This window comes from Papaver somniferum, unplaced genomic scaffold, assembly GCF_003573695.1.
Source record: "Papaver somniferum cultivar HN1 unplaced genomic scaffold, ASM357369v1 unplaced-scaffold_135, whole genome shotgun sequence".
NCBI classification, from domain to species: domain Eukaryota; kingdom Viridiplantae; phylum Streptophyta; class Magnoliopsida; order Ranunculales; family Papaveraceae; genus Papaver; species Papaver somniferum.
The window spans coordinates 2,529,697-2,585,122 of NW_020622713.1; the positions used below are offsets into that span (position 1 = coordinate 2,529,697).

At 35.8% G+C, this 55,426-nt stretch overlaps 1 protein-coding gene, 3 long non-coding RNA genes and 1 pseudogene across 10 annotated transcripts; 1 reads left to right on the top strand and 4 right to left on the bottom strand.

Moving 5' to 3' along the window:
- Window positions 1–1,533: 1,533 nt before the first annotated feature.
- Window positions 1,534–4,031, bottom strand: LOC113333878 (annotated as a pseudogene).
- Window positions 4,032–4,345: 314 nt separating this feature from the next.
- On the top strand, window positions 4,346–9,231 carry LOC113333920 (trichohyalin-like). Of its 5 annotated transcripts, none has more exons than XR_003352438.1 (6): window positions 4,346–4,921; window positions 5,060–5,242; window positions 5,389–5,571; window positions 5,692–8,015; window positions 8,519–8,707; window positions 8,806–9,231. XR_003352438.1 is itself a non-coding variant. In XM_026580281.1 (6 exons), the coding sequence occupies exons 1-5, from the start codon at window positions 4,393–4,395 to the stop codon at window positions 7,998–8,000; spliced, it is 3,120 nt and encodes a 1,039-aa protein (XP_026436066.1). In that variant the 5' UTR covers window positions 4,346–4,392; the 3' UTR covers window positions 8,001–8,015; window positions 8,806–9,228. The 5 variants fall into 5 exon arrangements, 4 of the variants coding, with proteins under 4 accessions (XP_026436066.1, XP_026436067.1, XP_026436065.1 ...); XM_026580281.1 differs by lacking the exon at window positions 8,519–8,707 and having other exon boundaries at window positions 5,692–6,095; window positions 6,180–8,015; window positions 8,806–9,228; XM_026580282.1 differs by lacking the exon at window positions 8,519–8,707 and having other exon boundaries at window positions 5,692–5,933; window positions 6,060–8,015; window positions 8,806–9,228.
- A 1,895-nt stretch (window positions 9,232–11,126) lies between these two features.
- LOC113333917 lies at window positions 11,127–17,005 on the bottom strand. Of its 3 annotated transcripts, none has more exons than XR_003352433.1 (6): window positions 16,796–17,005; window positions 14,892–14,973; window positions 13,682–14,537; window positions 12,486–12,730; window positions 12,291–12,395; window positions 11,127–11,885 (listed from the first exon to the last, which is right to left on the bottom strand). It is a non-coding gene; the product is annotated as an uncharacterized LOC113333917 (long non-coding RNA). The 3 variants fall into 3 exon arrangements; XR_003352432.1 differs by having other exon boundaries at window positions 13,640–14,537; XR_003352434.1 differs by lacking the exon at window positions 13,682–14,537.
- Window positions 17,006–25,338: 8,333 nt separating this feature from the next.
- LOC113334110 lies at window positions 25,339–26,040 on the bottom strand. Its single transcript, XR_003352513.1, has 3 exons — window positions 25,861–26,040; window positions 25,630–25,690; window positions 25,339–25,500 (listed from the first exon to the last, which is right to left on the bottom strand). It is a non-coding gene; the product is annotated as an uncharacterized LOC113334110 (long non-coding RNA).
- Window positions 26,041–26,725: 685 nt separating this feature from the next.
- LOC113333934 lies at window positions 26,726–30,136 on the bottom strand. The gene is made up of 2 exons (XR_003352447.1): window positions 30,003–30,136; window positions 26,726–29,768 (listed from the first exon to the last, which is right to left on the bottom strand). It is a non-coding gene; the product is annotated as an uncharacterized LOC113333934 (long non-coding RNA).
- Between the last annotated feature and the right edge of the window lie 25,290 nt (window positions 30,137–55,426).

The following is a 55,426-nucleotide window of genomic DNA, read 5'->3' on the forward strand; positions in this document are numbered from 1 at the left end:
TCCCAAAATTTATAATTTTTCTCTCTCCGTATTTTGTTACTAATCCCTTAGTATATCCGACTTCATTTGGTGTTGGTTGTTAGGCCATCCTATCCAACTTTCAGCCATCAAAATACGTTTTAGGCATGGATGATTTAATATTGAATCAGATCAATATCATGAATAACAATATCTGAGCTTTCAGATCGACTCATCTTACAAAAAACATGATCAACCTTAAATGGTTGATCACCTTGAATAGACATTGTCCATTACTATATCTATAGTCCAATGGGAGAACGATAATAACATTAAGTAATATCTACTGAATCTTTTCTTGCATAAAGTTCAACAAAATAAATCCATCTTGTTAGGCACAAAACGAAAACTTTCCAGATTAAAGATTGTAGTTCCAAATTCCGTTATCATTATTATTATTTTGAACATAATTAAGAGTTATTTGTTCAAAAGAATCAAAACAGAAAATGAAATAACCAAGATAAAGTAATAGTCGTCGACAATTGAGCCTAGAATCCAAATTGCGGCTTTCCGATATTATCAACGACGATTACAACCATTTATGGGCAAAAGAAAAAAAGAAACAGTATAAGATTTATCAAAAAATGGAAAATTCGTTATCAAGTGTTTAAATGGACATCACAGTACTCTTATTGTCTGTTTGAGCACACAGAGAAGTAGTTTTTTGACTTATGAAAATGAAAAAATCAGAAGTTAAGTTATGAACAATATTGATTTCTATTTCTGGTATCCAAACAACCTCCTAGCAAAATGTATGCTTTGAATCTGCACTAGCAATTAAAAAGAGTTCAAATCAAATCTAACACTCTTACCCCGCCATTTCTACCAAATCTTTTTAATTTTTATTGACAAAAATAAACTCAATCTGTGTTACCATTAATCTAAAGTAACTCTTCACAAAAAACACTCTTACCTCGTCATTTCTACCAAATCTTTTTAACTTTTATTGGTAAAAATAAATTCAATTTGTGTTACCATTAATCTAAAGTAGCTCTTCACAGAAAATGGGCAACAACAGAAATACTTCTATTTCTTTCACAGTCGTTGATGTTTTTCAAAAATTGATAAGAGCAAATCAACCAACACAAGAACAATTTCTTTCAATAATTTTTTTTAAGTCAATGTCGGTCAAACATGAACATTTGTTTCAAATGTTGTAGCAATACACTTCTTTTGCTTTGTCGTTTCGGAGCCGTTATAACGACCTCCAATTTCATTAGAATTATAGATTTATGACGACTTTTTTAAATTTTCTCACCGCAGAAAACCCTCTGCACCTGGTTAAAGTATCCAGTAAAAGAACAAAAAGCACTGGATTGTTGGAAAATATATGGTAAATAACTGAAAACCTTGTAAAAGATTAGGAGAAAACACGTTTTACATTTTAGATAAAGAAAATTAAGATTACAGAAAATTATTATTTTGGTTGCAAAATGATACAACATAGAAACATTCACATTAAAATTTGTACAACAATCAATCACACCCCTTTTGGGTTATTCTCTTCAATTTATTTTAAACAGAGACTGCAGGCATGGCTTCCTTGATATTTTTCATTGCTGCTTGCAAGGTTGATAGGGATGCCGCATAAGACATTCGTACGCACTTGTCATCACCAAATGATCTCCTGGAACAAGCGCCACCTGCAAATTTAAATACTTAATAAGTTAAATACGGGTGTTTAAATGGCGAAACTAAGCAATAGAAGAAAAGTCTCAAGGAAATCATCTTATGATAAGGCCACTCAGATCTTCCAAGCAGTGTCCTATGTAGATGTTCATCTATTTGATTTTATTCTGTTTTTTGTTCGCCACATAGATGTGTCGGAATTCTGAGCACTACCTTATTCTATGTATAAATGACACTTACAGGGATACATCCAATGTTATTACCATTCCTTTTTCCAGAAGGTACCAGCAGAGTGATTCTGAGTCCGTGCTGATACCAAACCCTTCAGCGCTTCTGATCCGTAATAGGAGCTGCAATCGAGGAACATGTAAAATGCTCCCTGCACCAAAAGTGGTTTGCTTTAATGGATCAAGCTAGCTAGCAAGAGGAAGGAAACGAGGGAGGGAAGTCGAAATTTGTACCTGCGGCTCTGATATCTTGACACCTGGAAGTTCTTGAAAGTTTTCAACCAAAAAACTCCCCGCTCACGGAAAGCTTTTACCATAACTGTGAATGCTTCCCCACCAGCATAACCAATTCCTAGAGCAGCAACTCATGCTTTCTGGGAAGACAAATGCTATCCCACACGACTTTGCGGGATGGTTTCCCGCAAAAACGGTTTCTAAGACGTTGGATGAGCTTATAAACGGTTAGACTTGCATTCAGTTTGGGACCCACCACTTTAAGTTCGGGACCCACCATTTTCCCTAAGTCTTCTAAATCTGGGTTTTAGTTGTGGGACATAGTGATCTAACGACTTATAAGACGCTTTTGCAGGAAGGCATCCCACAAGGTCGTGCGGGATAACATTGCTCTTCTGGGAAATGCTGCTAGCTCCGGGCGTAATCTGGAGACCATTGCATGAATTAGCACTTGCAATATATAAAAGGATTTAAACAGAATGACATCTACAAAAAGAGTCTTGATAACACTAGCTATCCCTTTGGTCATGATGATTTTCTTAGTAGGATGCATGATCGATCTTGGTCCTATGCCCTTGCACAAGGTGAAGGCTGGGTAACCCCTTGAAGATTGATACAACCCAAGGCATCAACACTGAATATATTAAGCGGTGATAAACACTTGACGAATCGTAATTTTTGTGGTCAGGAACTTATTTACAGAGTCAATCAAATTTGATCATGTACAGAATAAACAGTTAACAAATATCTGTCAGACCTGGTATCATCTCGTGAAATAACTAATGTGGTACCATTCTGCATTCAACATTATTTATAATTCCAAGAACTGGAACATGAAAAGCAAGAGTTAAAAGTGGTACCTGACTCTGGATCTTATCACATGCTGCAATGAAGTGTTTAGGACCAGCAATATATCCAAGGCTCCAACCAGTCATTGCGAAGGCCTACAGATGTTGCACCAAGAAAGTGTCGATCAAATCCCATTTACATTATTATTATTATTATTATTTTAGCTGCTAACAGGTCGGACAGACTTAGGATTGCCACTAAATTACCTTAGAAAACCCGTTAACTGTTAGAGTTCTCTCCCGCATGCCTGGTAAAGATGCAAAAGCTTGTATGAGTAGCTGGCGCGTAGATAATGTGCTCATATATATTACCTAAAAGGAAAAACAAGAAAATACTCAAACTATTAACCTTCAAAGGTCTTTCATTATAGATTTCATGTTTGCAATCATACCAGCAGCCTGTGATGTTTTGCAACAATTTTCTGCAGCAACTTGTTGGGACAAACAGATCCAGTTGGATCGGACGGGAAACATAGAATAAGTATCCTTGATTTTTCTGTGATTTTAGGTTTTATCAGCTCTGGGTTTACTAAAAAAATCGTCAAAAATGAGAGTAGGAACAATCACAGCTTCTGCCATTTCAGGATAATTGACCCAAAATGGAGCTGGGATTATAACCTAATATAAAAGAGGTAGTGTCAAAAACCTTTGTAACAGGTGACATGTAAAGTTTGAGTAACAAAGTCAATAAAAACATAAGCTGAGGAATTAGGAAAGTCAACAACGGTCTCCAACAGTGAAGGCTGCAAAGCTAAGAAGAAATGAGAAAAAAAAAGAGCTACAAATTTAAAAAAATATAGCTAAGACTAAATGAGGAATACAAGAAAGTCTAAGGACCTCAGAAGAAAAATGCAACCAAAGCTTGCAAAATGCACTGCTTGGCACCATTACTAACAACAATCTGATCAGGTGTATATGTGAGGCCATTCTCCGCCACATAAGAAGAAAAACAATACAATTTAAAATCGTTCTTAAAAATAAAATCCTGAAAAGTGAAAAGGGACCGAATCGTAATGACAACTATTCGTGAAAACTAACCCTGAAGCTTATGGCAGATTGCTGTTCGAAGTTCCATTGTCCCTGCATTTGGAGATATTCAAAGCCAGGTCAAATACACCGCCAGATATGATCTCATTAGTGAGTTCTCGGCCTCTATATATACAGTTTAATAACTACTTGGGATAAGTGTGATGGAGTGCCTGTGAGACTGACACCGTCTTTAATGAGAAGGGTGATAAGTAACTCGAGTTATTGAACCTGTGGTTAGATTGGTAATAGTCGTCTAGTCTTAGTCTTTAATGACAAGGGTAAAAAGTAACTGGAGTTGGTGAACCTGTGGTTAAAGTAGGTAAACCTCGTTCACTCCGTACACTTTAACTTGAAGCTTGATAATAGTTTTTTCCCCAATTTCTCGTGTGTTCCATTTTTAGGGCATCATGAAGACTCGCAAGATGGCTGCTGCTGCACAACAAGAGGCTTGCAGATACAGAGGAAACATATGCAAGATTTTAAGTGGTGATAATCATCTACAGTTCTGTGATAAACATTACAAGTTTCATACTGATTTTCTGAGAAACAATCCCTCGATTCTGAAGAAGTGGCATCATGATCTTCTTGGGTCTGACAGTACTCCAGATCTAACGAAGAAGAAGAAGAGGAAGCAGGCTCCCGATCAGCAGAGATCCATCCTACCTCCAGACGAAGAGCGTTGTTGTAGAAATGATGGAATGATATGGAGATGTAAGAATTTCAGGATGAAGACTAAAAGTTATTGTCAACAACATTGCACTTCTATTTTTCTGCATAACAAGAATCGTCTTATGAAGAAGAAGAAGAATAAGAAGAACAGTGGATCTGATTTTTCTAAGAAGAAGAGGAACAGTGGATCTGATTCAAATTGCACTAAACGGCCGGGGAAACGGCAGCTGACGGACCAACCATCTACTAGTAATCCTTCCACCAGCTGTGAGTAAACTCCTCTAAACATACATTCCCCCCTTTTCGTTTCGTTTGCTTCCAATTCAGAAATTTCCTGTTGAGTTAGTCCCCTAAGAGTAAGAATCACTGCAATGTCTAGGTAATTGGGGATTTTTTTTTATGCAGCTGATGGAATTGTAGGTGCTGGTTCTGTCAAAATTGGTGCAAAGAGGAAAAGAGTTGAAAGAATGTCAGGAGAACTAAAATCATTCACAGGAATTAGGGAAACTAGGGCCTCGAAACGGAGGAAGATGTTAATGGAAGGTGGTGAAACAAGTAATCAACCAGCTACAAATGATAACTTTGAATGTGAGTAACTCTTACATAAATTATGGTTTCGCTTGCATTTTTGAAATTATGGTAATTAAGAAATTTCATAGTTTCATCTGTTAAGTCCCACACAGGTACAATAAGAATCATAACATTGTCTAACTAATTGGGAATTTTCTATCCAGCTGATGGAATTGTAGGTGGTGCTTCTGCTGAAATTGGTGCAAAGAGGAAAAGACTTGAAAAAATGTCAGGAGAACCAAAATCATTGACAGGAATTAGGGAAACTAGGGCCTCGAAACGGTGGAAGATGTTAATGGAAGGTGGTGAAACAAGTAACCAACCAGCTGCAAATGATAACTTTGAATGTGAGTAACTCTTACATAAATTATGGTAATTAAGAAATTTCATAGTTTCATCTGTTAAGTCCCGCACAGGTACAATAAGAATCATTGCATTGTCTAACTAATTGGGAATTTTCTATCCAGCTGATGCAATCGTAGGTGGTGCTTCTGCTGAAATTGGGTCAAAGGGGAAAAATGTCGAAAGAACAAAAGGGTCTGGAGAACCTGTAATTGAATTGGAGAGCGTGAACCTTTATAAAAGTAACTGCTTTGAATTATCTATGGAGCCTGAGAAGAATAAGGTGGAGCTTGAGAAGAATCAAGTAGAGCTTGAGAAGAATCAAGTAGAGCTTGAGAAGAATGAAGTAGAGATTGAGAAGAAAAAGGTGGAGGTTGAGAAGAATAAGATGGAGCCTGAGAAGAATAAGATGGAGCCTGAGAAGGTGGAAGCGGAGCTTGAGAAGAATGAAGTAGAGCTTGAGACGAATGAAGTAGAGATTGAGAAGAAAAAGGTGGAGCTTGAGAAGAATAAGATGGAGCCTGAGAAGGTGGAAGCGGAGCTTGAGAAGAATGAAGTAGAGCTTGAGACGAATGAAGTAGAGATTGAGAAGAAAAAGGTGGAGCTTGAGAAGAATAAGATGGAGCCTGAGAAGAATAAGATGGAGCCTGAGAAGGTGAAAGCGGAGCTTGAGAAGAATGAAGTAGAGCTTGAGACGAATGAAGTAGAGCTTGAGAAGAAAAAGGTGGAGCTTGAGAAGAATAAGATGGAGCCTGAGAAGAATAAGGTGGAGCTTGAGAAGAACGAAGTAGAGCTTGAGACGAATGCAGTAGAGCTTGAGATGAATGCAGTAGAGCTTGGGAAGAAAAAGCTGGAGCTTGAGAAGAATAAGATGGAGCCTGAGAAGAATAAGGCGGAGCTTGAGAAGAATGAAGTAGAGCTTGAGAAGAATGAGGTGGAGCGTGAGGAGAATGAGGTGGAGCGTGAGAAGAATAAGGTTGAGCTTGAGAAGAATGAAGTAGAGCTTGAGAAGAATGAGGTGGAGCGTGAGAAGAATAAGATGGAGCCTGAGAAGAATAAGATGGAGCTTGAGAAGCATGAAGTAGAGCTTGAGAAGAAAAAGGTGGAGCTTGAGAAGAATAAGATGGAGCTTGAGAAGAATGAAGTAGAGCTTGAGACGAATGAAGTAGAGCTTGAGAAGAAAAAGGTGGAGCTTGAGAAGAATAAGATGGAGCCTGAGAAGAATAAGATGGAGCCCGAGAAGGTGAAAGCGGAGCTTGAGAAGAATGAAGTAGAGCTTGAGAAGAAAAAGGTGGAGCTTGAGAAGAATAAGATGGAGCCTGAGATGAATAAGGTGGAGCTTGAGAAGCCTGAGAAGAATAAGGTGGAGCTTGAGAAGGTGAAAGCGGAGCTTGAGAAGAACGAAGTAGAGCTTGAGACGAATGCAGTAGAGCTTGGGAAGAAAAAGGTGGAGGTTGAGAAGAATAAGATGGAGCCTGAGAAGAATAAGGTGGAGCTTGAGAAGAATGAAGTAGAGCTTGAGAAGAATGAGGTAGAGCGTGAGAAGAATAAGATGGAGCCTGAGAAGAATAAGTTGGAGCTTGAGAAGCATGAAGTAGAGCTTGAGAAGAATAAGATGGAGCTTGAGAAGAATAAAGTAGATCCTGAGAAAATGAAAGTGGAGCTTGAGAAGAAGAAGGTAGAGTGCACTGAATTCCAGGATAAATTAGCGGAGGTAGAAGAAACTAGAAAGAGTACTTCTAAAGATGAGAATGCAACTGAATTATGGAGAATGAAGTGTTCCAATTCGGAGATTCTAGTCCAAAGAATGGAAAATGAAAATTCAACAATTGGATGTGTTGAGACACGCATTTCTAATTTGGTGAGCCTAGTCCCGGGGAATGGAAAAGAAAGTTCGATATTGAGATGTCAAGAACTGAGTTACTCTGAAAAGATAGAGTCTGAAGCGCGGGGTTTGCAGAATGAAATTACTCAAACTGGTGAAAAGCAAAGAGATGAAAACATGAGCAAACCTAATGCTGAAACCAGAGGTGAAGGGAGCAAGGATTCTCGTGCGTATGAACTGAAAGCCGAGGAGAAAGTGCTGAATGTTGAAGAAGGGAAGGGTTGGGGCTGTTTGGAAGAGAGACCATCTCAACATGGATCATCATCTCAAGCTGATCTGGAAATGTGTAAGAAGACTTTCGTGAACTTGGTCTCTGACTCAATTGACGGTGGTGATAGTCTTGGCGCGGAAGATTCTCTTGGTGACTCAATGGATATGCTGGCGATGAAAAATTTGAATATGAACAAAGACAAAATGAAATGGAATTCTGAGGCTGATATGCTTTCTTCAGTTGAAGAGGACCCTGAGTTTTGTATGAAAGCTGTTGGTGCTCTCTATCAACAGGAAATACCCGAAGATGAAATATATCCCAAGGGATTGGTCGATTGACAATGACACACTCAGGTATATTAATAATTCTGTGCACTTTTCTTTTATTTCCAATTCGTTTACTGTTTTTGTTGTTACAATACATTAGCTTGTTCAATGTTGCAAGAATCTGGTAGCTTGTTGGTTTTCATTCATAAGCTATCTATGCTATTACATTTTCTGCTTAGGAATTCATAGGTTATTTTATCAACATCTCAAATAGCCATATCATATAGATATACAATTCCCTGGTTCATATAAATATCTATGCTATTTCTTTTATATCACAACATCTGAAGACTTATTTCTTAGGAAAAAAAATATGTCAGGGGTGAATGACATTTACCCTTTTTCTCATATCCCAGTCTAAATATTAACTCTACTGCAAACTTGTGGTTGTAAATTCTCAATACAGTTAGTGAAGATACAATATTATGATTCTGTAAATAGTTTCAGTTGGCTTCGACGCTACCTCCCTCTTAAATATGAAATTTCGGTATCTGCACTGACTGTGGACTTTGTATATCAATTATCAACAGAGATGGGTGGACCAGGAAAGTTTAGTAGTCGACTTTTCAATAATTGTCAGATAAATGATTTGCTGCGGTCCCGAGATTTCATATCTGTAGGTGTCATGTGAATGGTGGGAGCAAGTTATTCTCCTGCTCATCGCTGCACGTATACAGGGCTGGAAAGCCAACCTGCAAAGTGTGCATAGTTATTTCGAAGTACAATATGGAAATGAGAAGAATCAACAGTAGTAGTATCTTTTCTTGGTTTTCTTTTTCATACACTTTTGGCGTAGATTGATATTTTCTCTTAACAGGTGTATTACTTTTGCCAAGTTTGTGATGGATGGAGACAGTTGAAGACATTAGAATCTGAAGCGGCTGATGACTAGAAGCTACTGAAGCAGTTATTCAGCATCTACCAAAACGGAAAAGATCTTTTTTACCTTCCAGCTACAACTGCTAAGTGGCCTTAATTTTTTGCATTAGATATTGCAATCTTTCATTTCTTTTTAACCTCTAATTTTGCACACATGTGAAATGGAAAACTGGTTAATATACCCAGCTGTACATTGGATGTGTGTTGACTCTGCAATGTAATAAGCCATACGGAGTATTATGGTAGTTGCCCTTTAGGTTGTTTTGAGATGCCTACATGGTTAAAAAACAACCCTTGTTTTGCTCAGGAAACTGATAATGTTATGCGTAAAATTAATCTTATTACTGAAGTTAAAGCTGGATTACTCTATTTTTTCCTCTGAATTTTGCTTATTAGAACTAGTAACAAGGCAGTGGTGACTGTGTTGCAAACTTAGCTAAAAGACGATATCTAGTGTCTTGGTTTTCTGGTTACTGAATTGCTGCTATAAATATGTAGTAACTCATATAATGTAGTAACTCATATAATGGTTGTCACACTTCAGGTTGTTTTAGTAGGTGCCCATGGAGGAAAATAACCCTTGTTTAGCTCATGGAACTGATAATGTTTTGTGTAAAATCTTATGACTGAAACTAAAACTAGATTACCACCTTATGTTTTTGGATTGCAATGTCTCTTAATTTTTTTCAATAGAACTAGTAACAAGGTTGTTGACTGTTGTTGCATAGTCGGCATAAATAACCAAATCTAGTGTCGTGAGTGCATTTCTTGGGGTCTGACGAATTCTGTGTTGCAAAATTTTCTGGTTACGGAAAGGTGCGTCTCTTGGGTCTGTTTCATTACCAGTTCTTGTGTGATTTAGTTTTCGTAATACATTAAGTTTGAAATATAATTTTATTCTGAAGAAGGCAAAGCTGAGACTGCCTAGCCAGCCAAAACCATCTGCGAATTAGTAGACCTCCTCCTCTCTAGATGCAAAGGTTTTGAATCTTATTATATTTGTTGTATACCATTCAATTTGTTCAGATTTGTCAGGTCTTGCTTCTCAAACCTTTGTATCTAGTATCCAAGAAACCGTAGGCAAATCATCTACTCTGGAAGTTTACTGACACCGTGATGAGGATTACTACCTAATGGTGATCTTTCATTAATAGTTCTTTTTGTAGGAGGTTCTTTGATTCTTTCATTATGTGGTTCTGCTCAAAATCAGGTGGAATTTCAGAAACTGATTCTCTTATTCAAATGCTTGGATTTAGTGTTTTGAATTCAGAACTACCCTTCTAATTTGTAATACTACATTACCAGTTGTTCTATTCTTGTTTGCAAGCTGCCGTTTTTGATTGATTGACAAGTGATGCAATTTTTCGCAGTTTCTGGGTCGAGATGTGTACATGAGGAATTCGCTGGTTTGCTAATTGCATTTCCAAGTGTTTTTGTACTTTCATAACTGCAGGATTCCCACATTTACAAGAATAGATGCAACTAAGCACAGTAGGAATTTCTGTAGCCTTGCAGTAACCGTCATATTTTGTGCCAAATTGAGAACCCACCAGGTGAAATTATACAAATGGCTCTTCTTTTTATGGTTAGCACAGCTTTGCCTGCAACTAATGGAGAAGAGAGAGCCATGGTTATAAGCCTTTAGAAACCAAAACTGCGTTGCGTATTTATTTCATTTACAGAAAAATCTATGCTGAAGCAGTGTTTGTTTTTGAAGAATTACCAAGACTGCGCTTTGACTCCTCCAAGTGTAACAAGTACAAGTGAAGGCTTTGAGAGATGAAGTCAATAATGCAGCGAGGTCTACACGGTGCACCAAGAATGACGGCTAGATCATCCTCGTCAAGCAAATGTACAAATTCTGAGCCATAAAATACATGACACTGCATCAAACAATAAGAAATACAAATATCATTAATCACAGCCATGTTTCTAAAACATTTTTATTCAAAGAAGTAGCATTCTTAAACATCTACTAAAAGAAAGGAAAAGAAGCATTAGAAATGACGGCTGTGCGATGCCCGCTATATGTGTGTGCAGGACTGGGAAATGTCTACCTTGGATAAAATCTGATGTTTTATCTTAAATGAATGGTCTTTAAAGTGAGTACCAGGAAAAAGGAGACTTCTGAATGTCACAGCTCCATTGGAAATGATAATTGTTCATGACGAAGAGAATCAGAAGATGCGCAAGTATCGAGTACCAGAACTTAGAACTGAGACTTCTGAATGTCATAGTTAACTATTTGCAACACCATAATTGAACTTTAACATAACACTGCATTTTCTCATAAATGGATTTCATTCGAGTGATACAAAGGACAATGAAGAGAACACTATCATCTCTGAGGCTCTCTTGAGTTTTTACTAAGTACAGACACTAGATATACAAAACAACACTATATATTCCAAGCGCAGACAAGCTACACAATTTTACAAGCTAAATGGATATATGGAGGAAATTAATGAAAAACAAAAGAGAGTAGGAAACTAGAAAATCTGATTTCATTAGTATACGGCTCCCCGCCTTGGTTTTGAGTAGGCGTAACCATTCTACTTTGGTTCTTCTCCACAATTGGATCTGAACTTGACCCATAATATTGAGTACGGAGCAGAAATGAGATCTCCGAATTTCTGCACTGACCACCTCATTGTTTTGAAATGAGATACTTCTGACTGCATTATTAACACATACTCTTCGATGACTGATCAGCTGCCTTGCTTGAGGGATACTCATGGCAAAAATGGGTATGAATCCACATCGAGTAAAAACAGGACAAATTCAGATGTTGTTCATTCTCTTTTATGGATTCCTTTGTGGTAAAAAAGGGACAACTTTCGTCAAGTGGCCAATTGAATGTGACTGTGCTGGTTTGGCGCAGCATTTCCAACTACGGGATCTCTTCTTGCTCCTAAGTTTCCTGAGAATGCGACGTTGTACAACAGATAGACAGTTCTTTGTGCCAAACATTTCCTAGAAGTAGACGACAGCTCTTAAACTGGGTAGTTCCCACCATGACTGTAAAAATCGAACTTTCATAAATTAGTACAAGAGTAAAAGCAAAAGCATGTCACATTTTCTATGTAAACAGAACTGAAGATACAACAGAAGCAACTAAGCCCAGGAGTTCGGTACAGACACATGATTCTGCAGAAAGAATGAAATCTATCTCGCATGAATTGGTCTACGAGTTTATTTGATGGTTAGATTAATCAGAGAAATTCTTTAACAAGATTCATTTCCTGAAAGCGTTTAGTCGATAAATGAAGATTAAAATTAGATTTGATTAATGATTATCCCACTTGATGATTAAAATTGACACGATCCAAAAGGCAGACATAGCAAACCTACAGTTTGTTAACTTTCAAGAAGGTGTTGAGGTATCAAATTCCAAAAGATTAACAAGAGATAAGGTGTACTAACCAAAGCATTTCTCTCCACCGTAGCTTCCGCCCTTATCCCATTTGCAGCACGCTGGAATGCTGGAGGTTCAGAGCCTCCTTGAAGTCCTCCAGCAAGTTCGAAGAGCTACCACAAGCGCAAAAACAACTCAACCATATGATATACAGCGTAAGTCAAACTGGCAATATAAAAGGAAAAGACTGGGGAGAACTTTACCTCATCCAGCAAGCTTTACAAACTCCAACATATGATCTAGGAAGTAAACCAAAGTCCACGAAAACCTTTACATCCTCGAGCTCTTTGAGAAACCGACTCTCATCCCCGAGGTCAAATACTGAAACACAATTTTGTTTTCTACCTTCTCAGTTCCATTTGGCCATCAAGTGCAACTCAGAAAGGTTAAAAGGAAAATCTTAAACCCTCTGAACAGCCTATCCATGAGAATCAAAGCCTCCGAAATCCTATAAAGTATAAACCAAGATTCCTAAGAGAAAACGTCAACAAATGAATTTCTCCGACATAACATGAGAAACAAAGCATCTAAAATACCATGTAAATGTGGCATAAGTGATTTTGTACTAAAAATAAGTTGATTATAATCTCAAAAGGGGTAATAAAGCCATTAGATTACACATATCTAAACTTAAGTTTATGCGAACAAGCTTACTGTCAAGCTCCCTGACTCGGTGTTTTCGAATTTAATCAGGCGTTTAGTTAATATTGCTTTGCAGATATGTAGTGCAACACCTACATGTATACACTATAATGCAAAAACCCATTCACTGATAACATATTACTCGTGTATTATGGCGCAGTTGATTGGTAGTACATGCATGCAAGGAACTCGAAGTACATAAGAAGATTTTGTATAGCATTTGGTTCCAGGCAGAAGCCAGATGATTATCCGAAGATACAGAACATTACAATTCATGACAAGTTATGTTACTTGATTCTTTAATTAATATTAAAAACTGTTGAATAAATATTTTGTGGATTATGGACAAAACTGTCATGTTTCTCAAATGGGCCATAGAACAGAAAATCCTATTGAACCGATCTGTTGATTGAAATTTTCCACTTTCTGGAACTCATCACATTTACAGAAAAAACTAAATTTTTATGCTTGTGCAGAATAACTGATAAGAGATTAACCTCACAGTTTTGATTACCAAGACGGAGATTAGGGGAAAAAAAGAGAAAACAACAACCTCTAATTTGTAAAGCAAGGCAAGAAGACACCTAGGACACTCCCTAACTAACAGAGGACGATGACAAGAATAACCGGAACATGAAAATGAACTAGGAAAGTAGAATGCGTTCACCATTCCAAAGATAAAGAGTTTCATGCTTTAACAATCTAAACTACTCACTGACTATTCAATCGCCAGTCTGCACATCACTAGTATGTTTACCACAGCATTCCTCTTAACTGTTTACATCTCAGACGCTGGAACACAAGGAGCACCTAGAAAGCATCATCTCACGAACACCAATCCGGTGTTTCAATCTCTGGTTGCATTCCTATGCCTCCCAGCTGCTTCTTGATCAATCACTAGCCAAGTTATTTGCGTAGACGGCAGATTTTCAGTGATTGGTTTCCATCCATTACATGACTAGTAATAATAAGAAATAGCTACTCCTATACTTCAGTAGTTGGTAGATAACAATTGCATGTTTAATAGCTCCGATCATAAATCTAGTTTCCAATAAAACCATAACATATATTAAGCGTCCTATTTATTTGTTACTTCAGTCTACCTCGTGATGCACTACATTCAATAAATTGAACACCAGTAAACTATCACAAGTAAGAAATATAATAGAACTGTCTTAGAAAGCTATGAAAAAAACAAAACAAAAAGAAAAAAGATTATATGCTGAGATACTAAACAAAAAAGATTTTCATTGCAGAAGTAGGAGGAAGACTAACTTAAAAAGAAGAATACTGAAACAAAATTCAAATCGGGACATTGCAGAAGGAGGAGGCAGACTTAGACAAACAACGCACATGCTTATCTTACAGGGCACCATCAATGTGAATAATAGACTAACCCGAAATAAATAAGCCTGTAATCATAGGAAACAAAAAACCTAGGATAATCCGTACAAACTATTTTTTCATCCATGCATAGTTTAAAGTCAGCAATATATTTTCGTAATGCCATAGGAACAAAAGCCAAGCTTTGTCATTAATTGAAGCCCTCGGAATAAGAGTCTGCTCAGGACTATCTAAATCCATAAGGCCCGTGTCTCACAACATTTCCGAGTCTGTGATAAGTATCCAAATACGGAAGTTGTTAGAATTTTGTTGCAAGTAGCGCTCGTCCGGACCAACCAATCAACATAACATAAAAATCAATAACACAAACTAGCGGGACATGAGGGCACATGCATTTTAGCACCCACGTTCCAACTAACCCCACATTATAGAAATTTCACTTTATGTATATGATGAATAAGCAGGAGAAAACTTTCTAATAAACTCTAGGCAAGTCTAGACAAGGTCGAGCTCAACAACAGCATTGAGAGAAACAATTGTTTATACAAGGATTCACAATATCAAGATAATGTGTGAAAAGGAAATAAAGGACACGAGGAAGAAAAAGTATGACGAAATCGTACCCGTTGCAAAGAAAAGGCCAGTTTCCAGAAAATGTTAGCCACTTGCTGCAATCCTTCCCGGAACTTTTCATGTTCCTTCGGTCTGGAAAAATTTCAGCATTAGAATACAGCTTTTTCAAATATATAAGAACACATAGCTCATAGTGATAACAGTCATATCCTCAATCCGTAACAGAAAAGCACATGAACTTCAGATACAGGGAAACGTTGCAAAATAATCAGAGAACCTTATTGTCAAAGATTACAGGAATGTGATCAGCTTCTAAAGCACATGGAAAATATGAAAGCTATCCATAATCTCCATGAACAATCCATGTGGAAAACAACCTATTACTATTTCTTGATGTCTACCTGAAGAACACTCAAGCTAAGTAAAGGAAAGCAATGGATCACCAACATCTGCTTTCTAATCTTTGAATAACTTCAGGCTCATAAAAACTTTCGAAGGATGAATTTTCCACCAATAGAGATTGTTAGCTAAAATGAGCCTGGGTATTAGGGATTCGATGCGTTTTTCAGATACCATACAAGCCTTTGCAACTATAGAAAGAAATATAAGTTTGTTTGGGTACTTGGCTGCCACTGAAACCAACAATGTCTTCTTCCAGTTGCTACTAGATCAATGAAAAATTCCCAACAAAAGTATTTCTTGGGTGGGGAAGGTCCTGAGATCAAATCCGATGAATAAGAAAAGTGGTGTATAGCTAGTCAGAGGGTAGGCGGATGTGCTGGGCTGACCGAGGGGCCAGCACATCAATCTAGGCCTAGCTTTGCCACTGTCAGTGACAGTGTACAAAGTAATCGTCTCATGATAAACTATGCTGTAGTGATGTACAAAAGAACCACGTATTTTACATCTATGTTCCAGAGTCATTACCATTCATAGAGTGGATCATCCCCACACCACGTATTTTGCATCTATATTGCGTCAGATGTAGTTTCATACAACTGATGATGAAGTTTACCTTAGAAATGAACTTAAACATCCACAACACATAACAGGTTGGTTAACTAATGATTGAAGGCGAGTAGAAGAAACCAAAAGAGCTTTATTTCCTATGCAAGGCTATGTTCTATATTGAAATTTGTTCTTGGAGGACTCAGAATGATGCATCATTCCAAGTATCTTTTTGCCTGTTCTCTTTTTAGTCTTAAACTTGTGTGGTATTCTTGCAAAGGGATTTTACGTGTAATAAACTTATCAGAAGAGCACGAACACGTATTTTCTGTAGTATTCAACATGTTTAGCATATGAAGATAAAAGATCATGACAAAGCAAATTTAGGACAACTCTAGAATCATAGAAAATACAGTTAAAGGACTGCGCCACTTAATAACTGTATAGCGCATTCTTTGAGAAGCAACGAAATAGCATTACAGTGAAGCTATCTGTAAATCCCAACCAACAAACGCAACCTAAAATATGAAATTATGAGATAACTATTCCACACATAAACCTAAATCTATCGATTTAATAACCCCTGTATAAAGATTATATAAACCTAAAGATTAAAACAACATTAACATTCCACTGTAGGGGTTTTAACGGAAATTTCTGGTGTTTCAAAATCATTTTAGGACTTGATTTCACGTTACAGAAGAGGGTTTCATTTTCTAGCGGTTTCATTTGCACCACAATTTCTAATCAGTTTTGGGCACACAAAAAAAAAGATTGATTTTTTTTATGAATATCATACAAACAACACCTAAAATTACACTTAGAAGCAAAATCATGAAAAACCCATTTCTAAAAAAACAAGATTCATTATATTAACATCATAATCGTCAAGAAAAATTAAGAAAAAAGATCATTAAAGTCACCCAAAAGAGGCGAAATACCATTCAGTGATATAATTCGGTAAAGAGAAACATGAGAAGTTCAAGAAATAAGGAAGAAAACTTACTGGTGAAAACGATTGTTGAGAAAAGGATTCGACTTTTTTCAGAGTTTGGGTTTCGTTTTCCCCAAATCGTCGGATTTCCTCCACCTAAGAGGGAATCAGTGAAAGTGCGAAGAAAACTTTTTTTAAATTACCGGCGGCTCCAAATGCACGGAGAGTTTCGGCGAATCATTACATCATTGTTCCAATTCTGGATATTTAGATAGGTTAGGATTGCCCAAAGGCCATGTCCTTTCCAATTGTGTTGATAACGCGCGCGTTATAGCCCAGGACTGCCAACGTGCGTGTAAGAAAATTCCAACAAAACAATTAATGTAAAAAAGCCTCAAATTTTCGGATCTGTCTAAAATACCCTCTATTCTTATTCAGCATAAAACTAACTGAACAAATTAACTTTACGTATTATCTCGATTTCATCGTTTGTCTTCTTCTAGTTCTCTTTCCTAACCCCTCAAACATAAGAAAAACCAGATCTACAAGTTCATTTTTCCTTTCGATTTTCTCCTAAAACCTCAGATTGGAAACCAAAAATCATAAGTTGAAACAAGTTATGACCTAAAATCAAAAAAGTAGAAACCAAAATCACGAAAACTGGTTAAAATGGTGAAGAAAAATGCTCAACAAGAGAAAAAGAATGATGAACAGGTCAGTAAAACGTTTAAAAATCCTACAAAAGGTAAATTAAATCTTTTGTTCCATGATCTTCGCAAATTATTTAGGGTTTCACCAACTATTTTGTTGATTATTATGGTTAAATAAAACTTTATTCATGTTGTTCTTATTCAGATTGAAAGGTTTCGCCATTTCCGTTTGTTAAATTTGTTTCCACCAGGACTGTTGGTGGTGTTGTCAGCTTATTATAGTTTTACCGATGAAACAATTTTTGATTTCACCATTTTTCCTTGCTAAATTTCTTTCCAGTAGAACTGATGGTGGTGTTGGTTTAATCTTGTCTTTTTGATGAAACCATTTTTTGTTTCATCATTTTGCCTTTGTTAGATTTGGTTCCACCAGAACTGTTGGCGGTGTTAGTTTATTATGGTCTTTTTGATGAAACCATTCTTGGTTTCATCACCCTTTGCTAGATTTGGTTCCACCGGAACTGTTGGTGGTGTTCGTTTATTTTGGTCATTTTTTCCCTGTATTAGATTTGGTTCCACCAGAACTGTTGTTAGTTTTTCTGGTCTTTTTGATGAAACCATTTTTGGTTCCATTATATTCCCTTTGTTAAGTTGTTTCATCGAAACTTTGGTGGTTTTAGTTTATTCTGGTTTTTTCGATGAAACAATCTTTTAATTTCACATCAATAATTTTCTTTTGCGAGTCTAAATATTGAGACATTTGTTTTGTAATTTCAGGAAAGATTATGGACTTCATGTTTGCTATTACATGATGACCCTCTTGAAGGGAAACACGAAGTCTCATGAAAAAAATATATCAAGAAAAAGGTGGAAAACATGAGAGCAAAGCATTCCTATAAGATACTGATAGACAAACCACCAAAGAATTAGAAAAGAAGACACTACTGTCACTGCACACATAAAAATTAGTGTACTATCAACTAGTTGTAATACTTGTAATAGCCTTTTACAACATTGTCTCTTTTCTTTAAAAATGCTTATAATAGTAAAAGATTTAAATGGTTTATGAATGGTTTCAATTATGATTACCACATTTATGTTTATTAGCACCCTGTAACTTAACCCAAACCATATCGATATACCGGATTTGTAGCGAAATGTTATGTGTTTAACTGTTTTATGATAAAACCAAAAACGGTTCCAGCATATTGCAGGTGAAACCAAAAGGAAGAGGGTCATATCACGGCTTACTCTCGTAAGATGTAGGAAAATGAATCTCCTTTGTTCCTAGAGTTTTGGAACATGAAGTGTTCCTGGTCCTAATTTAAAGTCTTAACCACAACCTGTATTCTTAACTTAGACGTTGCATATAAGTATGATATGACCGCTTATACATGGTTTGTTCTTGGTCATAAGACACACATACATAAGAATTGAGGATGTTGATATGAAAAGGAAAAATTATAATATGTTTCTAGGCACAAAACATTTTCTTGTTCCAAGGCACAAATGTAATTACACCCAAGTATTAAACTACAACAGAAGACAGACCAAACATAGTTTGATATATTGTATTGAACTACTATAACATGATCTAACAAATAATTTCAAATAATCACTAGTCATTTTAACATTAATGATACAGTCAGAAAATTTCTCCATCCATAATTCATATAGGTGCACTCAAAAATCCTATTTATATATGTTTAGGTGACAACAAGCGGTATGTTTAAGTGATTTTTTATTTTTACATAATAGTAAAAATGATGAAACCAAAAAAGGTTCCAACATATTTTGGTTCCAAATATAGCAGTAAAAATGATGAAACAACATATTTTGTCTCCAGCAATGCAACAAAACTTACACTAGATTTGGCCTCCAAATCATAATGTAACTTACGCCTCCTAGCTTTGCACCATTTGTATGCTAAAGAACCAGCACTTCGTTGTTCTTGCATCTTCTCAACACCTTGATTGAAATGCATGACTCTGGTATAGTCATGACTTAGGATACCCGGGGCATTCCACCGTCACTTTAGAAAATATATCCTCTTCACGCACCTTTGAAACCAGCAATTTAAGCATCACATGCTTTTTCAAACTGCTACGCTTTAATGTGGCGGAAAAACAACATCATGTTCTTCCAAACTCTTAACTCATATACTTGATGGACTTACATCTTCATTCTTGCTGCGTTACTCCATGCTATTGCTTCCAAATGCCTCCGCACTTCCACATAACTCTCAACAGCAAACTCGACTATGCCACCAACTCTATTTGCTTCTTTTCACTTTCAGCGTCTTCTATTGCATACTTTGGCTTAATATGCTATGTAGCATCTTCCACACGAACTAGCTTTACTTTGAACGAAAGAGGCAAGATCTTTCACTTCAAATACTCTTATTCACTACTACCTTACATAGAGAGACTTCATTTCAACACCAAGGTCCACTCGACCCAAACTGAAAGTATACTCAAACTTGAGCAAATACTCGCGCCAACTGATTGCAACTTGTAAGACCTAACAAGTCTTGCAATACTGACTTCATCTTCGCTTCTAAGCAACAAAGGAAGCGAGACATCACCTACTGACCCCAATGTAGTAATTCACTTTGCCACATGCACTCTTCCAACTATCAATGTTCTTATGCCACTCCCATAACGAAGCAAAATATAATTGATACTTAGTTGAATACTCCTTCAAACTGATGCTATCATGTTGCTTTAGCTTTCATGAAGATTTCTCCAAAAATGACCTCATGCCATTCTTATGCATCACCACTACTATGTCCTTATCTTTCCCGCATCCACAATTTGGCCTAACTTGCATCTCAAACGCATTATGCATCTTGCCCATGCCCAAATTCCATTTTGCGCATGATACTGTTGCATAGATGTTATACCAATTAGCACCCAAATCTTGACACAATATTGTGCACCTTTGCACAACTGGAACGGACTTAACTTGGTGATTCTGAGCATCACCATAGAGCTCAATAAAGTCATATCACTCAATGACTTTCGCGGACAAATTTCCTTGGAAAATATTAACAAGACCATAATCCTTGCAAATGAGGCGCCACTGCTATACGTTCCTTGAAGCAAGAATGCCGCATTCTTCTTCAGACTTGGAACTTATTACTTCCCACACACATCTGGTTACTCTTGTCTTCCCTCTTCTCCAAAATTAACTTCAGTGGCAACTATTGTTGATTTGCAGTTGACAAGAACATCCGCTTGTGGTTATGATCAAATGCAGGTCTTTGGACACCCTTGTCCAAGCATATTGATCCCACTCATAAACCAGGTGCAAGCACACTCCTTGTGCGCATCTAGCATCAACGAAGAACAATTTGCAAACGCAAGACCATGGTGTACCGGTTTTTCCCTAACTTGCGCTTCTTTCTTCAGCCTTTCCATAAGCTTTAAGCTAGATAAAAATTGGCCACCCAATTCTTCTTTTATGGCATCACAATTGCCACAAAAATGCTGGTTCTCAACAGACTTTGCATTACCACTAAGGTACATGCATCCAAGAGAGATAATTTTGATCTTCCATCAAACTGGCTACGATGAGACGCCTTCAATTCTATCGCATAGATAGGTTCTTGCATTCAGTAATTTTCGCAAAATTCCCAAAACTACTTGTAATGTACTCGCTATTGATAACACCACAAAGATATGCATTCCAAATGCATAGTCTTTGCATACTTGTGAGAAACGTGGACTTTAACATCTGACTTGCACCATAGAAGTCAGTATACTCTTGAGTTTTTCATGCAATCACTTGAAAACCAGGTTTCCGATGATTCTGGCATGTTCGTCTAACACTTTGGGGTGGAACCCAGGCACCTTTTTCCATGAACTTTCTTGGCCTTGCTACTTCAAGCTTCAATGTTCTTTCCAGTTGATCTATCCATACAAGACCAATACTTCTTCTAGTCTCCATACTAGTGAAACCCAAACAATTCTTCACTGAATTTGACAAACAAATGACACCAACTTGAGTAAAAAGAGAGAAAAATCAAGAACGGTGTCCCCAAACACCGCTCTGATACCTGCTGTCACACGCCCATTTAATCGCCTAAAATTTTCATGGGACATGACCGAAAATGATTGTGGTTCATTGAATCAACTTCACCCAAAACCACTCATCCTTGCATACTTGCATCAAAGTATGCATCTGCCTTCACTCTAAAGGCTTTGCACAACGTAAGTCTTTCCTTCTTTCTCTCTAACTCTTCATGCCCCCATAAGCATAAGAAGTTCTGCCATGTACTTGAACAATTCTCACACAAATCAGCAACACACTGAACACAAAGAATACTGCAACAAACCCATTTATTGTAGTAAAGGAAGATTACAGAACTCGTCCATCACATGGACCAAAACAGGCCATTCACCCTCTTGGTGAATGCCTAAAACACTCTGTACATTAGTGGTTCTTCTCTCAAATGAACAACACTGTTCTTATTGATATCTAAAGTATTTATACATGCTAAAGATCAGGCCAAAACTGTGAGCAACCGCTTGCACATCGTACAGACAGCCACATGTCCACAGGTAGTTTTCCTAACCGTCAATCTGCTTTTCAACTTCCACTTTTTGTGTTGTCTTGCAGATTGAAACCACACTTGTCTTGAACGGTTAAGGAAACTCTAATAAGGTTATGAACTTATTTCATAACCCTTAAAACTTGTCTCGCACCTTTGGCATGCTTGCAAAGCCAATAAACAACACTTGAGCCATAATGCGCCACATTTACGCCACTTTTGTGCCACTTCTGCGCCTCACCGCATTTGACCTTTCTCTGAAATTTCTAGGACACTTTAGCTAAGCCAAATTCATGCCAACATGATTTCTAACTTATGCCAATATGTGCCATATGATCATATGCGTTATTCTTGCTTTACTTAGCCAATTGCTCGACAATAGCAATGCCACTCTTGCATTACTAGCTTGTTTGCATTATTCAAGCTTTGGCCAGCCTTGAACTAAGCATAGACCAACTATTGTCCTATTCTACCTTCTTGCATCATCCTTGAGTTTGGGCCAACTCAATTCCGTGGATATGCCTTAATGCCAACAACGTATGTTGCATGTTGCATCTTGCCACTTTGGCTTTGCCTTTCCTTTCCCTCAATGAAGCTTCATTGTGTCGGTCAATAAGCTTCATTACTTAGCCAATGTAGTTTACCACCTTTGCGCTTCACTGGCCCTGCAGGGTTCCACTATCTTAGTTCTTGACGGTCTATACAGTATATCGCTATTATGGCTTTGCATTGCGCTATTATGGATTTGTAATGCGCTATTATGGCTTTGCATTGCGCAATTACGGCTGTTCACTTACTTGGCCCACACCATTGTAACACACAATGATGTATGTGATTACTATCTCCATGAGTAGTGAACATAAAATATTTAGGTTAATTTTATTTTTATTTTTTAAACATAATTATACAAATTGTGCACGCATGCACTTAAGAGTAATGAATCCTTTCAATCCCGACCACATATTGTGCATAATGTCCTCCTATTTTTTGTACTACTAGCCAACTGACAATACAGAGCATTTTGTTATGTACTCAGATGTACAATAACTAGATTGGATCGAGACTTACGCTGATAACGAATTTGATACAAAAAACCCTAACAAACACCTCTGATGAATGAAAACCCTAACAAAAACCCACTATCTCACCCCTGCAAGAACATCCATTGTCTTACCCCTGTAAGGACAACTACTTTTTTCTGTTTCATTTCTTTCATGAGTTTCTCAATACAGACTCAATGATCTTATAAAGCCATACCTCCCTAACCTAGCATCTAACGGCTAATGAAGCTCCAGGTGGTTGCATCATAACCCACCATTACAACTAAATTAATGACTAATCATATTAATTAAACTAATTAATTCAATCTATTAGGATAAACATAAGGGAAAATTAGGTTCAGGCCCCACCCATGGATAACCCATAATATGAGGCCCTTAATTAAAAGAAGTTTAAATTTAGGCCCCGAATTATTAAAAGACCTTGATACCCTTATGAATATTGCCAAACCCATAATTAAATAAAATTTAAATCTAGGCCCAAAATTATTAAATCTAGGCCCGAAATTATTAAAGTATAGTGCGAATGTGTAAACATAAGTTACATATGCATATGACATGTGTATCCAGAAGTTACACATCCTTATGGCATGTGTAATGCAAAGTTACACTTGTATATATAAGCAAAAAATAGACATAAAAAAGAGTACATAAAAAAAATACATGTATTACTTTAATATTCATTTACAACAATTTTTTAGCATGTGTAACTAGAATTTACACATGCATCTGTCTAGTGTAATCGAGAGTTACATATGCATCTATCTAGTGTAATTGAGAGTTACACATGCATCTATCTAGTGTAATTGAGGGTAATATTAATAATCAACACCTGCAGATTGACACACCAATCCAAAACACCAATTGATCATCATATTCTTCTCTGTCATCTCAAGTCTTACACAATCATACCTCCTAACTCATCTGCTCAGAGAGGGTAACCTGTAAAAAGATGGATAAATCAATATTTATGCATGGAAAGACTGACTGGTATTCCAGTATCAGACCAGAACATAAAAAAATATGAATGCATGACATAAGATATACAAATCTTAAGTTTTACACATATAATTACCACATGTAACCAGCAGTTACACATTCAATTGGCATGTGTAACTCGCAGTTACACATCCAATTGGCATGTGTAACTAGCAGTTACACGATTTCCGAATTTTGACATTTTTGCATCCTAGTTAGATCGAACTAGCTAACAGGAGAAATCACAAAACATAAGAATGTTCATAACATGAACCTAACCCTAACTTTATTGAACCTGTGTTTACCATGTCAGTCGCCGTGTCGATGCACAAACATGTATACCCTTCTATATAGTAAAATATTTGACCATAATTGTTATCACAGTGCTCATTCTGTATAGTAAGTAAAATCCAAGATTTGATTCAACAATCTAAGAAACATGGCAACATCATTATATGAAAGAAGGAAAAGCATGAGCAGAATAAAGATAACTATACAAGTAAAATCCCATATTTTCACCAATCAAAAATTGATTATTTGTATAAAAAAGGTCTGCAATCATGAAATAACAAGCAGTGAAGAACTGATAAAAAGAATTAAGGTTCAATACCTTAACAGATCAAGTAAGATCCACCACCATCACTATTGTAAGAGGGGAATGAAGTAGCTGAGATAGAAATACAAGCTGAAATAATCATTCAAGAATAAAAAGTAAGTTCAGATTTTGGTCAACAAGCAAAAGTTAACAAATTTGAAATCAAGATGACGAAATCAAGATAAAACTGCTCTAAAAAACTACATCAAAATCAGTATGTGTAAGTAAAAGTTACACATCTAATTAGCATGTGTAACTACAAATTACACACCTATTCAAGTTGTGTAACTACAAATTACACACCTATTCAGGTTGTGTAACTAGAAGTTACACATCTAATTAGCATGTGTAACTAAAAATTACACATCTATTTAACTTGTGTAACTAGAAGTTACACATCTAGAAGTTACATACACACTCCATGATCATAGATCAACGTATTATGTTGTTTGTGCAGTTGCTCCATCAAACTTACCAATCGGTGTCTTCATATCACTTTATTCTTTATTTCAGACCTCTCTCCTAAATCTTTCAATGAAACAAAAACATTTCTTAAATAACATTACACATCTTTTCACAATTGCTTAAATAACATTTCTAAGCCCGCGTCTGACAAGCATTGTTCAACAGTTGCTAAAGTTCAGCAGTTCTTAGGAATATGAATCACAGATATAAACATATTATACGCAAATCAACGATGCACGAAGTAGTTTCTTCTAGCAACTAAAGCAATGATGATTTTCACATATATTTATATCAAATTGAAAGCATTACAAGTCCACGTCCAGTATTAACTAAACATAGGAGATAAAAAATTTGTATTCTCCACTACTATTAGCTCATAGACAGTTGAAGGGTTAGGAAAAACTGTACATAATAAAACTGAGTGCACCACCGAGACCAGAATAACATGTCATGTGATTAGGTACTGCTAGTCCTCCTACCTACAAACATCAATTGAAACAAAAATAAATATTACTCTCAATCAAATACTAATTAAACCACTTTGACAGATCTTAAATACAAATTGAGTTCATATGAAAACACATACTCCTAAATCCAGCTATACATACCTGATTTATAAAATTGAATCCACATACTCCTAAATTATTCTTCAACCCAACTGAAAATCACCTAATCAAAATGAACAAAACAAAAATTAAATTATCAAAAACAGATCAAGATTGGTTCCCATAGGAAATTAGATTGTGATAAAACTAAATCAAAATTGAAATCGAGAATGAAACTAAAATCGAAACGAGAATAATTACTAACAACAACAACAACTAAAAAACAAATTGTACCTTGATTCTGTTGCTATTCTTCCGAAACAGTGATGATTCTTCTTGATCTCAGAAATCAAAAGAAACAACAACAACTTCAAATCAGAAAACCTAACATGGAGTAGCTTTGAAACAACAAACTAGAATCAATTGAGAATTCGTAGATTGATGATCAGTTGTTAAATAAATTTGAACCAAATCATTCAGATTTGTAAATCCATTGAACAAAAATCGATTAAATCAATTTCTGAGATATCTTCGAATCAACTGAAAAATCCATATTTAATCGACGTAGATCAAATCTATTTATTTCAATCGATTAGTTCATTGAGATATTCAATCGAAATCATCAACGGAGATCCATAAGCATCGTCATCTGAAATCGATGAAGCTAAACTCGTTTTCTTCTTCTCCGTTAAACTACGACATTGACGATCTGAAACTGAAAACCTTAATACTCTTCAGAGCAAAAACCAGAGAGAGAAAGTGATGTTGATGTAGAATTTTTGTTTGGATAATCAGGATATTTGTTTGCAAAATCTTAGATCTAAGTTTCGAAATCATTTTTTCATTGAGAATTTCGATTAGGAATTGTTTCTCGGACTGGTTCTTCATCCGAGAGAGCGCTAAAGAAAATTAGAGAGAGAAATTGAAAAAGAAAAAGAAACCAAAAATGAAATCTACGCCTAGTTTTATAACTATATATACTAAAGGGCTGTTTTGGTATTATGAAGTAAATTTTTTATTTACAGGCCCTGAATTCTAAAGTTATGGGCCTAGAAATATCAAAATGTGAAATAATGGAGTTGATAGAGAAGGATCCATTTTGTGGGGCTTCTCTATATTCAACCCATATAGTAGGGGGTTATAGTATTTTTCACTAAACATAACTAGTGATAAAGACTGACTGCCGATAAGATAAGGGCCACCCTCTTCTTGGCTAGGTGCATGACAATACCTTCCCCTCCAAAACATCCTTGTCCTCAAGGATGAAGAATGCAGGCCCAGTTGTCTTCTACCTTGTCAGATGCAGCTAGGTGGAATTTAGTATCATTTTCCCTTACCATGATCGCAATGAAGAACAATCTTAAAGCTGAAGTGATTATTTTCTTCTTCACGACATCGAAAGCCTTCAGTTGTTGGGAATCCATTATCATGATACAGAGGTGAATTGGATTGGCAATGGCATGGCTCCAAATTTGATTAGCAATTAGCTTGACTGTGCTCCAATCAAAACCAACCAGTGAACCTAGCCCTCTTGAGTTTATTTCCCTGATATAAACATGTCCACTATCTTCATAACCCTCAGCTTGGTAGGCACCAGTTTAATCATCAATCCCGTCTATGGCCCCCATGCACCAATGAATAACAACTACTAATTTAAGAATCCCAGTAACTGTTGGATCAAGTTTAACAACAAGGTCCAGACTGATTGGTGTTCTTGTATGGTAAATTTACACAAGGAGTGTGTCTCCAATTCTCGCCATGGCATGAGCATTCTGCTCTCTGTCTTCTTCTTTGCCAGGAATTACATAAGCTTGTGAGAGTATGTTCTCGGTCTCAACCCCTTCCTTGCTAACTAACATAGTGGGGACTGAAGATTCATTTAACTTTTCACCTTGTGTCACTATTTTCCTGTCTATCTTTGCAGCAGAGGTGTTTAGTTGCCAATTACAAGGTTGTTGCAGCCTAAACACCCACCATACTCGATCCACCAACTCCAACGTAATAAGAATTTGAATTCCCACAAACAATACCACTTCCTTAATAGGGAGCTCTGTCCAGCTATAACCTCCAACTGCAGTGAGCCGGTTCCACCTTGGTTGCATCATGATAATCATATTTCCCACATCCCATAAGCCAGTACGAAATAATTTGAATCTCCTCCACTTCATATCAATCCATCACCGTCAGCACATGAACATTCAAATGTGTTATTAAATAAACAACACTAGAACTCTTGGAGTGAGAATTCCTAAACTCGGATTCGAGTCTTTTCCCTCTATCAAACAACAAACATGTGCCTTTCCCCATACTCCATAAATTTTTTGACACCCCTCTGGATTTCCACCTCAAGAAATCTACTAGCACTAGCACATCTGGACTCTGAATCACCACGAGTAAGACTTGAGTTACTGTCAGCCACCTGAGGGTTGAAATGGTCTGACTCCTATTTTCAACACTCCCTTTACCTGTAGAGCATAATTCGTATTTCCACCTCAAAAACGCCACCAACATTAGTATATTGGTAACTTGAATTTTAACGAGCATGAACTGAATTCTCACCGTCCTCACAAGGTCATAATAAAGATATCTATAATTCTCATCATTTTGAGATGCCAGACCCCGCATATAGCTGTAACACAATTGAGAATACTGACATTCATATACACCCATCTCATGAATTGCAAAACTCATCAGTTTGGAATACCAATCTGCCATTAAAACTTTCTCATGGATTGTAAAACTCTCACCGGTGTCAGTGTGAGAAAATGAAAGTGAAAGAAGAAACAACTTGCTGAGAGGTAAAATTGAGTTCTAGAAATTCTGGGAACTGGCGTTATTGGCACTTGAAGAAATTCAAACTCATCCAAAAGAATCTGAAGCTCGTTACCTCCTTGTATATCAACTATAATCATCAATGACTCCACAAAGAGAACTCTAGCAGCCGTAGGCAAGAGTATACCTTCTTCACCGCCATTCGAACTCTTGAATTTCCACTTCAAGAAATCCACTCCTTCTTGCAGTTTAAAAAGTTCGCTAGGAACAAAACACTTGGTTATCACCATTAGGTCCGCTTGTACGACTTGATAACTACCACTCTTGGATTTTGCTGAAGTGCAACTCTGATATGAGGCACCCTGTACTAGCGACTTAAGTTTTTGGTGGAGCTTGATTGCTCTCCATTTTGGATTCCCCAGTTTCAGCACAACCTGAATCTCAATTCCAAGCAGCAAGTTCCCTCCCTTGACAAGAATTTCTGGCCAAATGTAATTCTCTATTGGGAGGACCATAATCTCCATTGTTGGCTTATAAGAATTCTCACACTCCATAAAACAGCTGAATTCCAGACATTAGGCAGTTGGTAAGAAAACTCAATTGCTGGCTTGTAAGCTTCATGGACAATTAATCCGGCTATAAGATGCAAACTTAGAGCATATTTCTCTTCTGAAGTAGATATAATAACATTTATAAGAATGACTAACTGATTCCCCATGTAATAAAACCTCGGAATTACAACATCTAGCCCATTATAAGTAGCCATCACTTCTTTAAGCATTTCTCTCAACAACTTGTGTATTTTGCTTTCCGCGCCATTAACCACTACCAGCATCTCCTTGATTTCTTCCTTCTCTTCACAAGATTACATCCCTTTACAACTCTTCTTGAGCCTCAAGAGCTTATAACAATCACTTCCCCGAAGTAAGAGAAACACGTAACCTTCATTACCATGAAAGTTATGTCTGCCAGGATCAAACAACTTGTAAGTGTCACCGTCTTCACCTTGCTTTGTAAGTAAAGTCCCAATCCAATTCGAAAGCAACAATTCATAAATATCGACATAGAATTCATAAGTACCATCAAGTAAGACTCCAACTGAATTCCAGCACATCATCACTTGAGCAGAAAAATTGTTTGTTGACGATTCAGTTCCCTTAAGCAGTTGGTAACAACAAACACCACCATTAGATGGTATACAGACACTTACACTAGACCATGAATCTGACCCATTAAGAACAAGCTCACGAGAAGTAATTGTATAATCATGGAAATCATAAGAACTATCAAAACAATAATACCCTTCCATCACTTCAAGATCTCTCCCACGATCAAATACTCTATACTTGTAAATCCGAAACATGGGTGAGAAGATTTCTCACTAGCCATTTGGTGATTGTTAACATCTTCCCCTTTGAAACACATCATACCTAGTTGAAGCATTTTAACAAACAGATAACTCGTATCACTAGGATTACCATTCTTAGCCAATAAATTTCCTATTGAATTCATAAACAACAATTCCAGTCCAAACCCATGTCTAAAATCTAACTCATAAACAAAATTCCCCTTGTAATCATTAGTCAAAACTGACCCATCAAACCATTTTCCACGATCAAATATGGAACGAGTAAAATCAAGATGGAGATAAAGATTGTTCTTACAATTCGGTTTGAGATGAGTAATCCAATCCTTCGAGTGCTCGTAATACCTCTCATCAGATGTATTAGTATTCTGGTTGTCGAAGCTCCTTACCCTATTGCTAGCAATAATTTCAATTTCGGAATCCATATTATCAATCAATTGACTGAAATAAGGGATGGGTTTTCCTTCTTCTACGTATACTTCTACTGAATCCTCATTGTTAGAGCATAGCTCGGTCGACCTCGCATGCGTTGCTATCTCAAGCATGTTTGTCAATGTTAATGATCAAAACTATGAGTCTTGATTTCTAGCCCACATAGCTAAGTTTCGGACTAGGATAGAAAAGTGTAGTTGAGCTCAAGGACTTCGTGGCGGTTCATCATACAACGACGAAGATCTATACAAGGAACCGTGGAACTTCATCAACAAAAAGGTATGTGGAGACTTGAACTTATCTATCACTCAAAAGTCTATCTCTTACTTCTTATGAGACAAAAGTCGTATACTATATAGACTAGATCATACACATTTGATATTCGAGCCGAGTATATCTCGCTTATCTATATCTCGAAATCATGTGTTGGTAAAGCGTTTCGCTTTGATCAAGTTTATCTTCACCTAGTGACGAAAGTCATGAAAAGTTTCAATTACCTTGAGAATTGCTCTGACGTGAATCGATCTGTGAATAACGGCTACATAGCGTCCTCTGAGAATGTCTCAATGATTGGAATGAGAGTTTAGATTACATAACCATGTATTCCTTGAACCGAAGTTTTCGAACTTTGTTGATCAAGAGAAATCGGAAGGATTGTGGAATTGGCTTTCCAAGTCCGCGAACGCAGTCCGCAGACTCAGCCCGCGAACTGTCGGAAGTTCTCGACCGAGAATTTATGTTGGATTTTCCAAAACTCGTTTGTGTGCTTAGTCCGCGAACTCAGTCCGCGAACTGGCGGAAGTTCTCTTTTCGAGAATTTCTGCTGAGTTTGGAAAACTCAACCGGTTTACTTAAGTCCGCGAACTTGTTTGTGAACTTAAGATGTTATGATCTAAAGATGTGCTCTGAACATGAAACATTAAATTACTAAGGAATGCTTTATGCAAACCGTGGCTATAATGTTCATGAGCCGATTCAATCGAATCGAATCATCTTTGTTTCAGTTGTGTCTTGTGTAGTTACATAAGATCTCATAGCAATTGAACAACTCTTTAACTAGTTCATTTGAGTCAATTGAACTAGTTATGGTGAAGAAGAACTAGGTTAATATGAAATGCTCATATGGTTAACCTTTTGGGTTACTATGTTGAACCAACATACACGTACACGTTTGGGCATGGTTTTCGCAAACCCAGTAAACGTGTACCCAAGTTTGTGTGACAAGCTAAGTTTTCGATCTAACGGTTGAGAAATATTAACTTGAATCTAAATCAGGTTTTCATCTAATGGTGAATATGGATTGCTTTGTAACTAAGGCAAAACCCTGATTTGAAGGCTATATAAAGGAGACATCTAGCATTGAGCAAAACTAATCCCCACACGTCTGTGTGATACTAGTGCGCTCGCTAGAGTCGATTCTCCTTTAACCTTTGGTTTTCTTCTCTAAAACCAGGTTAACGACTTAAAGACTTCATTGGGATTGTGAAGCCAGACCGATACTACTTTATCGTACTTGTGTGATATGATCTTGCATCTTCTATCGTACGAGTACAATCGATTGATTGGCTTGAGATCGTGAGAGTTCTCAGATAGGCAAGATAAGAAGTCACAAACATCTTCGTCTCACTGTTTGTGATTCCTCGACAAACCGCCTGTGTAGTCAGGAAAGATTGTAGAGAGGTGATTGATTAATCTAGGCTGTTCTTCGGGAATATAAGACCGAATTATCAATTGGTTCATGTTCACCTTGATTTCATATCTTAAGACGAAACAAAACCTAGGGTTTATCTGTGGGAGACAGATTTATCTTTTGATAGACTTTTCTGTGTGAGACAGATTTGTTTATTATCAAGCCTGCGATTTTGGGTCGTAGCAACTCTTGGTTGTGGTTGAGATCAGCTAAGGGAATCAAGTGCGCAGTATCGTGCTGGGATCAGAAGCGTAAGAGTACAATTGTACCTTGGATCGGTGGGAGCCTGATTGGGGTTCAACTATAGTCCAGTCTGAAGTTAGCTTGGAGTAGGCTAGTGTCTATAGCGTCTTAATACAGTGTGTATTCAATCTGGACTAGGTCCCGGAGTTTTTCTGCATTTGCGGTTTCTTCGTTAACAAAACTTCTGGTGTCTGTGTTATTTCTTTTCCGCATTATATTTTATATAATTGAAATAATATAGGTTGTGCGTTCGTGATCATCAATTGGAAATCCAACCTTTGGTTGTTGATTGATATTGATTGATCCTTGGACATTGGTCTTTGGTACTGTCCAAGTTATCTCTCTTTGATAAAGACTCGCAGATTTCTATTTGCTTGAGTAAAGATCAAATTGAGAGATTGAGATATAGACTCTTTGATATATCTTTTATTGATTGAGTCTGACTGTCTAGTTGATTCTCATAAAAAGTATGTTGGAGTTTGTCCATAGAGATTGGTAATCGAATTATTGGGTGGTGTTGTTAGACCCCCGCTTTTTCACTCATTTTCATCAAAAAAACGACGGAATCAACTCTAAGTCAAGAGAATCATCCCCTTCTTCTTCCAATGGTAGTGATGGATTACATCTGAAATCAGTAACCAACTCTGGGTTAGTTGAGTTTTCTTCCACCCAATTCTTCGTTGTTCATTTCCTCCTCCATAGCCGTTGTTTCTATAACCTCGGCAACTCTGCAATTGGAGTAATAAGCATACTCCAGCTTCTTTTCTGCTTCATTGATGAGAACCAACAACTTCAGGAGATTTTGATCCCGATATGGAGAACTACCAAGTTCTTCAATACTGTACTTCAATCGAAGATTACTTAATTCCTCACATGCATAAAATAGTTCCCAATCCACTGAACCCTCCATGGATCGTGGCTGCTCTGATACCAATTGTTATGTACTGAGATGTACAATAACAAGTTGGATCATGACTTACACTGATAAACGAATTTGATACAAGAAACCCTAACAAATACCCCTGATGAATGAAAACCCTAACAAAAACCCACTGTCTCACCCCTGCAAGAACAACCACTGTCTTACCCCTGTAAGAAAAGCTACTTTTTTCTATTTCATTTCTTTCATGAGTTTCTGTTTCTCAATACAGATTCAATGAGCTTATAAAGCCATCCCTCCCTAACTTAGCATCTAACGGCTAATGAAGCTCCAAGTGGTTATATCATCATAACCCACCATTACAACTAAATTAACGACTAATCACATTAATTAAACTAATTAATTCAACCTATTAGGATAAACATAACTAGTGATAAAGATTGACTACCGATACGATAAGGGCCACCCTCTTCTTGTCTAGGTCCATGACACATTTTCAGTATCTAGTGGATTCTTGTCTTATTTGTTTCTTTTGTGGAATTAAGCAAACCAATTCACGTCAATTAGAGATCGGGTGTAGGGACTTGTTTTGCAAAATATGCATGTTTCTACTTAGGATGAGGCTTTCTAAGATCAGTTGTTGGACTTACGACGCTATGGCCGACGAACCCCTTCCAAATACCAGACCTGTGTTCTTTTTAACAGCAGTGCAAGCGTTGCAGTGAGGAAACAATTATTTTTCACTAATTAGCTTATTGCATTTTAGCAAAAATATGAGCTTATCTCATATCCAAAGCATAAAAGAAAGAAACAAAAAAGAAATAAGAAAAGGGGGCATTCTTTTTAACAGCAGTGCAGGCGTTACACTGAGGAAACAATTCTTTTTCACTGATTATCTTATTGCATTTTAGCAAAAAGATGATCTTATCTCAGATCCAAAGCATAAAAGAAAGAAACAAAAAAGAAATAACAAAAGGGCGCATTCTAATCCGAGAATCGAGCTCAGGACCTATGGCACCCAAGCGATGCCACAGTTTAATCAATCCATTGAGCTGTCAGGTTTGAGATAAGGCATAAGCTGTAAATCCTTGTAAGTACCAATAGCTTGGTTCTTAGTGTAAATGCTTGGGTTTACAAGGTTTGAGATAAGACGCAAGTTATAAATGCTTGTAAGTTGGCACCAATACATTTCATATGGAAGTGTAACGGATTCTCAATGGTTTGGAACTAACTTAGCAGACTTGAGTAAATGGCATGACAAGTAAAAGTTGATAAGATTTTGGTAGAAAATGATGTTATTTTGTAATCTAATTGAGATAAAAGTGATCTTTTGGTGGAGAATTTTTCCTTGTTTTGACGAATTTGAAGTAGTACGTGTTTTCAGTAGAGAGATTAGAGTTTGATACATCCATCAGAATCAGGAAATTCTATTAACATCTTAAAGATGAACCAAAGTTCTGAACAAGGAAAAATTCAATTGAAAGAGAATGCATAATTTCAATACAGTAGGCCTTTCCCTTGCCCTTGCCCCCTTTAGTATCACTATGGGGGTTGTAGCTGACAAAACCCAATGATAGGCCGAGTTGCAGCTCGTTGTTTTGTATGATGGTTCACTCCTTTGTGTCCATACTGAAAAATATGGCATTTGTACCATGTCTGTGATCTATTTGCGATGTCTGTGTTTGTCAGACCTGTATACATCATCATCAAAATGGCATAGTTTTGGGGCTTAAATTGCCTTCTTCAAAATTAAATTTGCAACAAAAAATAAGAGCAGCAAAGAAAATGCCATCGAAGAAATCACAAAAGAAATAACTTCTAAAATGATCTGTCAACCTTCTAAGTTGATGCATCAACTTTAGCAAAGGTGCATGTATACTGCATGCTGCATATGTTCATGCACAAATTACACCAGAAAATCAATTCCTGAAAGCCTGCGGATTGAATACAAAATTGTAAACAGAACTAGTCATAAAAACCCAAGGTGACCAAACTTGTTCAAATGTTGGGATCCATTAAAACTCCATCTTAAACAAAATTGATACAAAACCCCCAAATTTTTAAAAATTGATACAAAACCCCAAATTTCAAAATTGGTTTCATCAAATTCTTTGGGGGTTTTTGTGTTACTTTTGTTTTGATGGGGTTTTTGTGTTACTTTTGTTTTGATGGGTTTTTTGTGGATGGATAATGACACCTTTGGGTTTATAACTCGCGGACTTAATTATAAAAGAAAAAAACCTACAGCAGCAAGGAAATTAATTCAAGATTGCTAGGACTATTTAGTCCATTTTCTCGATTATGGTGGGTTCAGCCTCAGCACAACTACCCTTGTTAACCAAGTTAACCAAGAGGAAAGTTTTTACATTGACAGTTTCATAGTACATTCTATAAGGACATAGTAATCTAGTATAGTTCATGACAGTCTTCTAGAAACATAAAATCGAGCGTGTTGCACATCCAAAGCATGAGTAATAAGGTTTGTAGGTCACACGTCGCTAAACGAAACTACAAATCAAGTCAGGTTGGCAAAATTCAGATGCATGCTTTCAGAGACATAAAAGATAAACCTATAATACACCATTGACTAACTGATAGCCTCCACAGGCTAAACAAACATCATCAAATTCATACACTAAGAGACTGAACTAAAAATGATATAAAAATCAACTTAGTAATGATATTGCTCAAGGATGTCTAGCTAAATCAACTTTGGATAGTTTCGGGTTCATTTTTTATTCAAGCTCTAAATCCACTCTCTAATTTAGTTGTTCATGTAAGGATAGCAGGCTGATCGAAAATAGCGGAGGAACCAGGGACTGAGTCGAGTTCTGAGGATCGGCGATTGACTCGATCATTTTCTTCATCATCTTTTTCTTTGATTTCTGTTCTCAGCGTCATTAATTCAGGTGAATTCTTACGAATACTATCTGAAAATGATTGGTGTTCAATATTATTGTTATAGATATATTTATTCTACATCAGATTATCTGTTTTAATTTTCATGGGACAAAATAAGAATCCAGAAATGGATTCTTTTGTAGTAAATCTAGACAAACCATATGAGGAAAATCCATCGGTAGACCTTACTAATGATACAGATGAAAGATGTGTGGCTTGGCAATTTTCTCTTATCGGTCGTCTTGATCTTCTTCATCTGAAATTTTCTGATGTTATTCAAAATTTGAAAAATCAATGGAAATTGAAAGGGCAATGTCAAATGATTCCATTAGGAAAAGGATTCTTTATTATCAAATTGGACAACAAAGAAGATAAGAACATGATTAAAGATGGAAGATGAGGAGTTTTTAATCATGTATTATGGTACAAAAATTGGATTCCTATTTTCGTCCTGAAAATCATAGAACATCATTAGCAGCAATTTGGGTTCATCTTCCAGGTCTCAGTTTGGAATACTGGGATGAGAAAACATTATTTACTATCTGCAGAGCTCTGGGAGATCCTGTTAAAGTTGATGAAGCAACTTTGAAGTTTGAGATTGGTTATTATGCAAGAGTTCTTGTTAACATTGATTTTGCAAAAAAAATCCTAGTAAACTATGGATTAAAAAAAAGTATGGGGGTTTTTATGCAGAATGTTATACTTACTAAGCCACCAAAATTCTGTGATAAATGCAAAATTATTGGTCATGTTCTCACAGAATGTAGGTTTCAAGCAGCTTCTAATGAAATTAAGATATCACAAGGAAATCATAGTTCTCCCAAGTCAAATGTTAGCATATTATCTCATAGAAAAGGTTTTAATAATTCATCTGAAGGGTCTACAACATCTGCAACTGGTAGCATATTATCTCATACAGCAGATGTCCATAAATCAAAAGGTATTGGAGAGCCTTTTGACATTTGTCAAACTCCAATTAATACAATTCATACTTCAATTTCTTCTATTCGGCAGGTAGTAAAGCCATTCATAATATCTACAAGAAGGTTTGGTTTATTACAGGAAGCAACTGATGAAGAAAACGATAAGAATATGCATGAAGAAACTGTTGTTCCAGCAAAAATTCTTCAAGTGGTTGAGGACAATGCTTTAGAACACAGTGTGGTTAAATATATTAATGACAAAGATGGATCAATCTCAGAGGAGCAAATACCTTCAACTTCTTGGTCTAGAGTAATTCAAAAACCAGCAGCAAAGCAAGTACCTCCTTCTGGTGATCAGCAAAATCATGTAATAGACAAGGTAACATCTCAGCCAGTTGCTGGTAAATATAATTTTAGGAAAAATAATGCAAAGGGAGGTACTAAAGGCCTCCAATCTTTGCAATGAAAGTTCTATTTTGGAATCTTAGCGGCCTTAGAAAAACTAGGGATCAAAATAAGTTGTGGACTTTAATTAATCAATTTAAACCTTCTTTAGTTTTTATAGCTGAACCCAAAGTAGTTTGCAGTCCTTCCTTTTGTAGTAAACTGAATTTGCCTGGAACGGAAAATAAAGTGATTTATAATTCAGTTTCTAATAAAAAAGGGAATATTTGGTTATTTTGGAACAAGACTTTACCAGAACCAAAATTAGTTTCCATGTCTAGCCAAATGATCACAATGGAAATAGGTGGAGTTCTAGTATCTGCTATTCATGCTCATGTAGGGGTTGTTCAAAGAAGATTTCTATGGGCTGAGATGTAAAGTATTAGTGATCTGAATAAACCTTGGCTTGATATTGGTGATTTTAATTCTATTATCTCTCAAGATGAAAAAATTGGAGACAGGGAAGCAAATAGAAGATCAATGCAAGAATTTAATAACTGTCTTAATAACTGTGAATTGATACAAGCTCCTAAATCAGGTTTAATGCATTCTTGGTCCAATTGTCAACATGGGGATAGGAGAATTTTGTGTAATTTGGACAGAGCAGTTTATAATCATAAGTGGTTCCAAATGCATGAGAATTGGAGTTACAAAGTGGGGTTGAGGATTGCTTCTGATCATAGTCCCTTGTTAGGTGGTGGTGCAATTATTCCTAAACCTTCAAATGCATCCTTCAAGTTTCAGAAAATGTGGTTAACTCATCCAGGTTTTATGGATGTAGTATCTCAAAGTTGGGCTGAAAAATAGTAGGTGATCCTGCTTATGTATTTCAACAAAAATTAAAAAGATTGAAGAATATTTTAAGGCAATGGAATTGGTATGTTTTTGGTAATATCAATGTTAAAATCAAAGAAGCTGAAGAAGAAGTTCAGAAAGCAATGATCATATCTGATCAGAATCCTCATGATATTGAATCTCTAGATAATCTTGTTGCTCCTGGAAATGATTACAATAGTAAAGAAGTCCAGCTAAATACCATGCTCAAGCAAAACGCTAGAATTAAATGGGTTAAAGAAGGTTCTGCTAATATAAAGTTCTTTCATACAAATTTAAATATTAGGCAATCAAAAAATCTTATAAGTGAACTGGAGGACTCTAATGGAAACGTAGTATCAGATCAGAAAATCATTGTAGAAACTCTAGTGCAACACTTCAAGAAAAAATTTCAATTTCAAATCTGAAGATGCCGAGTCTTTACTGGAAGAAATTCCAAAAATAATTACAGATGAGGATCAACAAATGCTGGATGTTTTACCTGAGGCAGAGGAAATAAAATCTACAAATTTCAGTATGGATCCTGATGGTTCACCGGGCCCTGATGGCTTCTCTAGTTGTTTCTATAGAGCATGCTGGAAGATTATACAGTATGATGTAGTGCAAGTTGTGCAGTTTTGTTGGAGGAGGAAATTTATTCCAAAAGGCCGTGATTCAAATTTTCTTATTCGTTTGCCTAAAACAGAAGGTGCAAAAACTCCCAATCAATTTAGACCAATTGGTCTGAGTAGTGTGAGTTTCAAGATTTTTACAAAGATCATAAATACAAGAATGAGTTCTCTTATACAAAAACTGACAACACCTCAGCAAGTTGCCTACATCAAGGGAAGAAGCATTCAAGAATATATAATTTTAGCTTCTGAAATGGTCAATGACATGAAGAAAAAGACAAGGGGTGGAAATGTAGGATTAAAACTAGATATATCTCAAGCTTATGACTCTGTAAGTTGGGATTTCTTATTTCAAGTACTAGGCAAGTATGGTTTCTCTAATTCCTGGTGTCATTGGTTAAGAGTTTTATTTGAATCAGCCAGATTATCTGTAATGGTAAATGGAGGGCCTCATGGATTCTTTTATGTATGAAGGGGTCTAAGGCAAGGTGACCCCTTATCACCAACTCTATTTGTTATTATGAAGGATGTTCTAAGTAGAAGCATTCATAAGAAGGTGGCAGAAGGATTGATTATTCCAATGGTAGTTAGGAAAGGCATTCATCCAACACATTTTTTTTTGCAGATGATTTTTTTCTCTTCTGTAATGGAGCCAAGAAAAGTATCACTAATCTCATGAAGTTATTGGATTATTACCAAAGAGGTTCAGGTCAAATCATAAATAAAACTAAAAGTAAGCTTTTTATTGATGGTACTTCTACTATAAGGAAAAATCAGATTAATGAAATTCTGCAGATGGAGCTCAGTACCTTCCCTGACAAGTACTTAGGAGTTATCTTATCTCCTGGCAGAGTTAAAGTATCTACAGTGTGTCCTATGGTAGAGTTAATACAGAGAAAGCTTGCATTTCAGGACAGGTTGGTTCTCATAAAATCTGTATTATTCGGTATCCCAATTTATAATATGGCTGTGTACAAGTGGCCTGCATCAATAGTTAAGTTATGTGAAAAAGTGATAAGGAATTTCCTCTGGTCTGGTGATGGAGATGTGAGGAAGTATACAATTCTAGCTTGGAGAAAGGTATGCACTCTTTATAGTGAAGGTGGCTTAGGAATACAAAGGCTTGAAATTATCAACAGAGCTATGTTAATGAAAATGATGTGGAGAATTATAAATTCTGAGGATGAATGGTCCTTATTCATTAAAGCTAAGTACTTAAATAAACATGGAAATGGAATGAAAACTGGAAACTTTCTTCAATTTGGCATGGACTGAAGTGGGCTTGGGAGGCATTTAAAGAAAATATTAGATGGTGTATTGGAAATGGGCAGAAGGTCAACGTATGGCATGACAACTGGATTGGTGAAGCTCCTTTAAATGGAAATCTTAATAGTAATACTTATGCTAAAGCCAATGAGCATCTAAAAGTAGCAGACTTTATTCAAAATGGCAGGTGGTGCATACCTACTGAAATTCAACCAATCATCAGTTCCTTGTGTTTACCAGATATAGGGGGAGGGAAGGACTCATTGGTGTGGACTGGTGAAATGTCTGGTAAGTTCACAACATCTTCTACAATGGAATTGCTAAGACATAAAGAACCAAAACTATATTGTGCATCTCATATATGGAATACATTTATCCATCCAAGTATATCAAGTAATGTATGGAAAATTCTTCAAGGCATTTATGTAGATGATACTGTCATGCTTGGAAATGGTTATGAACTTGCTTCAAGATGTTGCATATGCATGAAAAACCAATATAGTATACAACATCTTATTTGGGAATGTCAATTCAGCATTCAAATCTGGGCATGGGTGTGTGATGTTGATAGACACATTTTTGTGTTAAATTGTACTCAATGTCTCTATTGTTAGTGCTCGATTTTTGTACTAATTTTGATGCTTTGTGTGTTTGTAGGTGTTTTTGGAGAAATGCACTTGTGTGGAAAAAGTTGATCAAAAGTGCTATTTGGACTCCCGAAGAAAAATACTAAAAAGGGACCCTCAATTTGGATAAGGGGCACCTCAGTTGGGCACCTGCTATTCGCACCCCCAGTTTGGTTAGGGGGACACCATCTTCAACATTTCAAAAATTCGTTTTTGAGGGAAAATTTTATTCTCAACTGTGTAACTTTCGATCGATTCTTGAAGGAGTTCTGGGTAGACTAAAGGGCTGAAACTTAATGGGTAGTTGTGATATGTCCTAACAAAGCTAGTATGGGTGTTTGTTTCGATAAAATTTGTCTGGATAACTTGGTTTAACCCAAACAGGGAGTTGGAGGAAAAACATGAGCTTACACGAGTTGTGGTGAATCTAAACGTGTACTGTACGTGTTTGGAAGCCTTAATCAACACTTTGGAACGTGAAGAAGATTTATAAGGAATTTAATCCAGCTGCAGATGCGTAAAAATCAAAATCATTGATAAAAAAAGAAAGAAAATATCCCGAGTAAAAGAAGATTATTTGGGATTAATGGAGGAGATTCAACGCGTGTTTTTTCTTTATATAGATTCCCTGAGAGTCCTAGAGAGGGTGTCGAGAGTCTGGGGGCTGAGGAGAGCCAGAGAAGAAGAAATTCGAGTTTTCCCAAACTCGGTTTCTGTTGTTGCTGCTGCTGCACCAAAAACACGAAGATCATAAGACCCACACAGAGCAGTCTTATTTTGCTACAGTTTCAGCGACTGTCGCCCGACAGTCTTATTTGTTACAATGACAGTCTTATTTGTTAATGTCGCAGGACAGTCTTATTTGCCGAGGGTCGTAGTTCTCTGGTTTGTAACAAATATAATTGTTACAAACCCGGTTTTGAATTGTTTCTCGCTTTTCATCATTTGTAAACACCCTTTGAGCAATAATAATGATTTTTGAGCGTGTTTCCAACATGATGAGCGGCTAATTCTCCCACAACCAAGGCAATGAGGAAGCTATTACGCATGAATGATTGGTAACTATTTTATTTTCTCTAATATTTAATTATAATTCACTCAATCACTGCTTTTGCAGAGTTTTAAATTGTTTGCGTAATTTTCCTAATCAGTTGTGATTCAATTAGATAGGTTATGCTTTGTTTAGATAATCTATGCTTAAGGGATACAATTGATGTTTGAGAATTTGCTTGATTATTAGTGAGTTAAGATATAAAGGACTTAAAAGATAATTAGTGTTTTGGATTATTTACCATCATTAATTCATGTGTAATAGTGGAATCAATGTCTTGGTTGTTTTCTCATACCTCTCGCCCACTTTGTTAATATTTTTGTATATAATTTTATTAAATCTTTAAATTTAATCTTCACAAGTCCGAGAGTTTGAACCTCATTACTATAACATCATTCAAAAATATAATCATTTTGGCCCCGCCGACGCGGATTTGTGCTTAGGTAGAAGTTTAGTTTTTTTTTATTTCATTTGTTCTTTTTACGTTTCTTTGGGTGTGTCTTTGTATTACAGGTTTGAAGTTGGATACTAAAGACTTGGAATCAAATCTTAAAGCCAAAAGAGAAGGAAAAAGACAAAGCAAAAAAAAAGAGAGAAAGAAAAATTAAAAAAAACAAGAGAGATTTTTTTTTTATAGAGACCTTCCATTTTTTGTAATTATTATTTTTTTTATTTCTTTTCTTTTACACTTTATTTGGACTTTGGACTTGGACAATTATTTTCTTTTAAACCCTAAGGAAGGGTACATTAAATATAAAACTGTTTGCAGGGAAGAACGACGATTACAATATCGTCTCGCCCCCTCGGGTTCGCACATGACATAGGAGTCGTGGCCCAAGTCGACTTCAACGGTTCTGCGCCCGTCTGGTACGGGAGGTAAGCTTTCGAAACACCCGCGAATCCCCTGTCAGCGGGTTTATTGTATGCCTTAAGGTGAATATATGCTGAGGATTTGAATACGGTTGCTTTAATTTCCTAGTAAAGGGCAAAGACTGGCCATACAAGATAAAGGTTCGGATTTCATCACCGTTCTCTTCTTGCCCGCCTTAGGAAAAAAAAACCAAACGCGAACCTAAACCTAAAATTTGGAATAGAACAAGACCTATAGGGTAACGAGCTTAATAGGAAAGTCGTTCGAAAAATATTGGTTACTCTTTTGAGCATACTTCGAAGTTCATGATGGTTTCTGTGAGTTGAATGCGTGACTGTGCCGCCTTGGAATGCGGTGAGGCCTTGGATATCAAAGCTCTACGCAGCTTCCCTCGTCTCAATTCAACTTACTTAAACTCGGATTGATTCCAGAGAGGTTTGCTCAGATTGTAACGAATTCCTTTTCGAAAGATTAGAAGCTGGTCTAGAAACAATCTAAGTGGAGCCTTCATGCTTGTTATTTGCTAGATTTTATAGGTTTGATTTGGTCGATTCAGCCTTGTTTGTGATTGTGTAGAATTCCCTTGCAATTAAGAATGTCGAACTGGTATGATAGAAGCCAATACAATGATTATCGACCTGAATTTGAATATGGACATCATCCTTTTTATGACCATGTTGGGAATAGTGGTTGGGAACGCCATCCTTTGGAAGGATATGGGTCATACCCTGGTGAGCCCAATTACTATCCACACATGCATCAGTCTTACGAGCAAGAAGATTATAGTACTAGGTCTTCATCTCTAGAGGATACAATCAAACTATTGAAAAGTAGTCCTTTTTATGATCCCTTTGTTCCTATTCCTCCTTTAGAAGAGTCCCTCAGGAAGTTAGCTGATTCGACGCGTAAGTTAGCTGAGATGAATAATATAATTATAGTCAAAAGAACTACAATAATGAGTGAACCTTCTTTAGAAGACCACCTCAAGCGGATAGCTGAGACGAATGAAAGAATTGCTCGAAATTACTTGAATTTCCAATATAGTGTATCCAATAATACCCTTGAGAATGAAGATAGTTATTTACATAATCAAGATAACAAGGTTAGAATTGGTAGCACTACTTGTTTTGATGAGGTTCGATCTTTTTCATGTTATTATGATGAGGATAGTGTTGATGGAGAATCATACTTATGTAGGAATAGTGATCAGGAAATGGGTACTCCAATTGAGCTTTACAATGATAATATTATTTCTATTTCAAATCCAAATAATTTTAATAATTATTCACCTATTCAAAAGGACGAGGATTTGACTAGAGATACCCTCGTTTTAGACGATGTAGTATTTCCTGTTTACAAAGCCGATAATGATTTAGAGGAACGAGTTTATTCTGAGAATAATGTTTTAGAGTCTAGCGATTTAGAAACAATAGTCTTAGACGAAGAAGATGAACTCGTAGAGATTTTAAATATGAGTGAGGATGCATCACCTGAGTATAACCTAACAGAAGCAATTGACCATTTTCAGGATTCCGATGATCTAGAAATTAGGGAAATTGTAGTTAGTCTACCTAGAGACACCCAAAACTCTAAGTTTGGGGGTGATTATCATTCTCCCTGTGATTTACCTTTAACTCTTAGAAAGTTCCCTCGTGTAGGGATTGACATTTGTGCCTCAACCATCGTACAAGATTATCTCCATACACGTTTTCCCGAACCTAATAATGTCCATAAATAAGTTCAGTCATTAGAAACCCATCCTATGGTTGATGTGGTTTGCCCAGGATATGATACCCTTATTGACTTTGTTTTCCCACCAAATAGTTTTCTTCCAAATGTGGGAACGTTTATATTTCAAATGTGTCGAATATTTAGTTGTGAGACTAAACCTAAATGCTTTAGGAAATTAGAATCAACACATTTTCTTAAGAATGACTACTACCCTCACTGTGGTCAATTTTGTAAGTCAAACATGATTGACTTAGAGGATCCTCAATTGTTTAGGTTATTATTATGTGCTTATAAATTTTTATTTGAGTTTTTACAGAATCTAGGACCTAATAATTCGCATCTCACTTTTGAGGAGTTGCAGCCTAAAGATATATATTTAGACCCTTTTATAGAACCTGAACCTGAACCACAATTAGATGCAGTTGTCTTAATCAGGAAACTAGGTAAGGGCATGCTAGTCTTGTTCATTTTCTTGGTTTACTGCAGTTTCCCTTGCAAGTATAACGACAAAAAAAAAAAAAAAAACAACTACATAAGTGAATAAGTATAAGCTCTCCCCATAAGCCAGGGAGTAAGGAGCGTGGCCCTCCCACAAGCTAGCCAGGGAGACAATGATTCACCTAAGAGTTGAAAAATAATTCTGGAATCTGGTTGAGATGATTTTGTATCTCAAGTAACTAGGATTATGACATATTATATATTCTGTGGATGATAATGACTGAATGCAAGTTGACCCTGCATGCTTACTGAGATATTATAACTCCATGGGTAATCAACATGATTAATGTTCAACAACCTGTGGTTTTCATTAAAATTTAACCAATAAAGAGAAAACCCAACTTCAATTATCATCTAAATGATTGAATTCAATCAATAATAATCATTAAACTCAACAAGTTTATCCTATGATTGAGAAGAAAACCCAAATTTTGAAACATAAACCCTAATTTGCAATTTCTGATTTCAAAACCCTAATAAATTCTAATTTCATAGAAATTCATACAAATGCATACAAATTCATCACTCTATATCATCAAATTCTATCAACAAACAAACAGAACCGTAATACTAGATAACTTTCTACACAGAGAGAAGAGAAAGATTGGTACCAACATAATTTAGGGTGTAACTTAATCCGTTACACCCTCAATCTTTCCCGCCAAGTTTAACAAATTGCCGTAGAAGAAGATGACCAACTCCTGCTGCTAACACGAAAAAATAGAAGAGAAAGATTCTAGCAGAGATTCAGTGGAGAGAGGGTGAGAACTAAGAAGAGAAGAAAAAACGAAATGACTAATGAGTTCTCGAGTCCTCGATTAGTGGAGTCAAATAAAATAAGGGTATGAGAAAATTACAAGTACGTCCTAAACAAACGGATACAACCTAATCCGATTCCGATATGTTAAGTAAGAAATTTCCGATAACATATCATATCCGATATCCGATAAAACAGATAAAACCCTATAGGATCTCGAATAATCGGAAACGTATTCCGGATATCAGAAAGATATTGACAGGCCTAATTATGAAAATCGAATTTGTGCTTTAATGAATATTTTGAGAATATTTTCGGTTTTGGAAATTCCTTGGTGTCCAAACATCCTTGTCTATGAATACTTGAAGTTTTACTTTCTAGCAAACTAATCCTTCGTAACAAAAGACTTCCTCTTTTGTTGTTGTTCCTGGTGTAGCCGCCTATTCGGAGAGGAGAGTAACCTAATTACGCGAAATCTCTTACGCCCGCTTAGTTTAAAGTCTTCTTTGGGATTGAGAAGCTCTAGCGTGTACCGTTGGTTGGAAACTAGATAATTACGGTTTATCTTTTATTTCCACTGATTTGATTGACTAGCGGTGGTTGAAATCTAATTGCACCTAGTTTGTTTATTCTTGAGAATATTCTCTTCTGATATAAGATTCACTCAAACTAGTTCAGAGTTTCGACAAGAATCTTTAGACTGTTGTGAGTTCTAAAGACGATCTTGTGATAATCCATTGTTAACAGACTCCGTTCTGTGCGTGATTGATCACAAGAGATTTCAAGAGATTGTGTGCAGGTTTTTATTGAAGATTTAAGAAGATTTGAAGACAAAGAAGATACTGAAGATCTGACCTGGGTTTTATAATCTTTGGTGTGCACAATACAGGTTTTGGTAAAAGAGGATCCAATTAATAATCGGTTTATCCTTGTGGTATATTGGATTGATTAATTGAGTAGATCGGCATCAACACAATTCTTTGGATTAAGAGTGTTGTTGGCTTAATCTTAAATGATTACTTCGGTAATTAAACATAAGATAGATCTAAGGACATGACGAAGGAGTTTATGTTAAGATAAACGGAAGAGCCTTTGTCCGACTCATATCACTTGGTTGAAGAGAGTTGATACCAAACAAATTTGTTGTTCCTTTACTGTTTGGAATACGAACCAAAGGAATTGTTCCAAGTACGTGACTTATTTATAAGTTGGAGGCGTGGGAATACAGACGGAACTAGGTGAACTATAGGTTTAGTTGCTTGGTCTCAACTATACGAAGTTGGTGTAATTTTGTGTAGCAGCTTAATCCTGAGAGTATTCAACTCGGGACAAGGTCCCTAGGTTTTTCTGCATTTGCGGTTTCCTCGTTAACAAAATCTTGTTGTGTCATTTACTTTTATTTTCCGCATTATAATTGTTTTATTATAATTAAAGTAATCACACGAACGTTAATTCCTATTTACTTGATAAGCAATCACAAATAACAATCAAATGGAGCTGTAGTTGTAAAAATAAATATCATTCTGAAGTGAAAGTCATGTTGAAACCAATAGAAAAAATAAAAATTAACAGGATATGCATAGTCTCTCGGAAATTTTTAACTCTTGCAGTTGGGACGGTGAACCTATGGTGGGAAATAGTACTTCACTCCTAAATCAAAATTAATAAAACAACCGGGCAGCAAACACATACTACTACACTGGAGTGTCATTTCTAAAAATAAAACATGCAGTACAATAGTCCTACCTACATATGTAGCCACCGACAGAATTTAAGTAAGAAATTCATTACTTGTAACACCACGATGGTTGCACCTAACTAATCACCTGAAACAGCAAATACACCTAACTAACACCACAGATCTCGTCAAAATCTTAAATGAAAAAAAAAAGGCACATAAACGACCCAGAGGAGAGGAGCATTCACAAGAATGAATCACATTCATAAAACCCAACAAACAACCTCATACGCTCGTACTTGCAAGTATAACGACAAAAAAAAAAAAAAAAACAACTACATAAGTGAATAAGTATAAGCTCTCCCCATAAGCCAGGGAGTAAGGAGCGTGGCCCTCCCACAAGCTAGCCAGGGAGACAATGATTCACCTAAGAGTTGAAAAATAATTCTGGAATCTGGTTGAGATGATTTTGTATCTCAAGTAACTAGGATTATGACATATTATATATTCTGTGGATGATAATGACTGAATGCAAGTTGACCCTGCATGCTTACTGAGATATTATAACTCCATGGGTAATCAACATGATTAATGTTCAACAACCTGTGGTTTTCATTAAAATTTAACCAATAAAGAGAAAACCCAACTTCAATTATCATCTAAATGATTGAATTCAATCAATAATAATCATTAAACTCAACAAGTTTATCCTATGATTGAGAAGAAAACCCAAATTTTGAAACATAAACCCTAATTTGCAATTTCTGATTTCAAAACCCTAATAAATTCTAATTTCATAGAAATTCATACAAATTCATCACACTATATCATCAAATTCTATCAACAAACAAACAGAACCGCAATACTAGATAACTTTCTACACAAAGAGAAGAGAAAGATTGGTACCAACATAATTTAGGGTATAGCTTAATCCGTTACACCCTCAATCTTTCCCGCCAAGTTTAACAAATTGCCGTAGAAGAAGATGACCAACTCTTGCTGCTAACACGAAAAAATAGAAGAGAAAGATTCTAGCAGAGATTCAATGGACAGAGGGTGAGAAATGAGAAGAGAAGAAAAAAAGAAAAAACGAAATGACTAATGAGTTCTCGAGTCCTCGATTAGTGGAGTCAAATAAAATAAGGGTATGAGAAAATTACAAGTACGTCCTAAACAAACGGATACAGCCTAATCCGATTCCAATATGTTAAGGAAGAAATTTCCGATAACATATCATATCCGATATCCGATAAAACAGATAAAATCCTATAGGATCTCGAATAACCGGAAACGTATTCCGGATATCAGAAAGATATTGACAGGCCTAATTATGAAAATCGAATTTGTGCTTTAATGAATATCTTGAGAATATTTTCGGTTTTGGAAACTCCTTGGTGTCCAAACTTCCTTGTCTATGAATACTTGAAGTTTTCCTTTCTAGCAAACTAATCCTTCGTAACAAAAGACTTCCTCTTATGTTGTTGTTACTTGTGTAGCCGCCTATTCGGAGAGGAGAGTAACCTAATTACGCGAAATCTCTTACGGCCGCTTAGTTTAAAGTCTTCTTTGGGATTGAGAAGCTCTAGCGTGTACCGTTGGTTGGAAACTAGATAATTACGGTTTATCTTTTATTTCCACTGATTTGATTGACTAGCGGTGGTTGAAATCTAATTGCACCTAGTTTGTTTATTCTTGAGAATCTTCTCTTCTGATATAAGATTCACTCAAACTAGTTCAGAGTTTCGACAAGAATCTTTAGACTGTTGTGAGTTCTAAAGACGATCTTGTGATAATCCATTGTTAACAGACTCCGTTCTGTGCGTGATTGATCACAAGAGATTTCAAGAGATTGTGTGCAGGTTTTTATTGAAGATTTAAGAAGATTTGAAGACAAAGAAGATACTGAAGATCTGACCTGGGTTCTATAATCTTTGTTGTGCACAATACATGTTTTGGTAAAAGAGGATCCAATTAATAATCGGTTTATCCTTATGGTAGATTGGATTGATTAATTGAGTAGATCGGCATCAACACAATTCTTTGGATTAAGAGTGTTGTTGGCTTAATCTTAAACGATTACTTCGGTAATTAAACATAAGATAGATCTAAGGACATGACGAAGGAGTTTATGTTAAGATAAACGGAAGATCCTTTGTCCAACTCATATCACTTGGTTGAAGAGAGTTGATACCAAACAGATTTGTTGTTCCTTTACTATTTGGAATACGAACCAAAGGAATTTTTCGAAGTACGTGACTTATATATAAGTTGGAGGCGTGGGAATACAGACGGAACTAGGTGAACTATAGGTTTAGTTGCTTGGTCTCAACTATACGAAGTTGGTGTAATTTTGTGTAGCAGCTTAATCCTGAGAGTATTCAATTCTGGACAAGGTCCCGAGGTTTTTCTGCATTTGCGGTTTCCTCGTTAACAAAATCTTGTTGTGTCATTTAATTTTATTTTCCGCATTATAATTGTTTTAGTATAATTAATGTAAATTACACAAACGTTAATTCCTATTTACTTGATAAGAAATCCTATTGTGTTTGGTTAAATCCGAACCTTTGTATCAAGTAAATATACTTTGTTGTTGTATTATCTCGATCTCGTATCCATAGACGATCACACAAAGTGTGAACCGATTAGTTGTATTTTCTCGACTCTGTCCATAGACAATCACTTTCGGAGAAAGGACTTATAGGTAGGAAAAGTTTTAGCTTGAGGTATATTTGGGTACCCTCGCCTTTTCACTAAGGTTTTATTATATCCCGAGTTACTTTTCGCCGAATATAAAGTTGTAAGCAAAGCATTTAAGATTGAATAGTTTTGCAATTAAGTCTAAGATTTGGTTTTTTCCAATACCGACTACCTTTGGGTTGTGTCCTTAAGAGCTGTAAAATATGTACAAACCGAGTGCCGATTTGTTTTACGAGTTCTTGGAAGTGACTCCTCCTATTTAGTTACAAGATTTTCAATTAAAAGTTTGTTGCATTCAAAGTTAAAATAAAAAAACAATTTATTTTAAATTGGTTATCTGGACACCAAAAAGCCTCCATCACTCAATTTAACACAAACCTCCATCGTCTAGGGTTTTGTCTTCAAATTATATTATACTGGTATGCTGATTGATGATGTGACCATGACATATTCAGTAGTAATTAATTGACAATTTTTATTGTGAGCTAGAGAATCTTCAAAAAATCTTTTCCAGTTTCTCCACATTTTCAATCTACTTTTTCGTTAAACATTTTGAAAAATTGAACATTACTAAAATCCGTTGTTCAAAATAGCGAGACTTCTGCATATGATACACATGTGTTTTTTGTGCCGATACATGATTTGTGTTTTCTTCCCATTTACAAGATAATCGGAAAATATTTTGTGGGTATCACAAAAGAAAAATATAATACTTTGGAAGGAATTCTGAAACAATAATTCTGTATGGACCGTGAATATGAACCACATGAATAATGTTCACACACAATGAGTGAGCCCCTCCCTCTAATGAAAACAGGAGGGTCCTATTTTTAATTTTTGGTTGTCAGTGTTAGATTTTTATGTAATTCATTTTCAAGGTTCATAAATATTTTTGATTCTGATATTCATCTTTTATTTTATTTGGTTAATGACTTGACTGTTTCTTTCTTCACTGCGTCATGTGCCTTATTGTTTTTTTTCTTTCTTTTTGACAGGATTATGTGCCTTATTGTTGTACAAACCATAATCCTTGAAGAACCACATAATGATTTACTTTGGATCTTTTCACAATGTAAATTTGGATTTATGTTTTTTTTTTCGAGTAAATAAGATTGAATTTTTAGCTACAAATCAAAATCATTGTCATTTAACAATTAGAGTATTATTTCTTCTTACATTGATTTTCGAACAAGTTGTTAGTGAACTCCTTTTCTATCTCCCAATGACATCTTCCCTTGTAGCTAGAACATTCTTTGCACTAAAATTGAATTTTAATTTGGATTACATTCGACTCATGAACGATTTGGCCTATGGTCCCAAATGGACAAAGGCTTTTTTCCGAAAGATTATTATTATATATATAAAAATATTCTAATTCCTGATCAAAAAAATTATTAATTACATTTTCTTTTAAGTTTTCCCAACTGAAAATTAAGAAATTCCTCAAAAATTGGCTGTCCTGATATAAGAATAGAAAATTTTACATTAAAACTATGACCTGAACAACCATGAAACTTACTACCATATATCAAAAAGCGATAGTTGTTTTTCGTGGACTTTTTATTTTTTTCATTTGCCTACTTCTTGCATATGCATCGTTTCTATGAGGTAAGTATGAGAGCCACTGGACAATAGAGTGAAAATTTGACAAACTAAAGAAATAAATACAAATTAAATAAATTTTTTTTGAAAAGAATAAAAATATTCAAGCGGATAACGGTAATTGTCAGAATCAAATTAAATTACACAGCAGAAAACTGACATATTTAACAAAATATAAAATTCTTTCGAAATACCAAATTCCTACAAAGCTAGAGTCACGATGTTTCGTTCATGTAAAATTCTTTTAATTTATTGTATGCGACCTAAAAAAAAATTTGAGCGGAAAATTAAGCCAATTCTTCAGCTAGCTAGGTAATTCTTAATTTCTTTTGTATTTCAATTTCCTTTAACATCTCAAGTGTTTTCACCTGAGTATAATTTTGAAATCAGTATTAAAGAATGATAAGTTTTAAAACATAACATTTGTTATATTTGCTTTTTATTTTCCATTTCTTTATTTTCTTATTTATTCGAGACACGCATTTTATAATTCGGAGCTCAAATAAAACATTTCTTTTAAAATGATCAGTTTGTTAAATCACAACACGACTATTTGCCATGTATAACTCATTCCTAAGCATGAAAATAATCGACTTGAAATGGTTTAGCCAAGAATAGTGGTCAATTTTTTGTTTCTAGTTCCTCTGAACCTCCACATTCGAAATTGCATGCATTCCAATTAATCGATTAAGCTCATTGAATGGGACACTCAACTCCTTGTTTGTTAAAAACCAATGTCAATATTAATGGTACTATATATATATATAAATTAATCTAAAAATTTAGGATGATCACGTATATACATTCTATTTCTTACTTAAAGAGAAAGGGAGCGGAAGAAATACATAAGAAACTATGCAAAAATAAAATAAAATAGAAACTTTGAAACGAAATGAATGATAACCACAACCGTGTAACAAAACATAATGCCAATATTTACTTTTTTGGGGCCCAAAATCCAAATAATTCTTAATAAAAATCATTGTTGTCTGGGAAATCACATTGATAAATTATTAAACCATATTAGTAATGGAAAGAGAAATAATTGTTAATTGGATATAATTACCATCTTGTTTGGTCAATGGAGATGTCAAAACTGGACCACTTTCTTTAAACCCTCTCTCACAATCAGCTGAAGCATCCATGGCAACACTCATTGCTATGCTAACACTTTTATATTCTTTAGTTTTAAAATAAGCAATAACATTTTGAATATAAAGAGGAGCTTCTGGGTAAACATCTAAACACAGTCTTATTACCGGTTCTTATTTTCTGTCTTTTAGTATTTGATCAACATAAGTATAAATAGATATTGTATTTTCTAGACATATTTGCATCGATATTAGCCCAAGTCCCAAAAGATCAACATCTTTAATATTTGCGGGTTTGCTGAAAGAGATGCAACACAAAAATCATACTTAAGATGTCGATCATCAGTTGATGCATCTTTACAGAAATCACTGATTTGATTAACATTTACACCATGAAAGTAGAGAATAAGAACAACAATAAGAATTGAAGAGAATGAGTGACACCCAGGCCAACCAACTCGTCCAAATATGTTGGCACCTGGTCCGTAATTTTCAAACTCATCGTAATACAACTTGTTTAGTGGTCAACTTTCCTTCCACGGTTGCCACCCTTTTGGATCAATACAATCTTCGACGTACGAGTCCATGATAACAATTCTTTGATCGTATTAGGGTTTAAATTATCTTGTATTTTGATGTTTCTTTTATTCTTGTAAGCTATCATGTGATCAAAATTTTGATTTGAATAAATTGAGATATGTTGATTGACCAATATATATATACAATATAATATTTTATATAATATATAAAATTATATGTTACAAATTCCAAAAAAATGTTGTTAAGAAGTGGTACGTGAATATAATGATTTCAGAAGGATTTACCTATTTCCTATCCCCATTTTCCCTAATTCCCATCCAACCACATAAACCAGATTTTGTATAACTCTTTTTAAATTAGGTAAACAAAACTCACCCTCTTATTTTCCCTAATTAATGATGAGATCGGGTTTGAAGGTTGGATTGCTAGAATTATATTTATTGATGCTCAAAATAGAGAGTGCGTGGAAAGATTAAATTGATTATAATGAGAACCCAATCATATGTTCCCTTACCATCTCGTCTTAATTCATAAAAAATTTTTGCGTCGGATCAATAGGAAAATCAAGTAAAGAAAGTACAAGTTAATTATCGATTCCATGGCCGATATTAGTTATTAGTTGTCGTTCTATTCGATTTTGGCATAAAACCAACAGTGGATCATTCGGCAAAAAAAACAAAGGTGCTCGTAGTTCTGATAGTGATATATAAGGCATTGGTGTGGGGTTGGCATAAGATCAGAGCAGTGGTGATTATTAGATTTAAAAATTGGCTTCCAGTTCCTTTGAATATGGTGCCTAGAATCATTAGATTGATTGGACATGAAAGTATGCATAAATGTTGAGCAATCGTGGGGAAAAAAAATACTAATAGAAAATTCACAATTCTCGAAAACCGGTTAGGGATTTGTGTTGTATAAGATTCCAGACAGAAGGGAAGAACGACTGTGGATGATGATTAAAGTCGCACATCAAATATACGGGTGAGTTTTGTTTACCCAAATTAAAAGAAGTTATACAAAATCTGGATTGTATGAGTGGGATGGGATTTAGGGAAAGCAAGGATGGGAAATGGGTGAAACCTTTCAAAAATATTCTTAACTGAATGTAAGAAAAATGATAATAGTGTGGTGGTGCCTAATACAATTGTCGTAAGTGATGTGACTAACCTAGATCTTGACATATGTCCTCAGAAGTCTTCTTAGTTTACTCCAACATCTTAATATCGCCTCAAAAATTTTCTTACTTTACTCAACCATAATCATCGATAAAAAGAGGTTGTGAAACATAATACATATGGTTCATATCTATCCTATTTATACGTCCTTCAAAAACACTAATACAACTTTTGTTAACACATTTTAAAAATGCGCTCAACTGTTGGAAAATTAAACAATTCTCATATGAATGGAAACCTCTATTTTGGTATATAGTAGAGTTGAGTTTTGAAGTTAATTTGATTTGTCCCAATTAAGTTTATGGTACAATATAATTTTCAATTTGGAAACCAATAAAAAACATATCTGAAAACATGAAAGGATGTAACCATTCATACGAAACCCTTGAAATGTCTCCGTACTCTCCATGAAGCATCCTGAAGTAACATGAAAAATTATCCCAAAATTTATAATTTTTCTCTCTCCGTATTTTGTTACTAATCCCTTAGTATATCCGACTTCATTTGGTGTTGGTTGTTAGGCCATCCTATCCAACTTTCAGCCATCAAAATACGTTTTAGGCATGGATGATTTAATATTGAATCAGATCAATATCATGAATAACAATATCTGAGCTTTCAGATCGACTCATCTTACAAAAAACATGATCAACCTTAAATGGTTGATCACCTTGAATAGACATTGTCCATTACTATATCTATAGTCCAATGGGAGAACGATAATAACATTAAGTAATATCTACTGAATCTTTTCTTGCATAAAGTTCAACAAAATAAATCCATCTTGTTAGGCACAAAACGAAAACTTTCCAGATTAAAGATTGTAGTTCCAAATTCCGTTATCATTATTATTATTTTGAACATAATTAAGAGTTATTTGTTCAAAAGAATCAAAACAGAAAATGAAATAACCAAGATAAAGTAATAGTCGTCGACAATTGAGCCTAGAATCCAAATTGCGGCTTTCCGATATTATCAACGACGATTACAACCATTTATGGGCAAAAGAAAAAAAGAAACAGTATAAGATTTATCAAAAAATGGAAAATTCGTTATCAAGTGTTTAAATGGACATCACAGTACTCTTATTGTCTGTTTGAGCACACAGAGAAGTAGTTTTTTGACTTATGAAAATGAAAAAATCAGAAGTTAAGTTATGAACAATATTGATTTCTATTTCT

Coding starts and splice junctions, on each gene's coding strand:
- LOC113333920 (XM_026580280.1), top strand. CDS start 4,393: ATGAAGACTCGCAAGATGGCTGCTGCTGCACAACAAGAGGCTTGCAGA. Junction 5,243..5,388: donor TACAAATGATAACTTTGAAT/GTGAGTAACTCT, acceptor TTTTCTATCCAG/CTGATGGAATTGTAGGTGGT. Junction 5,572..5,691: donor TGCAAATGATAACTTTGAAT/GTGAGTAACTCT, acceptor TTTTCTATCCAG/CTGATGCAATCGTAGGTGGT.